General features: G+C 39.3%; 2 protein-coding genes across 4 annotated transcripts in view; one reads left to right on the top strand and one right to left on the bottom strand.

The window, feature by feature from the left end:
• Positions 1-870, top strand: part of MARCKS (myristoylated alanine rich protein kinase C substrate) — a 4,636-nt gene extending 3,766 nt beyond the window's left edge. For both annotated transcript variants that reach the window (XM_083858450.1, XM_083858449.1), the window contains exon 3: positions 1-870. This exon is cut by the window's left edge and continues 10 nt beyond it. In XM_083858450.1, coding sequence (XP_083714576.1) covers positions 1-752 — 752 coding nt within the window. In that variant the 3' untranslated portion in view covers positions 753-870.
• A 46,127-nt stretch (positions 871-46,997) lies between these two features.
• HDAC2 (histone deacetylase 2) lies at positions 46,998-71,040 on the bottom strand. Of its 2 annotated transcripts, none has more exons than XM_083856440.1 (14): positions 70,956-71,040; positions 63,272-63,384; positions 62,821-62,938; positions 61,864-61,938; positions 61,430-61,568; positions 59,534-59,675; positions 55,186-55,278; positions 54,981-55,089; positions 53,502-53,642; positions 51,600-51,708; positions 49,395-49,525; positions 48,354-48,509; positions 47,588-47,645; positions 46,998-47,354 (listed from the first exon to the last, which is right to left on the bottom strand). In XM_083856440.1, exons 2-14 carry the CDS (start codon positions 63,344-63,346, stop codon positions 47,324-47,326), a joined length of 1,377 nt encoding a protein of 458 aa, XP_083712566.1. In that variant the 5' UTR covers positions 63,347-63,384; positions 70,956-71,040; the 3' UTR covers positions 46,998-47,323. The 2 variants fall into 2 exon arrangements, with proteins under 2 accessions (XP_083712566.1, XP_083712565.1); XM_083856439.1 differs by lacking the exon at positions 70,956-71,040 and adding an exon at positions 70,612-70,767.
• Positions 71,041-72,089: the final 1,049 nt, after the last annotated feature.

The raw sequence follows: 72,089 nt of genomic DNA, 5'->3' as shown, positions 1-72,089 counted from the left end.
ACCTGAAGGTGAACGGCGACGCCTCCCCCGCGGCGGCGGAGGCGGGCAAGGAGGAGGTGCAGGCGAACGGCAGCGCGCCCGCCGAGGAGACGGGCAAGGAGGAGGCGGCCTCGTCGGAGCCCGCCTCCGAGAAGGAGGCGGGAGAGGCGGAGAGCACCGAGCCGGCCTCCCCGGCGGAGGGGGAGGCCTCCCCCAAGACTGAGGAGGGCGCGACCCCCTCGTCCAGCAGCGAGACCCCGAAAAAAAAAAAGAAGCGCTTTTCCTTCAAGAAGTCCTTTAAGCTCAGCGGCTTCTCCTTCAAGAAGAACAAGAAGGAGGCCGGCGAGGGGGCCGAGGGCGAGGGCGGCGCCTCGGCCGCGGCGGCGGAGGGCGGGAAGGAGGAGGCGGCGGCCCCCGAGGCGGCGGGCGGCGAGGAGGGCAAGGCGGCCGCCGAGGAGGCGTGCGCGGCCGGCAGCGCCGAGCCCGCCAAGGAGGAGGCGGGGGACTCGCAGGAGGCCAAATCGGACGAGGCCGCCCCCGAGAAGGCGGCGGGAGAAGAGGCCCCGGCGTCGGCGGCGGCCGAGGAGCAGCAGCCGCCCCAGCAGGCAGCGGAGGGCAAGGCGGAGGAGGCGGCGGGCGCCGGCGCCGCCACGAGCGAGGCGGGCAGCGGCGAGCAGGAGGCGGCCCCCGCGGAGGAGGCGGCGCGGCAGGAGCAGGCCCAGGCCCCCGCCGAGAGCAGTCCCGAGGGACCCGCCGCCCAGCCGGCGGAGTAGTCAGCGCCGCCGCCGCCCCTCGCCGACGGACTTTTCTTCCCCCCTGTTTGTTTTTGGAGTGGTGCCAGGTACTGGTCTCGGAGAACTTGTCTACAACCAGGGATTGATTTAAAAGATGTCTCGTTTCTTTTTTTTCTCTCCCCCCGCAGCTCCCATCTCAAATCGTTATGTGTTGCCGCCATTCCAACGGGCGGAGGGGGGCTCCCCTCCGCCTTCCTCTCCCATCCTCTATATTTTTTGGTTTTTTCGGTTTTTTTTTTTTTTCATCAGTATTAATGTTTTATTTTGGTTGGTTCGGTTTTAATTTTTTTTTTTCGTTGTTTTTAAAATTTTTTTTTTCGTTTATTTTTTAATTTCGTACTTTGCAACTCTCTTCATATTATAAAACTTTTGCCGATCGGTCTATGGACATGCCCATATATGAAGGAGATGGGTGGGTCAATAAGGGATATCAAATGAAGTGACAGGGGCCGCAGTGGGGAACCCGGGGCGCGCAGCCCTTGCCGGGAGCGCGCCCCGCCAGAAATGATGTAAGGGGTTAGTCTTTTTTTTAAAAGAAAGTTATTACGATGTATTTTGTGAGGCAGATGTTCTATAAGGTTTACAACACTACAAGTCTTGATTAAGAAGGAAAGGAAAAAGGAAAAAAAAAAAATAAAAATCAATACCCAGATAAAGAGATCATAGTCTTAGGAATTCATTTAAACCATAGGAACTTTTCACTTATCTCATGTTAGCTGTATCAGTCAGTGATTAAGTAGAAATACAAGTTGTATAGGCTTTATTGTTTATTGCTGGTTTATGACCTTAATAAAGTGTAATTATGTATTACCAGCAGGGTGTTTTTAACTGTGACTATTGTATAAAAAAAACAAATCTTGATATCCAGAAGCACATGAAGTTTGCAACTCTTTCCACCCTGCCCATTTTTGTAAAACTGCAGTCATCTTGGACCTTTTAAACACAAATTTTAAACTCAACCAAGCTGTGATAAGTGGAATGGTTACTGTTTATACTGTGGTATGTTTTTGATTACAGCAGACAATGCTTTCTTTTCCAGTTGTCTTTGAAAATAAAGGAAAACTCTTCAGATGCAATGTTTTTTTTTTTTTTTTTTGTGTAGCATCTTGTCTATCATGTTTTTGTAAATACTGGAGAAGCTTTGACCAATTTGACTTAGAGATGGAATGTAACTTTGCTTACAAAAATTGCTATTAAACTCCTGCTTAAGGTGTTCTAATTTTCTGTGAGCACACTAAAAGCGAAAAATAAATGTGAATAAAATGTATAATCTGGTTGTCTTTCTTTTATGGATACTCTGGTAGCTTAAAGGGACTAGCCAGTATTGCCTAAATTTGTACAGAGACAGTTGTGTGCTGTTAGCACTAGCTTTGAAAAGTACCTTCCTGGATCTTGGACTCTGTAGTACTGTGCATTTTACAGAGAAAGTGTGCAGTGCACCAGGTAATTTGTAGGCTTTTCTGGCTTTAAAAAGAAGACTGGAAAGCAGTCTGAGCATGTACAGTGTATTTTTCTCCTGTCCAGGCTCCATTTTGCTTTTAAGACCAGAGGTATCCAGCATATGAGGGTCTTGCCTCTTGAGGAAAATAAGATTTAATATGAATTGCTTAGGGTGGGGCACTGAAATTTTTATGCTGAGTTGCTTAAAAGTTAAGCTCTTGAACAGATGTCCCACTTCAGTCTTGATATGCTGGTCCTGCTTTGGTACCTGGATGATTGTTTTGAAAACTTTAGCCTGGAAGGAGAAGGGGGAAACTAACACTGCCATTCTACTTAAAGTAATTAAAGCAATATTTTCTTTTTTTCCTCAAGTGCTACTCTCAAGTACAGGTGAGTTTCAAAACAGATTTCGAAATTTGTCAATTAAAAAAAAAATTACTTGGTGCTTGCCTCTAATTGTTAGGCTTTTTGGCTACTTTCCAGCATATTGCTCAGGGCAATTATGCCTTAATAAAACAGTTCATGTAAGAAAAGCAGCAGTGGTGTTTGGAGGGTGGAAATTGATTCAAGAAAGTGTTGCTTCTAAGTTTATAGGAGAAAGTTTAGTGTTACACTTATTTGCTTCCACCATTTTCAGCAGAAACTCTTTGGAAGCAATTATGATTCATTTTATGAGAAAATGGCACGTTAGCACCTTGTTCCCTAAAGAACAAAGCCTAAACTGAATGAAGTATAGTAGATTTCCTGCTGAATGCATACTTCTTTTTGTTTTCTTTGGGTTTTTGTTTTTGGTTTTTTTTTATTATTATTTTTTTTTTTTAATTCAGCTGTCTACCATTTTAACTTTGGCTTGTATGTACTCTAGTTGCCCTGGTATTTCTCTATAACTTTAGAAATGTATTGAAACTATGCTATAATTGCTGAGGGACAAAAATAAATGGATGTAAAACAAGATCCTCCACACCAGTGTCATTCTTGGAGTACATGTGTTTGAAGTTTAGTGCATAACTGCTTTGCTAAGGGGTTTTTATAACATGGCTGTAAAAACCTGTTCTGAGACGCATAATGTCTTGGCCATAGAGTCAATGTCTCTTTTTAATAAATATATATATTTAAATCCAAGGATTCTTAAAGAGAAGTCTGAATTTCTTCTTTTTTCCTTTTTTATTTTTGTCAAACTGTGTATGTACATATGAAGAAAATAATTGCTAGTAAAGTTCTTTTTCAGATTTTTCTTAACCTCTCAAGCTTTCATGTTTTTTTTTCCTCACTCAGCTGGTGGTTTCTGAAGCACTTCCTGTGCCTGGAGTGCAGAATTGCTCCTGCCCCTGGCAGATGGACTTTTGGCTTGGGGCTTTGTCATTCTGTGGCTTGACATGGAATATATTTCCAGGTCCTAACAATGGTAGAGTTTCAAAAGTGCACCTTAAGAACGCCAGTTGTGTGGTCTGCTCTTCCTGTCCCAGCAGTCGGGTGAGATTTGATGATGCCAGTTTTCTGCCGTGTGGTTTAAGAAGACAGAAGTCGAAAAAGGGCTTGGAATCATGGAAATAGAGGAGTTTTGAGCTGCTACCTCCTGCCAGAGAATTGTGCAGGAGCATCTTTCCTCCCTGGGTCCCCAAGGGACTGCATAGTCATTTCTGTGGAATTGTGGAATATCCTTTTTTACGCACAAGAAGAATGAAAGGGCTGAGTGTTACTGAATGGTCAGATGGTTCATCTTACTGAGAAAGCTTTAGACTTTTTCTTTTTTTTTTTTTTTTTTTTTTTTTTTTAATTGCACTGGTTGCCTCAATGAAAATGCTAATCATAATAAGTATTGTAACTTCAATGAATTCTCTCAGAGCATATGTGATTTTAAAATGTGTGATTTCAAACCAATTTTCCTATATTGTGATTCTTTTTAAGCAGAATATTATTATAGCTATGAACAAGGTAATTTCTGTTGCGTTGAAACAATGTCACATTTTTCCAGTGTCCAACTTGCACTGGAATCTAATTTTCCTTGACTAGGGACTCTAGAAATTTATTTCATTTGTTTATTTATTCATGCTGAGAAAACAGTTTTCCTTGTTCAAGACTGTAACCTGGTTGTACAAGAGTGCTTTAGATCTCATGCCTATCTTGGTAATATCTAAACTACATTTCAGACCTTCCAAATCAAGGCATCTGACCTCAAGTACTTGAGTTTTGTATCTGGTCCTGATGCTTACTAATGTGAAACTGTAGAGACTTTGCCTTCAGGCAAGGAAGCAAGGCAGGAAACGAGAGGTGAGATAGGTGAGGGAAGTGGAATGCAGGCTTTGTTTTCTGCTGGAGTGCCATCACCTTCTTGCTTTTGTCCACCATCCTTGGATACAAACCAAGTCTTGTATCAACTTCTGCCATATCTAAAAACTCCTGTTGGTTGTATTAGATGCGAGAGTTGCATATGTATTTTACCCCTTTATTATGATGTTGTCTATGTTTGAAGAATGTTTTTTGTTCTACAATACTGTTTGAAACAGCTAACTCTTGAACTTCACTTGCAGATGATCAGATAAGTCAAAGGTTTTCATCTGATTTGATTGTTTGAGTTTTTCTAAGTTACAAGTCCTTAATTATTGCCTTTTAAAAAATCAAGAATAATACACATTCTAGTCTGAAACTTTACTGCTGGTTAATGGTTTCCTGCAAAATTAGTCATGTGAATTCACTCTTTATGTTATTTTGTATAGTGAAAGTGTAGAAAAGAGTCATCACTGGTGGTATTGGACTGGTTTCAGTATTTGTTTGTTTTGAGAGGCTGAGGTGAAAAGTATTTTTCATAATGATGTAGCTTAGTTGAAAGCATCCTGATTCTAGCTTAGGACTTTTTTTTTTTTTTTTTTTACCATGCTCAGGTCAGCGAGATAGAATAAAGCAGGTGTGGGAAATAGAAAAAGCAGAAAAATAGAAAAAGTTTACATAGCGGGGCAGATGTAAGGCTTAGAGTCAAAAGGATACCAGAATGAGGACATAGAACAATAAGATTGTTTTTGTGCTGTGTAGAGTTAGGCCTTAACAAGTAGAAAAATATGTTAAGCAAGATAATAGAAAAGTTTAATAATAAGGCTTTGTGCTTTGCTTATAGAAGAGTATAAAAAGTTCCTGAATAGCAAAAAATATGAAACATGCACCTATTGTTAGATATAAGGTATAAGTGTAGTTTTAATGATTGGTTTATGTGGATGTCTGTAAGCTCTTAACAGTTTGCTATTGGTTAGAAAACCTTTAAAACACCTTGTAACAAAGAGACCTTCGGCTGCTGCTGGAGCACGTACACTGTTGCCATCTTTCAATTGTCCCACCCAGTAATGAGGCTGATGTTGCAAAAAAAGCTTGAGAAACATCTCCCAACAGTCCCATCCTATTATTTGGAAAACCAGATCCAACAAGCAGGTCCTTTTTTTCCTGAAGCAAGAAGCAAGCAAAAATGGTATATTGTTTATAATGTGGTGTAGACAGCGGGATTAATCTGTTCTCCTTACAAATCTGAGATCCTCGGGTAACTGTCCATGAGTGGCAGCTTTGGCATTGCAATGAGTGTGGCAGGGCAGAGGCAAGCAGGCTGGGCAGTGTCCTGCCTTGCAAGTGAGGGGTGATGCCACCAAGTGCAAGGTTACTGAAGGCCTGGATGCTGGCTTACCCTAGGGAGAGCCAGTGTGGTGGGGAGCTTTTAAGGCCTGTTTGAGGAGTAAGAAAGGGAAGATGTAGCAGCCTATTTCAGGATGTGTTTACTTGGATAGCTGTTGAGATAACTCTGAAGTGGAAATATTGCCTGTTGGGAAGATCGGAGGAGGGTTAGCAGTGGGATCAAAGTGGCAATTGTGCCTAAACAGAAGGGTGACCAAAGTATTGCCCTGTGATGAAGTACAGAGTTAGAAATACATAAATTTGGGCTGTGTTGTTGAGTATACTTTTTATACAAAAGCAAGAGTTATTCTTTATACAAAAGAACTCAGATTCAGAATGTCCCATTTTAAGGATATTTATGATGTTACCTGGTGGAGGTGACATAAAGGTTAAGTTAATGTTTTTTTGAATGTTTTGAAATCTTGAGGATGGTTACAAGTATTATTTACACAACTTTGCCCTCAGTCTTTGCTGCAGGAAGGCATGTTTATCCAAAACAGGACTACCAAGGCACTAGGTGAAACAAGACATTAATATTTGCAATTAGAAAGACACAAACAAGATATATGGAACAGTAGTTCTCAAAGATATGATGAATATAGATAAAGTATCAAAGACATTATTTATTCAATTAAAAGGAGGGGGAAGGGGATTTTGTTGGTTTTTTTGCACCTAACACAATTCTGATTTTAGAACTTCAACTACAGGGAACTATTACTGGAGATGTATGCGTTTTTATCACCAAGTAGCAAATATTCCAGGAGTTAGGATTCTTAAGGTAGTTCCTGTGGCCGTGTATGTGATAACCTGAATATTTTGAGCCAAGCAATGCCACCTTCAGGGTATTTTCCAACAGCACAGCTGATATTGTTGGTAATAAAGTATTTGATAGTTGCTCTTTCCAGAGACCATAGTGACTAGAGATTTAGTTTTGGATACAGTACAAACTAGACTCTTTCTCCTGAAGTTCCAGAAGAAGAGAAAAATATATATGGATCTGTTGGTTAGGTTAGTTTTTCTTGCTGAGTAGCTCTAATAGCAGCAAAAAATTCCTTTCTAGCCTATACTAGAGTAGTTATTTCTCTGAAGTTTGGTATAGAGAACCACCTGAGTATTTAAAATTAACTTGATGACACAATAAGCCATGCTTAAAGGGTCACTTGCTGTTCAAAGGAAGCAAAACCCATTTCTTCTTACTGGAAAAGAACCATTTTGAATCAGTTAAGGCCTGCACAGGCAGGGCCTTTGCAAAGGGGACCAAGAGAAAAAAAGAAACCAATCCCCAAGCATTAGGAACTGCTTTTTCTAGCTCCCTGAAGCAAAGCTGTCATAGGTTTAAAGTACCTCCTTTCTGTCTCTACAAAAATATAATCTACTTATGAGAGACACTTTTTCCACTGAAGTGCAGATCTATGTTCATTTCAAACACCACTAATGAAACCAAGCCCTAAATAGATTGGTGAAGGTAACGTTTTTCAGGAATGAATCATTCAGCTACTCACAAGTCCCACACTGCAGCTTAGGAATCTGCTAAAGCCAACTTAACATACATAGCTCAGAAGACTTACCTCCTCTGAGGGGACTGGGCAGCAAATATATCCCACTTTGGTAATTAAACAAAATGACAGAAATTATGGACTGATAGTCAGAACACAGGAAGGAAGGAACATGATCTTTTCTATTTTCCCCTCAGTACTATTTTTGCATATCCTACATAGGTTTTTGCTTTCTAATAAATATCCAGGAAGATAATTCAAAGCAGTGGAGTGAGAATAATTCCAAATTCTCTCTGAGTTCTTTCTCCTGGATGTTTTTTATACAGGTATATTTGAAATTGTCAATTGATATTTTATTCTGCTGTTTAACAACTTTACAAGTTAATGTTCACATGGAGAAACAATGTCATACGTATGCTAAATTAGATAACTTCCCTTTGATGGATCTTGGTGACACTAGAATGAGGCCAAAATCAGTGCTTGCCAAAGTTTGTTAAGCTATGCAATGCACTTATGAAATTCCTCCATAAATATTGCTGATGATAAGAGACATACATTTGATTCTTCTATGCAGCATCCACCTGGAATCCACAAGAAATGGTGTGCAAGGAAGGCATCAGAAAAGTACTGTGTTTGCCTGAATTAAGAGGCTGAAGACCCCCAGGACCATACTGGCAAAATGGACAGGAGCACTTTGGTGTGTTGCTATTACAAATGGCAAAAATGAAATGCTGCTGGAAATTTACCCTCATTGTTATATAGTGAGAGTTTAAATCCTGGAGGTTCATCAGTCCCAGATTTTCCTCTGCCTCCATCACATGGAATCTTTCTAATGTTTAACAAGCTGGTACATGGAAGTGATGATGCAGAAGTATATCTACAAGTGTATCTACTTATCCTCTGGATAAGTCATCAGAAGAGTTTTCTACTTTCAATGTACTTGGTCATCATTGCTATCCTCTGAATGCTGTGTTAATCTGGTGAATGTTTTGCCTTTGTGTTGATTGCACAGAAAATTGTAATTTCAAGATCATGAGGCTTCTGCTGTTATTATAAAAGAGAAGAAAGAGAAGAAAGGAGGGGAAAATACCTTTCAAGTGATGTTATAATATGACAATCATCTTTTAAAAAGAGAGATTCAAAGCCAACTGTTCTCTATTTAAATCCCAGTGCAAATCTAATCTAATCTAAAGAGACTTTAGGGCCTTGACTTGCATCTTGTTGTTGTTATTGCATACATGTTATGATAGTCATCAGTTTAGTAATCTGTGGATATATAGAAGTAGAAACAAACTAGTACTTCTAAAGTTTCCCTACTCTTAAATGCTTCATGTATGCATTCATGGCAGGTCTGCCAGGTTTAACTACAAATGCAATTGCTGGAGAAACATTCTGTGTGGTTTGTCACAGAGATACAGAAGATGGAAGTGCTGAGTTGTTCCTGAGGATTTTAGGAGAAACAATACGCTCTTCATCTTTTGTGACAGAGATAGAATGAGGACACTTGTAGTGTACTCTTCAGGGAAGCCACACAGGTTTACAGTGAGACCGTAAGATGGTGCTGAACATCAGACCTTCCCCACAGCACCTGAATGAAGCAGCATACGTGTAAGAAATGCACCATTTGTAAGTGAAACTGGACATAGAAAAACCTTCCTTACTGCAGGCTTCCTTACACGTGAATCTGCCATATTAAAGGCAATCAAATTGCAGATGACAGTGATGTGGACAGCTGGGAAGGAATCCCGCAGGAGGAGCATGGCCGAGGACAACTTCTGAACAGCCGTGTAAACAAGGGTTCATTTCTGTAAGACTGCTACTACTAGGAAATATTTATACTGTGATACAGGCTCCAAAGGCCAAGATTAAATGTGAGTGTTGTTGGTGCCAGGCACTGTGTGTAAACATCTATGAGAGACAGTCTACTCTGAAAAAGCTTCCAGGCTAAATGCAGAAAGGTTAGGCTGCTTCACTTCCTACCATTGTTAGAATCACATTTTTATTTGTCTTGGTCAAGATTATGAAGGGAGAGGGAATAAATTACCAACTTCCTTTTTTTTCCCACCCCCAAAGATCTGTTATTTGCAAGTTTCTTTTTTCACTTCATGCTCTTTGCCTTCATAAAAGTGGAACTGCAATAGTGAAAGCCTTGCTATTTGTGTGCAAACGGCCAGGGCATTTTCATGGCCGCACATATTGGTGGGCAATGCAAGCAGTAACAAAGATTAAGTTAGAAGTGTCTCTTGAGTGAAAAGATCAAGCAGCCCCAAAACGTTGAAATGTAGCTTGAAACAGATTATCGATAGCTCTCTAGTGACACTTCGAGGCCGTTTTCATGTACTGAAACTAAAATACTTGTCACTCTTTCAACTGGCTGTCTTGAGCACTGGCAGCAATTTCCAGCATGGAAGTAAGTGTGGGTTTTTGGAAGAAGGGAAGGGTGCCCATTTTAGGGAAAATATTTGCATTTAGAGATATGATATTTATTTGGGGGGCTATTAATTCTTTATTAAAAGCTATCCTCTAGCTTGATTAAATATTAGTGTGTTAAAGTAAAGAAACAAAGATTCTTCATAGATTTTCTTTTCTATTAAGAAAGTACCTTAATCTGAATTTGCCCATTATAATTGTGATTCCCAAGAATTTTCGTAAGTTCTTTATCCAAACTGATTTTTCAAAACTACAGATATAGGAAGAAAATGTATATATTCCAGTTGATATAGAATGGAACTACTGGAAAATTGGTTCAGATCCATCATCTAGAATGCTGTGAGTCTTCATAGACCAGAAGATGAAATGAACGTGTATATCGTGCATTAAATAGAAGAAAAAACATGTTTATTATTTCATATTTATTTTCATGTGGCATTTAAAAAAGTGGCCTTACTAGTTTGTGAAATTGATTGTGTTCTCTGTGATTTCTAGAACATTATGCCAAAGTTATCAGAGGCACTTACCTGAAAATCACAAGTTTAAAAACTTCACCAACTTTTCCTCTAACATAGACAGGAATGGTAGTGCAGGGATTGCCTGATGACATTTTCACCGTCATGTTGCATAAATCAGCTAAAGTGGTAAAAATGCTTGTGGTTTGGCTATATTTATAGTCTCTGTATTGCTAGCCACATGGGAGAGCTATGGGAAGGAATTTCCCTAAAATTGTTTTAGCCAATATAACCACTGGGACATCGAGCATTTGTTGCTACTGAGAGTGTTAAACTTGGAAAACTCTCTCTACAACATGCCAAGTGGGGAAAATAGTTAAGAGAATAACATTAAAAAGTAGTAGTCAAAGGATTTCACACAGCTTTAGGAAATTAGCTGAACAATTTCTGAGTCATTAGTGAGAGCTTTTGACAACAAAAAGAAATAGGATAGTCTGGAAAACTAGAGAAGGATAAATCCAATATCTGCTTTAGGTATGGTTTCACAAAAGATTTGGGTAAAAAAAAGATAAAGGAAAGGGGAAAAAAAAGGTTGAGGAGTGTAAAAACAAAAAGAGAGGGACTGGCAGAGGGACAGAGAGATGTATGTGGAACCACAATGCAATGAATCAAGGACTAGGGAAGTTACAGATGGAGCAGTTAACAAAGATAACTGAAAATATACTACAGAAAATGTCTTTTTAGAGGGATAAAATGATTAGAAATAGTCAAGATCAACTTCACAAAGAAAAACCATGTCAATTCCATGTTATTATCTCCTCTGACTGTATAGCCAGTTTAGTAGTTCAGTGGGAGTTAGGAGCTTTAATAGATGTTGACTTCAGTAATATTTTTATGCTCTCCTGTGCAGCATTCTCGTAAACATAGCCACGGAAATAAGAATTAGGAAAATAGGTGTTGAGAAAAGTCAGCTAAAAAAATAACCTTAATGTATAACAGTCAATAGTTTGCTGCTATATTGGGAGGACTGGAAGTGCCCATAGGAGGGAACTCAGAATACTCATAATACACATAAGAGAGGCAGTCCAAAAATCAAGCAGAAGTTCAGAAAAGGACTGTGCTTCAGGAAAAGATATTTAATTCAGAAATAGAAAATGGGGACTACAGAGGCAACAGGAATCCCGGGGTCAAGGTGGTTCACAGGAAATATCTCTCAAGCATTACTCCTCTATTGAGTGCAATGGCAAGGGCCCAATAGAGTTGTTTTGAGCATCTTTTAAGAAAGATACACTTAAAGGACAGTTCTAATTTTTCTTGTGAGTGTAAAATACCTAACTCAATAGAGTCTATATATTAGACTGAATAGCTAAATAACATGAAATGAAGTGTAGTATTATTAATATTAAAAAGATTGATTTATTTCATTCTGGTTTTGTTTAGAGACCTTACTGATAACTGCATTAAGAATAATATGTGGCTCTGTTAGTGCATGTGTATTTTTATTTAGTTGGATGTTTATACATATGTATCTCATGAGATAAATTCTGGACGACTGTTATTGTACCCTCCCTTTCCTGTACTACTTTTACTGAAGCACAAGACAAAGTTTTCCCTGATCTCTCAAGACCTTTTGGAAATCAATACATTGAACTAAAATTGTAAAGCAAGGATATATAGGTGGGGAAAGGAGCTTAAGCTAAACACTTTGACTACCACTGGTATTAAGACAGGGTAAAGACAGATTGTACCTTTCAGATTATCTGCACTTACCTCAAACCTCCACAAGGTTTTCCACAACTTTCCTCCTGTGTAACGTGTTAGCCCATTAAATTAAACTTGTAGTCAGAAATCCTTTCCTAATACTTAAGTGAAATCCTCTTTCTCACAAACTATACTAATGATTTTTGGTGCTCCCTCCAGCTGGCACAGAGAAGTGATTTCTCTTTATTATAAACTTTCATGTGATGAAAAAGCAAACTAAACTCCTGGCCCTCCAAACTTCTCCTGGCCTGTAGCACACAAACCCAACTCTTTTCTATGTAAATCCTATGTACTGCCTTCCTTAAAATCTATGGACTATATTGAAAAAAAGACTGAAAGAAAAACAGCACGAAGTATTGCCATGCTGGTTTCATGAGAAGGAGCTGGTTTTCCAAGAGGAGTGTCCCTATCCTTTAGCATCTGCCATTAAACCATGTGAACTTTTTTTTGGTGACCAAAGGTACAAAGACAGTCTGCTAAATTTAGCAGTTTACATATCTGCAAGTGTAGATATATATGATAAGCTATGGTGGACCTGCAGCAAACATGTTACATACCTGAGTATGTAATGTGATATTAGAGTGTTAAAGTTGTAGAGTGTTACAGGGTGTTGTAGTGTTACTGTACACAATGGCAAACATGGCCCCAGCATGCTGCCCCATAGCATAGCTTAATAAGAAAATAACACTTTTACACAAAGAGAAATGCTCATCAATCTTCACTAAGCCCTCCTTTTTGGTCTGATCTTCAGGTGCTAAAATCAGATCCACATTTTCACAGTCTACAGCCACTTTTCCATATATGCAGCATGTAATATAGTGTGCATATGTAAAACACATATACATATAAACAGAGTCTGCAACCAACATGTACCCCAGTGTACTAAGCAGATTTGAAAAGACTGTGAGTTTCAAGCTACATTTTGTTGGGTGTCTCATCACTATTTTATTTTCCTTATTATGTCTATCCTGGACGCACACTACTTCATTTTATGTTTTCTGCTAGTACATACTCTCTCCTCTGAGAGTGACTGGGCTTATTTCAAGGGGAATTCAGGCACTTTCTGCTATGCATGTATTTTCATTAATCACTGAAGTGCCAGCAGGGAGAGTGGTAAATTTCCATCACTCCAGTAATCACTATGGTTTGATCTACGTAGAGACCAAGATTCCCTGATCTCAGACTCCTATCAGTCTCAGCATTTCAGAACAAAGTTCTTTTTTCCCTTTTTTTCCTTTTTAAAGTATCAAAATTTCTGATTTATTTACTAAAATAACATGCAGTAATTGACTTAAGGATGTTTGTTATGAGTCCAGTTTCTTCTTAAAACAAGGAAATATGAAGTACAAAGCTGGGGTTGAGAAACCATCAAAAATAAAGTTACACATGAAAACTTAATTTTAGTTCTTAAAAAAAAACCCCAGTTTTAATGGAAACTAAGAATTTCACCCTAACCATGAAGGCCTCATTGTAAAGGTACCTGCTACAGCCAACACATGGGTTTCAGTAGTACCTACCCTTCCTGAGCCTGGAAGTATCAGAGACATGGTTATTTATGATGTAGATCAGCAAAGAAAAGAGTAATGCAGTGTTCCTCAGAACAAAGCAGAATGAGGTTGATGACTCTTACGTCCCTATAAGTCCCTATAATTCAGGTAACAAAGTAGGAATGAAGAAGAGACAGGGGTCTTGTGTGCTCAAAGCATTGAACTGGAGTCCCAGGGAAGTGTGGTCTTCCACTATCACTGGTTTGCCGCACAACTTCGGGCAAATGATTAGTCCAATCATCTAGAAGTGTTCTCTGAAGGGTGTTTTTCAGATTGTGTGAATATTTGCCACTCTAACCAAACCAAATGGGAACAGTCAGTCCTTTGGTATTTAAGATTTTTACACAAGTATGAGGAATACAGCAGCAAACCATTTAGACATTTGGGGTTTAATCTTCCTGCACTGTAGTTCTCCCTGTAATAGGGAGAATAACAGGATTCCTTGACTTCACACATGGATTTGATGTCTAGGGTCCCTTTATAATGTCTGTAGCAAGTTAACCATCTGGGAAATACATTCCAATGCCCTTCTCCTAGCTGCCCTGTTTAGCCAGGGGCAAACACAACAAAAGGGGAAAAGGAAGGATGTGAGGGATTTTCAACATATGTTTTTATGTACTTATTTTTACAATAGCTGAGAGCTAGCATACCCTTGGGAACTGCTGGCAAGCTTCCATGCCTAGCTGAAGAGATTCGAATACCCATCTCAAAGAAAAGTCCTTCCTCTGCTCTCCACTGTATTCATTCTTGCAGAGGGGAAGCAGTAGGAAAGGAAGAGTTTAGTGTTTCTCTCACTGAGGACATCCCAGGGTGCTCCAAATTATTAGATACTTAGTGGACAATGAACTGCCTTGAGTCTTACTTTTTCCTAGATTTAAGTACTTGTGTTTAAAGGCTTAATCTTTTTCTAAATATGGGCTTTTGTCAGCGTGTGCTGTAAGTTTTATAAGAACATAAAGAGGGTATGAAGTCTTAGTACTGTTGCAGCAACCTCAGCCTCTCTAGTTTTCTGATTTTTAAGTGGGTACTTGTCAGCTACTCTTTTTAGCCTAGGTTTTGTACATGTATTATCTATCTTTTCAGGATAAAAAAGGGCAAGAAACAGTAAAAAATTGTCATTGTACTGACCTAAGTAAGATCTTCAGGTCTGATGCTTAAACTGGTAAGAACTGGGAAAGAAAGCTGACAATACACAGATATACTGAAACAATGATGTATTTTTTGTGTTTTTCAACTCCATTGGTCTTACCAGCTGGGGTTCTTGATAAATGTATCCATAACTGAGATGTCATTAAGGATATTCTTAGTAAATGAATCTCTGGCAAATTCATTTAAACAAGGGTTTAAAAACTAAATTAAGAAAAAGGGAGAGGGAAAGAAAGAAAGAAAGAAAGAAAAAGAGAATGAAAGAGGTCTACAGAGTATGCAGAAAAAAATGACAAGTTGATTTAAAACTGCTTAACCAATTTTCTTCACCCTAAGAGTGTTTTCTTGAAGACGTTGTATTGCAAGCCAACATAAAGATTTCTGGCTTGCCATTTTTGACTTAAACAGCTACAGAAGATTTCGATAACAACATATGGAATATATTTTTTTCACATTCATTTAGCTGAAAGAATTTTGTTCAAACTTGTCTGATATAATCCAAGAGTAAAACCAAATATGGAAATCCCAAGTCCCAGAAGAATGTGAGAAATTAATGAGAGCTGCTAAGTTGAAGCTTAAATGAAAGTTGGCACTGAACTTTACCTAAACAGTCATGAGGAGGGATTTTTAATAGCAGCCATCTTGAGTACTTTGTTAAGGAAGAATAAAACACCGAAACCAAAAAAACAAACCCACGAAAATCCTCCCTAGTCACTCATGGATCTTTTAAAGGGCAGTATCAGCAAGCTTGCTACTTGAATTTGAGATGTTCCACCAGGTCTTTAAAGAAATACCACTTCTACTATATAGTTAAGACCCATTTGTTAAAATAACTAGAGAGATTTCTCTGCCCAAATTAAGGTGCAAACAAGACCATATGCTGAAATCAATAGTATGGATTGTTATTTAACAGTAAATGAGATGTAGAGAGGGAGAGAAAGAAAGAAGTAGGAAAAAGGGTCTAGAAATAGGAAAATGAGTCTAGGGGGTGAAAGAAAGAGAGTGACAGAGAGACAAATTAAGTAGAGAAAAATATCACCATTCCATGGATCCTGACAGCATCCATTTGGTCCTCATCTTCTAGTCTTCTCTGCTGTGGGTGTCCCAGCTTTATCAAAGTGATGGTTACAGTCTAGATCCAGTGAAAGAAGCCCACAAAGTACAGTGTCCACTGGGTTTGTATTTGCTCAGGTTCAGGTGGGAATGCCCCAGTGCCTCCTTGGTGGTCTATTGTTTGAGTCATTAACCATTGACAGTCTCTCATGGATAAAGAAATAAAACCCCCTTTGTCTTGCAGGAGATGACTATTGGCATATGGCACAAGTGAACATCAGCCATAACTTTGAAAACCAGTATTAAGCATGGCCGCAAACGTTTTGGTGAGGGATGGTAATTGTGTGTGGTAACTGTCAGAACAGAAATTGGTAAAGGCATTTGCCATGCTACTGGTGATTAAAATCATGGCCTTTTGCAATACTTCAGTCTCCTCATCATTTGTACACAATAAAGGTTTTATTTATATATTTGCCCTGTATGCTGTACCTGGGTTGCTGGTTTTACTATGTGAGTTATACAGTCCCTGGTGAGAGGAGAGCTTTACCTTTGTGAAGAAAACTTTTCCTCTCTACTGAAGAATGTGAGAAGGGGATTGTCCTGGGTTTAGTGTAAGATGTACACAAAGTATTTATTGTATCACCATCTTCATGAGCTATTGGAACCAGGTGGGGCAATGTCTTCCCAGGCCCCCTGCCTTTGGGCTCTTCTGCTAATGGCCCATCAACGCCTGGCCCATGACTCACAGGTAACTCCCTCCAGGGGTTATCTCTGTTTAATGGGCCATCAAGGACCCACTTCACAACTCATCATCCCATTGGGAGATGCTCCGCCCAGGGGGAGGAACCAAGCATTCTCACCTGGATATAATCTGGAATTTGAGACAGTACAAGCAGCCCTTACCTACTGGATTCCCAGAGGACCAGAGCTACCAGACCTTTCTACAGGATCACTGCTTCAGGAAGACTACCTCATTTGGACTGTTTCCACCATCTTGCTCAGGTTGTATTCTGACTCTGTCAGTGGTCTTTTGTGTTATTGCATTTATTTTATTTTATTTTACCTTTTTACCTTTCTTCTTATTAAATTCTATTTCTGACTTGGAGCCTCTCACTCATTTTGCTTTCAAACCATGACAGGGATACCCCCTTGCATCAATCCCAGTGTTTTCAGGAAGGGTTGAGAGGGGATGCAAGTGCCTAGGGTCCTGCACCCTGAGCAGGCCAGTGCCTCTGATGTTGTGTAATCAGGAGGACAATGTTGTAGGCAGCACCCATGACAAATATTCCCCCAGCCCATGGGGGCAATCACAGGCAAGGATGTGAAGACACCCACAGACACACCAACACCAATATGCACTGCAGGAGCTGCACTGGTAGCTGGAGGAGGTGAGGCTCCAGCTGCCCTGAATGGGTCTTCTGGCCACCACCCCAGCCATGAGTTACACACAAGGTTCCCCCAGCTGCAGACCAGACCGTGCAGCCCTGGGTGGCGACTGCTCTTGGACTCTGCTCAGAAAAACCTCCTCAGGGATGCTGAGTGCTGCCAGCAGTGTAATGCAGTCTGGCTCCTTGCAGTTGGGGAGCAAAGTCAGCTGGATTTTGGCCAAGTCTTTCATAGGAGCCCAGTAGGGGAGTAAGGGTTCCCTCTGCAGAAACATTCTCTGTGGCTTGCTTGTAATTTGATCTGCAGCTGTCAGGAGTGAATGTTGCCTATACTTACCAAGTTTCATAAAATAGCATGTATAAGGATGTCTTTTGTTAAGGAACACCCATTAAGTACATTAAATAATGGGATGAATCACAATTTTTATACAAAGAGCATTACACTAAATCCCTAGCATAATTTTTTTGTGTGTACTCATTGATTTTATCTTGCTGTGCTTTACTCATATTTTGCTGTGATGGCCTGATATAAACACCAAGGCTTCAGTTTTGCTCACTGTCAAACCCAAATTCTGCATGTTTGTTTCATGGGACCCATCTAAGTGACTTCAATGCACAGAACTACTTCATGTGACAGGAGCAAGAGCTAGTTCTCATCTTCTGCACTGTGGTGGTAAATACTGACTTAAATGCAACTAATGATATAATTAATGGACAGACTAGTTGTTCTTCATTAAATTGTTCAGATAATGAAACACATTTCCAAGCTCTAAAGGAGTCAGTGAGCATTCAGAAAGGTTGATTTATCAGTAACAGGCAGCCAAAACCTTCTGTCCCTTTCAAACCAATATTCCTTTACAAAATTAAATAAGTATATGAACTGCTATGGAATGTCTGTACAAAGAAAACCACAAGTCATAAGATAGTTTCTGCTGATTTTTCTCCTTTACCCCTTCAGGTTTTCTGTGTTGTCAGCAATTTTAAATCTTAAAAAAACCCCATCAGATTATAAATGATCCAAAAACCTCACTAAAGCTTCTATTTTTTACAAAACTGACCATACAAATCGTCTAGCATGGAAATGAAACAGCTGCATTGGAAATGTCATGCTATTGTACAAATTAAGAAACATCATCAGAAACAGATTTTGGTCCTCTTTCAACTAAAATTATAATTTTTTCTCCAAAAATTGTGTTTTTCTGTTTAAATTTCAATGAAGCGCCTCTTGCAATTTGTTATATGAGTTCAAACCAAAAGGCAAATGCCTATTAAAATAGCATTAACCTAGTGTGGTATGTCAACCTTTTATATGGGAAAAGCTAGCTCTGTCTCCTTGAGATGTTTCCATTTTGACTTTCAAAAACCACCAAACACAATTATTTTAAACAATAAAGCACTTCAGACATATTTCAAGCAGGAAAACCATTAAATTAAAATTCTCAGAATCGCAGGTCATTTTTTGAAGTGTAGATCATTAAATTTAATTGTCCCTTACAAGAACTGGGCAAATCAAGATCCTAGGATTAAAAAAAAAAAAAAAAAAAAAGATCCAGCTGCTATGCTTGAGGAAGATATAACTATTCACATTATTTATTTTTATTGCACAGCAGTAAAGTATCCTGTGTAGTATTTTAGACAACTGTATTAAATATAACACTCTCGGACCATTTTTGAAATAGAGACGCTGTCATTTTCTTTCAAAATAATTTAAGCAATGTAGAACTGAGTTAATAGAAAAAAAATTCTGGATCATAACACCTGTAATAATTATCTTTCTCAGAACCAGTATTTTATTTCATAAGGGCTTTGTAACAGACATGCTCAGCAAAACAAAAGGAGCTGGTGAGAGGTTTCAAAGATGCTGTGCAAAAGAAGAGCCACTGTCAGCAAACCCATCAGGTGGGCAATCCCTGGCTACTACAGGGCTTATCTCCCCCACACGTGGGGTCTGCTCACTGGATTGCTGTGCTAGCAAGGGTGTCACATCTCTACCAATGAGCTTTTTTCACAAATTCATAGAGCATCTTAGACTGCCACACACAAGACCTCCCTGCAGAGTATTTGGGTTGCCCTAGGAAAACAGCTGCCCACAGCTTGTTACATCATTCTTTAGAGAGGCTCTGCCTCTTTGTATTTTCAGTAGGCTAGCAGTCCCATGCAATCTCTGACCTACTATCCTGATTTTTTTAACACCCACACATTTCATAAGGCTAGAGAGAAAAAAAGGAGTTTCCCTGTTATCCACAGAGGAGAGAAAAAAACTTTTGCAATGTTTAGTGCCTGACCCCTCTCAATAGGGTCACTGGCCTGGTGAAAATGCCTTTGCAGTACTAAAGAAGAGAGTAGACCCTGCCTCCTGGGCATTTGGGGTTTTAGCACTGCTTCTGGGATCACAGTACCCTCCAGATGTGGGGTGATCAGCCTGGGGCTGAGCATTCAAAAAGCAAAAGGCCTCTGCATGTCCCAGTGTCAAGGTGAGCTCTAGCCCTGAAGAGCAGAGCACTGCTTTCTGACCCACTAGGGCTACATGGCATGCTCAAATGCCTCTTCACCCTTCCTCCCACCTAAGGGATCATCCTTCTTACTTTGGCCCCTTGGATGGGTGATAGAGGCTGTGGGGGGAAAAGGGTGAGCATGAGGGGATTATATTGGATGAACTGTTCCCAGTCCTGCAGGAAGAACAGATAGTTGACTCATGCTTCTACTGATGCCTTAAGTTTTAGCTTTCATGTTTTTCAGATTCTGTGCTGCCTAGGTGTGTGGTTCTGAACCTCACACTAAGTGCCAGTGAGCTCTCTTCACAGAGCAGGTAGACAAAACAAATCCTTTTCCTGCTGAAGACCAAGGACAGCTTTCAGGCCCAAAAGCATAAACAACAGTGGACTGAAGAGAGAAACAAGAAGGATGGGAACTCACAACCTGAAGCTGAAATTGGACAATTAAACCCCAACATGCAAATGGACCAAGACTTATAAAAATGTAAGATCTCGTGACTGGCCAGCCATTTTTGTGACCATTCTAAGTCCACCTTGGGTGTAGCCCTGGTCAGGCTCTTGTACTGCCCAAGGTGTACTCTAAAGGCCTTTCAAAAAAAACCTACTTTATTCTCTACCTCTGTCCAGGCTCTGTTTCAGGTCAGCCTTCCTAAGGCATCACTACCACATCTCAATGCCTCTTCAAAGACTACCCTTCACCCATGACTTATTTGACTTCAGAGACAAGTTCCACATTCTCAGCTTTTATCCCTCCTTTTACCCCTCCTAGGTCAGTGCTTGGAGGCAACTCCACTTCACCCAATTTTTATGGCAAGTGACCATGTTCTAGAGGCAGGGCATGAAAGGGTGGTGTCTTCAATCTGCATGGGATAAAAGGGAGGGATAGACCTGAGGGCCTTCCCAAACAGCAGTCAGTCCCCAGGAGACACACTGTGAAATGCAAAAATACTCTATTGTTGTCAAGTGCCAACAAATTTTATTGGCCTCACACAGAGAGACTGCTGGCAAGGAGTAAGCTCTGAAAGCTAGTCCATGCTTCATAGCCTTTCAGGGACTGTCTTCCCCACTGGGACACTAAAAGAAGAGAAAATATGTATTCACAAGCCAAACTTTCTAACTAGTCTCAGCCTACATTGCAATGTTCACAACGAGGAAATATTTTCAGATAGGCCACCCTTGTTTATTGGGGCCAATTGGATACCCTTGGAGTCCGCTCGGATTAAATGCATGTAGAGGTCCTTCTCAGGCCGTGGCATAGTTGGGTTACTCTGAGAAAAGCAAACATAACACAAACAGGCTATGTTCTGGCCTGGCCCATAAAAGCACCTGAAAGACAGCAAGGCCTCCATCCTTCTAAGGACCACACATCCTTAGAAACAGAGTAAACAAAGGCAAGTGCCAATAGCCCTTCCCACCACGCAGTTCTGAGGCACAAACCCAGACAATAGGCTGTCTGTCCATGCACTCATTAAAAAGCATCTGTTATTACAGGCTGTAAAAACACAGACAGGGCACTCTGCTCCTGCAGATGAAAGCAGGCAGAACCTAGGAAGAGAATAACTATATCCCACAGTGGTCCTCTAAGCACCCTTCTTTTGACCTCCATACCCATGAGCTCCTTTACTCCTTCAGGCTACGAGTCCATCTGCTTTGAAGCAGTGGCACACAGTGCCAGCATTCAGGAAGCTGCAGCCTCTCCCACCAGTGCCTGCAGCACTACAGGCACTCCCACCACTTGCCCAGCTGCAAAGGGAACATGCTGGGAATCTCTGACAGGGTGAGCCCTCCTTGTAGCAAAGCTATAGCGCTCTGCCCTCAAAAAGCCCCTCTTGCCACCCCCATCCTTCCTTCCTAGGTACCCAGGGGGTCACAATCTTCCCACTCAACCCAGCCTTCCAAGTGGCCTGGAGAAAGTGATTGTAGCCACATGTAACACCTACAAGAACTCTGCAGGCAACATGTGAAGTGCACGGTGTGAAAGAAAATGAACCAGGCAAGGTCTGAGCTGCTCCTACCCTTACTTTGCTCATTCAGCTGGAAAGGGAATAACTAGAACGGATAGCACAGAAATGTTTTTGAGGGACAGTATAAAGACAGCTCGTCTGTCTCTTCATATTGTGTGACCTAGAAAGGAAAGAGAAGTGAATCCTTTCTTTGACTGTTGCAATTATACAGCTTGAAGCAGTCAGGCTGTCTACCTTCCTGCAGGAGATGTGACAGTTCCCAGCAACAGAAAGCTGCATTCCTCTACTTTGAAGAGCAGATTTATAATCCATGAGTTGCAAAATCTAAAGGAAGTTATAAAGGTTTTCTCAAACAATAATAAAAAAGAAACAACTGCTACAGCCTCAATTATGAAGGCCTTGGATCTGTTTTAGTATTTTCACATGAAAAAAAGCATCAGCTGAACCAGAAAAAGATGACATGGGCCAGATGTTACCATGCATTATAGAAGATTTCTGTCACTGCCCAGCATCAAGCTGTCTTGGCCTTCAGCAGATTCATCCTCTGGTCAGGAAGGATTCCTCTTGCTCCTTCCTCACCACACCCTCAACAGAGCCAGTGTGGCAAAGGCAGATGGGAGCTGCAGCCAGCCACTTTAAAGCAGCCAGCCTCACTCAGAAGTTGCCTCTGGTGGCCCAAAACAAGGAAGAGCCTGAAGACATCCATTTTACCTTTCTTCCTTAACTGGCCCATTTTGCCAAGTCACATTAATGGGTCTCTTTGAATTCAGCCTACAGGAAGGAAAAAATCTCCAACGATTTTAAGAGAAAACAACTCTGACAGTTTTCAACGCTCTGTACAGCTTTTCTTCATACAAATAATGGAATTGCAGGTTTCATTTTTTCCTTCCAAAACAGTGTTGAAAATTCATTAGGCAGTTGCAAAATCCTCTCTCAGTCTGTTTTCCTTGTAAGGGTGAAAGGCTTTTAAAAAATGGGAGCTGAAATGTAACAACTGGAAACATCCTGGCTGAAACTAACATCTGATTATTAGAGTATATGAGCAGTGTGAGGGCCTCCCAAAGCTCATTTCTTTTAGTGTTTAGCTTACCTTTTAAATTAATGACATGACAGACCTTAAGTTTGACCTTTTCTTAATGACCAGGCAAGAGCTTTATATCTTGATTTTCCTAACTAAAAGATGTCTGTAGGGAAGTTCTTCCTGCCTCACTGTATTCATAATGTACAAAGTAAGCATTGCTTTTTGCCCTGCTCCACCATCCCATGGGATCAAGCTCCTCTTTGGTCCCTCAAGATTTATCTCCCCCTTCTCTCCAGAACTTGCATGGAGAGAATGGACAGTGAGAACAGACAGGTCCTTCCAATTTCTTGGCTCCCTCCTGTTCCTTCCTCAAAGGATGTAAAATGTAAAAGATTCCAGTAGCATCACCATCCACCCTGACTGCCCACAGCCAGAAAGGAGAACTGCAGTAACCCAGTCCCTGTCAGGTAGGCACTGCTGTATTGATAGCCAGAATTTTGCACACAAAGCCACATGTGCTTTCTCCAAACAGCACATGCACAGAGCCCACAGAGACACCCCATACATGCTTCTTGCCTAAATCCTGCATGCCAGGAACACTGTTCTTCATAACTGTGATTTGTCCAGGAAAATTGGATAGAAATATTCATAAATCTCAAATAGTAAACTAGGCATCTTCAACTGTACCTAAACAATTTCTTTTTCCTGGAAATACTGTAGTTCTACCAGAGATTCTTTACCAAGAGCTCAATCAAAAGAACAAAAAGGATCCTATATTTCTATTTTTTGATTTCCCAGCTTGTTAGCTGTCTTCTTTTTATTAGTTTAGACAATTTTGCTTGACCTGAAAACTACTCCAGAAGCATGCTATCACAGGACTACCTCCATTGAAGCTAATTTTAGGTTGCCATTTGGTCAGAGAAGGGGAAAGTAATTAAGTCTTTAAGTATTTATTCCCAGCTGCTACCAAGATCCTGTCTTTGTCATTTAAACTAAAAGGAAACAGCCACAAATTAAATCTGCTTTTTCAGAGGAAGAAGACTAGACTTTCATGACAATTGCTTGCAGTCTTCATAAGAAAACCTAAAAAATAATGTACCATCTGGGTGTTCATCTATAATATAAGAACTAGTAAGTCTGTAGCACTGTAGTAGGGTAAAGTGTGTGTGTGGTCCCTGGGCAAACCTTCTTACATGGAGATGTGTCTGAGAAAGATTTGAAAGATGAAGCGTAATACCCCAAAATTTGTATGGCTAAAGAAGAAAATACAGAAAATGTCACTGCCTTGTAGAGATTTTTCTAGTCACAAGGAGAACTGAAACTGGTTTTTGGGCATTTCTACAGAACCTGCTGTTGCATGCAGGTATGACACAACCTCTCTGGTGCCTGTTCCCTCCCTGGAAGTTGGAAGGGGTCTCCTTTCCCCATGGCGGAGTGTTTGCTAGGCTGGTTTCCTGCTGGTAGCTTTATGAATGCAGCATGTTGGCTGGCATGAGCATCTGTCTGCAACCTTGGCTTGAAGGAGGATGGCTTGAGGTTGTCCTTCCTGTAGGTGCCCTGCAGCTGTTAAACTGATGGCTCCAGCACAAGGCTGAACAAAGGGGAGGAGAAGCCTCAGCAGTGTTTGTTGTGCAATCCTACTATGATGGAAATGAGGTTCTCTGGTTTCTCCTGCCTAACACCTCAAGAGGGAACAGATCCTGTCTTTGCAGTTGTTCTGTGCATAAGAAAAGATTGCATTTCCTAAAGCCCTATGAGCAGTCCTTGATCCACCGAGACAGAGTAACCTGATTTTCTGCCTTTTGCTGCATTTAATTGCTGTGGGTGTCTCTCAGGGGGCAGTGCTAAGGAACATACTAATTCCTTTGGTGTCAGTGACTGCCTCACCTCCCTGGTGAGCCCTGCACAGGATCAAACTAATACAAGAATACAAGGAAAATCATAATAGAGACTCTCACATATTCAGGCAACTTTACCTGCTCATAATCTCTTCTCCGTCCAGATATTATTTTCATCCTTGTGTGCACTTCTGTGAGTTTCTTTCTGCTGAAATAGATCCTCTCAAACTTTGGAGCCTAAGGGATAAATTTGCTGATATTCACAGAAGTTGTGATGATGAAACTGGTGCTGTGTTGGCTCCATGCTGCCAAGCCACTGCATTCCCCACCCAGCAGCCAAAAGAGCTCCAACCTTCCATCCCAGGGAAGATTACTGTCCTCTCCATTCCGTTGGGAGCATAATATTGTTTGGTATGTAGACATAAAGGAGAACCTGAGCCCTAAGAGCGTGAGAGGGACTGAACTATTCCCTTCACACTTAACCTCAGCTGTGTTATCTAATTACCATTTCACTCACATAATGCTGTTTATTAGGCTGGGGCTGAATAGATGCAACTAAAATCAAAATTTGGTTCTTATTAAATTCTTTCTGCAGGCAAGACAGACAGTTTGTGGTCCCAGAGGATTGAGAAGGGCTGATCATGGAAACAAAAGAGTAAAGCTGGGTCATAAAATAGTCCAAAAAACTTCTGTCGTTTTTTTGGGTCATTCAAGGACAGAAGGATGATGTGCATAAAGAAAAATGGATAGAGACCTAGATTAAAGAAAGAGGGAATTTAGTCCAATGTGCATCTCAAACTTGTCATCCTGGGAGCCATCTTCATTGCAAATGTATCTAGTCTAAACGTCTATATTTTTGATTGAAATATTTGCACAACTTATTATGACAAAATACACCTCTGTGTAACTCTGCAAATGAGCTCCCCAGGTAGGCTAATTTTTTTCTCTGTTGCTGCTTTAACCTCATTACTTCTGTCCTGTTCTCATTAACTAATGATAGGAATTTAATTGTAGCCTGTTTTTTCAGTCTCTCCTAAAAAAATTCAGAGATCATGTTTAATCCTGCTTCACCCATCATAATAAACCTTCATTAAGAGACAAAGATGCCCAAGGAATATGCCACCACAAAAACAACTGAAAGGAGGGATCTTTCTAGGTCACCTTGTCCCCATAACTGTTGGCTTGTTTTCTGTGGAGCAATTCATCTGCATCCACTGCTTGGACCTTGGAGGCTTTCTGCAGGACCTTTTGAACTTCAGCAAATGTCATTGTTTGTATTGAACAACTGGTGAAGTTTTGGATAGGAATACGAGTTTCACTGAACAGCTTTTGCTAAAGCCTTTCTCTCAGGCACCAGAGGGCTGCCATTGCTAATGGACCCAAGTGGATCTGCTGGTTAGCACCATGAAAATCCCATGGGATTAAGATGAATAGAGGAACTGTTTCTTGTAAAACATATTTGCGCATTGAGGTATCGATCAGTGTAGCACCCTGGCTGCTTCAGGCTGAAAGAGAAATGGGCTTACTGCTTTCAATACTGTGGTGGCCAAACGCCTCCTTCAGCAACAGTTTTGTTGAACATTTGTATATTTAAAAATTTACCTTGCCTCTGACTGTGTAGCAGATTCCATAGTAGAAACTAGAAGTCCATGAAAGAGAGAACTTTACAAGAAAAACACCACATATAGTAGTCAGGTCGTCTTATTTTATATATTTAAGAGATTTATCACTTCTTCTGGGAACATTTGGTGCCTACAGCAAGTGGTATTTCTCAAATTATCTACCCCAGCCTAATTTATCTGGGTAACTAATATAGGGAAGCTATAGAGCCCCTCAGGGAGGGTATGCTTTTGCTGTTGGACACACAAATAATGATATCTTGTCCTCAGCTTTGGACTAAGGTACCTGAAGAAGGACCTTCCACAGAATAGAAATACTAAAGTCCTGTTCTGGAGCTGCCGCTAAAGATGATCAAGTTTAAGATATAGTCCTGTTTTACAGGTCTGCATCCCAGTCTCAGACTTGATTTTGTGGATCTGATTCTCTGAGCTCCCAAGGACCATATTCAGATATCTGAAATTCCACCTAAAGCCATAATTTCTCATGGCAGTGCTAAGCTCTCATAGGCCTCTTGTTGGCAAGAAACTGTGAGCTCAGATCAAGGCTGGAATTGAGGTCCCTGAATAAGGCTCTGATGGCTCTTTTTACAGGCTCTTCCTACCTTAAGAGAAGAGGTGGGGGGAAGCCTAGAAGTTGGGCACTACATCATCCTTGTCAATATGTTACCTTCTTTTTTACCAGATGTCTAATAAAATAGTCTGTGAAATAATAGCCTCATAGATCAGTTTTAAAATTAAATTAAAATCTCATGTTCTAAAGAAGAAAAATGCTGATCTATTACCTAGTACTGCAGAAATAAGAACCACACAATGTTATAGCTAGGGCATATATATCTGAGACTCTATATCAGAAGAATTCTAGATTCAGCAAAAAAAACCCAAAATAGATACTACTGAAAATGCTTTCAGTGTTCCCAAATAGAAATACTTTAATTATTATGCTTTATCTAAATCCTGTCAGTCAGAGAAGGGTAATTTTCAAGGTAGGGTAAAAACACTGATCTGTGTGAGCTGTTTCTGATTCATTCTTGTCTCCAGGGAAGCACAGGTAATGTATAATTACAGGTACTCTTCTATGCTGAAACTTCAGTGTTAGATTACTGGTGGAGAAAGTGGGGAAAAAAAAACCCAAACAGGCTTTAGCAAGACTCACATGGTGAAACTCAAGTCAGCTGAAATACTTCCAGTCTTTACAGACATTTTCCTTCTGGAGCACTATTGTTACAAGCAGTATATTTTAATTTACCAAAATGCAGATTGTTTGCCTTTCCCTTTTAAAGATATGTTCAGACTTTGTTTCTTCCATTTGCAATTCCTAGTTGCTGTGTTCTTTTTTCACTGGTACTTTGTTGCAAAGCCTAAAAGACTAAAAATTATCAACCACAAGATAAAATTTTGTTAGTATTGATCAGATCATCCTGTGTATTTAAAACAGACCAAATGTGCTGTAAAGGACATCCCTACCACTCTGATAATCAGAAGCTTCTGTAAACAAAATTCTTTTTTGCTATAACTATCAAAACATTAATTCAGGAAAGCTGGAACTGAATAAGTGGAGTTAACCTGTATTTGCCCTCCTCTTTACACATACATATATTTACAGAAAGTTTCTGTCTCTTCTGGTTGTGAAGATAACCTTTCAAGTATAAACTGAGAGGAATGCTGGCTTGAGTCTGGAGCCAAACACATGGAAACAATAACACTAGACATAAGCTGCCTTCATTCATCTCAGTGGGATGCTAGCAATGAAGTCTCCTTATGACAATGTACAAGCCAGACCTGTTAACTCTTTCAGTGCTACATTTTGGTAGCAGAAAGTTTCCTGTAGCTTACGTATCCATCACAGCCTGATTGTATTTTCCTTTGAAAGGACATGCAATGTAATATGACTATGTATTTGAAATATGTACATAACCTACCTTTATTTTTGTCTTGACCAAACTGCTTTATTTGACTGTTTTAACAGCTGATGTTCTCCATATTAGATTCTGCTCTGTACTAAGTGAGAAATAAAATCCTTTCTTGAAAAAGTTTTCTTTTTCAAGAAACTTTTTTCTCAAAGTTTTCTTTTTGCTATCTTTTCTTCCTTCCCTCTCACCCAAAAGGCAGTTGTGGCTGAGCAATTTAAAGATTAAACTTAAACCCTCTTAAAAGCATATGGACAGTTTATCTGTCCAAATGTCTGTCTGCCCCCTCTTCTTATGCAGAAAGCAGTGTGTCAGTTCCTACAGAGAATGAGCATGATGTGCTCATTCTTTCAGCAAGCAGGCTTGGTCAAAGGAAGACTTACAGGATTCACTAACAGGATCTGCAGGATTTGATATCAGTCTGCCTTAAACCTCTGCTGACTAGGGTCTTTGGCTGCAGTTACCAAGCTGGGAAAAGTGAAGTGTGACAAACCTCAAGGCTGAGCAGGAAGCTCCTATGTCAGAAGAGAAATGTAGGTCAATGTGCTTTGCAAAGAAAAACCTCTGTTTTCAATTAAGTGCATGGTAAGAAGAAGCAACTGTCAATTGTCCCATCTCTGCTGTTCCCAAGCAGGCATCTGCACTTTCCCTCTGCCTGCCATAACTGGAAGCAAGGGCCCTGCTAGGAGTCAGGAATAGTAGTTCTTCTTATCACCTTGCTCCAGTTTGTATTGAGATTGACAGGAAAGAAATATATTTACTAATATTATCATTTAATGTTATTTACTCTCTGTTGCTATCTCTGTCCTCCTTCCTCTGTCCCTTGCAAGGGAAACAAAGCTAAAAGAGAACATGATAGCATCACTCCAAGGACAGGGCTGGGTAATCACATCAGAGTGATACAAGAACTTGGAGTAGTTAATGTTACAGAAGGCTAAAAAAATGCACCCTGGGTTTCTAAACTATGCTAATTCCTCAGTGGTGAAGAATCAGTCCTATATGGTGTCTTGCAGTTTGTTCCTAAGAAATTCTTAATAATCTTTTGTTTCTTTCTTGGCTATTTGTTCCAATTGCATAAAATGTTCCATCCAGCTCAGTCTCACTGGAAAATGAGGAGAGGTTTGAGATTTTTCATTTCAGTGGATTTGTGATCAAGCTTATAATTGAGATAAAAAAGAGTATATGAAAGATGTCTGAGCAAAAGTATCAACTTTTGCTAAACCCCATGAAGCTGAACAAGTTGTAGTAATAGTAAGAAACTTTTGAAATTTCTAAGTCTTGTCAGAGACATCTGGCACACTAGGTCTTGTTTCCAAAATCTGTGAGGGAGTTTTTAGAAACTTTTCTTCAGGAAAACTGCGTTTTCTCCTCATCAAACTGTTTAACATAATTCCTAAATAATTATACATAAATGCTGTGGCATTCTCTTCCTCCAGCTGCAAGCCGCTGTATCTCAGAAAGTGTTTAGGTCTGAAGCAAGCATTTATAGAAGATGTTTACTTTCTTAGAAGTATCACTTATCTAATTGTTTTTGCAAACATGAAGCATAATCGTGACCATTGTTTAGTTCTGGGTTTGTGTTTTTGTGAAGGCTGCTGTTGGTGGGCCTGAAGGAGGTTCTTTGTATTGGAAGGGAGATTTAGAAGACTTTTCCCTTCTCTTCTTTTGGCTTTTAGTCTTGATATGTTACCCTCTGAAGATACAGCCCTGAATCCCGTTTGGATGCTGCTTTAGACACATTAAAAAGTGAGTGTCTGGATGACTGGGGAAGACCGGGGTGGTTGGAATGGGGTGTGATGCCTTCCTACACTCAGGCTAGTAAAATCCTCACCCTCCAGCAAGTCACTCAGAGCTCCCATCTACATGAGGGCTCTTCAGTACTTTATGTGAAATATGTAGGATATGCTCAGCTTAACTCTTAGGGGAAATATGTTTCTCTGAGAAACACATGCTCCTTCTCACTCCCTCACTCAAGACAGATGGACAGCTCTCTGGGACTGGGGGATGTCAGGCTTTACTTCCAGCTGTGATTTCTGTTTGGGAATCCGATGGGTGGGTCAGCCTGTTCCTGGGCTGCCAGGGGGCTCGTTGCTCACATGCAAACCTAGAGAGAGGAGTAGCACCTTTATGAAATAAGCTGAAGAAACTCAAGGTAACTGGTGTTGAGCACAGCCTGTTGGAAGCAGAACACAGGTATACTGATACACAGTATGGACTTATAGCTGTTGTTTTCTTTCAAATACCTCCTTGATGGAGAACAGAAATTGTAATTTCAAAAAAATTAAAACCATATTGTTCATTCAAATAGGTAAATGCAGGCACAAATATCAATCCTAGTGGCACAGACTTAATAGCTTCACACTATGTGTAAGTACAGCTTCTTACATTTGTAAGTAATATTGAATCCCCTGAGTTCCAGTTCCACTGCTATAATTACTACTATATAGCTGGATAGAATGCCAGTGCTGACACCATTGGGAAGGTTCAGATCTGTTAAGCTGTCAATCAGCAAGTGGTTTTCTCATTAATCCTGGGTGCTGCTGAAAAGAGCCAGATCAACAGGTTTATTCCATTTCAATTTTCTTTTGTCTGTTTTGTACTTTCTCTCACAGATCTTTTACTGGGCTTATAGGAAGTTAAATTGTAAACTTGTCCATCTCAGAGGCTTATTGTAACAATGCAGTCCTGGCTGAAATAACCATTTTCAACTTGATTGTGTTAGGAGAGCAGCATATGTGTACACACACACACACACACACACATGAATATATGAATGACTAAAATCTCACCCATAACACTGGTTTTACTATTGCTGTGGTGGGAATAACAAAAAACTCCAAGGTCCCTCTAGGCCATTAAATGAGGAGAATGAAACAATTCAGTGTTTTTCTTCAGTCTCTCCACCCTTGTCTGCAAATGTGATTTGTCCTCAGCAGTGAAACACCTACCACTTTCTGTCTGGGTGGAATAAATTTATAGCTCTGGAAGTTCCAGGGTTCAGGAGGATGAACATCTGAGGGAAGTACCTTACCTTCCCACATGACTAGGTTTGGCTAAATTAATTCCTTCTTCCTCTCTCCAACTTAGCTGCTTGGGTTTCTGTCCTTTCTCCAGCACTGACGTGGATATTTTTACCCTGAAACCCAAACTCTTGTGGTTGAATGATCATTACTCTTTTGTTTGTATATACATTCATTTGTGATTCTCTTGAGCATTTTTTCATACTCATAATTTAGGTCTCTCTCACTATGGGGCTTTCAACTTATGCATTGCAAAGAAACAGTATTACCTCAGACTAAAAGAACTGAGGTTTACAAATCCACCAGGCCACTAGATGTTCCCTTAGCAAAACTGAATTAAGCAGAATTGTATTTCATAGAGTCAATGTTTGTTAGCTCAAGGCTTGGTCATTACACAGTATAGGAACAGCCATTCATTCTTATAGCTCTGGGCAGACAAGAGGATTTTAAGTGAATCACTTCGGAAAAGGATATAATGACTGTATTTCTGTGTATTTTCTTCACTGCATTATCCATGCCCTGGTGCTGCCCACCTGGTGAACCTGATTATCTCACATCAGAACTGGCCTACAGCACAGAGCAGTTCCTGGGGCTGCTGTGCAGGTGTTGTGGTAACGCACAAGCAGCAGTTTGGGCAACTGCAGAAAGTGCTCTGATGCTGGACATGGTCATATTCCTGGAACAGCCTTGGGAAAACTTGGATCCTGTCATGAGAGTGCTGTGAGCTCACAGGGCTGGTGGCAATGCCTCTGGGGTTTTTTTATCCTGTAGGTACAACACTAGAGGAAATTGGAGGAACATGAAAGTTATAAAAAAGCAGGTTGTTTTCTTTCAACCCATTTATGGTTTGCTTCTCTGAGCTGCTCTGCTAAACTCAACCAGAAATTACCAGTGCAGTCAAACCACCTCAAAACACTCCTGTAAAAGTCAAAAACCCTATTGCATGCTTTAAAAACTAACCTCCCTGTCCCTGCACTTGGGTTATGGCATTGCTGTAGCTAAGGGAGAGAGCAGGAGCAGAACTGAGAGCAGTGTGTTCAGAGGCACCCTGGCTGCATGGTTAACAGCCCAAAAGCTACCCACAACTGGGCTGCCTGTGCGTGTCTGAGAGCACCTGGAGGCACCTGGCAGGGTCCAGGGGGGTTTTGACAGGGGATGACTTCAGCTATGCATGGGACCAGGCTCACCCAGGCAGAATCCTTAAGGTGAAAGAAAAACGTACTTCTTTCTTTGTTTGGTTTGGTTTGGTTTGGTTTTAGTTAGAGAGCATTTTGGAAAGAGGACACTGATTTAGTCACCTGAAGTTCTCTCTTTGAGCTCTTGGCACTCTGCTGGGGACAAACACATTCAGTGAAAGCATGTTGCTTCTCAGGAGAGATTGCTGCCCACCAGGGTGTGTTGGGGGACACCTGAGGGGAAAGGGTGGCACTGGGACCTTCTGCAGACATTACTGACACAGGTAATATGTCCTTCCTCATGAAATTAAAAGCAGACAGATGTAAAAATGGAGTATAATATATTAACTGCAGTTTTTCATAGCAAACAGGCGCTTCCAAGCCTCTTGTGCTAATGACAAATCTTGGATGAGTGTCTCCAATTTACAGGGCATGCTTTGGCTGTGTGGATATGGCTGGGATTAAGGAAAAAGCATTGGCATTTCAGAAGCTGGTCAGCTGCAATACACAGGTCATGGGGCTCAAAAGTAGCTGGGCTTTGATCCAGAAACTTATATCTATTTCCCCGTGAAAAACAGAATGAGGACTCTTTAGTGGAGGAAACTTAAGTCTGCCTCAGACTTCTTCATTTTCAGCTAAATCAGAGGCACACACAGTTTGAAATGCCAAAGTAAGTAAAACTTCATAGTTATTGCTATCCTTAAAATTCTCTTCTCATATCTTTGCAGAGACAGGGAACATTTCCTGTCACCAACATGTAGACAGCTTTTATGTAGGGGAAAAAAATTAGAGAAGCAGTAAAAATAATCCCCTGTTGGGATCTGCATACAACAGAGTTTGTGACTACAGATTAAGCTTTTTCATTTTTTTTTTTTTTTTTTTTTTTTTTTTTTTTTTTTTTTTTTAGTGTTTACATAAGTGAAAGGAGAACTGTGACAAGCTCTTTAAAGCATGAATATTGTACACTCCTGGGATGCTGTAAAGACCTATTGAAGTTGTAAGCCTTTCTCCAAGCTCAGTATTATTCCATAAATACCAAGGATTCATTTTCCTGAGGGGAGAACTTGTGATAATCTATTTTATTTTCTGATTCTGAAAAGAAGATAGGGAATCAATTATTTTGTATCTTTGGATCAGTTTGAAAGCTGGTCAACGGTAATGGTTGCTTCCTTACAGTTATGTGCCCTAGCACATTATAATGTCCAACAATGGGCACTAGACTTCAAAGTTGTTTTTCAACTTAGATTTTCATCTGTATAAGAAGTGGATTTGGTTTATTAAATTTAACACAAATAAATCAGTAGCTCCCCATCCAGTGTCATACGTACACCCTTGGTTTATGCTTAAAGATCTCTATACATAATTTGGTCACTGCCTTTATGAGGTGTGACAGCCTGCTTTTGAATTCAACACATGTAGACATTAAATGTTCAGCCTTGTCAATGCACGTGGCTCACCATTACAGTACCTGTTTAGCAGATAAGACAGTCACAGTCCATGCGGCCACAGGCATAGGTAAACTTCAAGACTTCCATGAAATCCTGGTGGCTTCTGAACTTGCCAGGACAACTTGGATTTCAAGTTACCCCCCAAGAAACCCTACTGTGTTTAGTAAACTAACATAAAAAGAAGAAATAAATATATGCCAGCTCTAATGAGAGAGCTGAGGTCAACATCCACCATGCCAAATTTAAAGGTTTGAAACATTTAAGCATTGGCATGATGCATGCAAGTTGCTACTTGTTTCTCACTCCTTTTTTGGGGAATAATTATACTCTGAGCATCCCTAGAAACTGGAAGCCAGATAGGGTAATGGCTTTTCCAAGGTATAGATTTATGGTTATCATTAAGCTACTCAGCACTGCTGAATGCTGGGCAATTCTGCCTCAGCAGAAATGGGGTAGTTAGAATTTATTTTTCTGGAATGGATTTAGAAATTGAGACTTAAACCAACTATTTATATACGAAGAAGCAGAATGGTAATTTTTGCAAATGCTCATCTCAGCTTCCCATCTTGCAGAAATACGTGCAGCAGTTTAATGCACGTGGACTCAGAAGTGTTCCCTGCTCAGCCTAAAAATGAGGCTACTCATGTCTCAGCTATGAGCTGTATTCCTGCAGAACACACTGTCAGGCATTCAGAGCCACTGTGCCAGACTGTCCTGAGGGAAGGAGACAGAGCATAATGGGATGGAGCTAGAAACAACCATGCTCCCAAACTTTTCATCTTTTTTAATATGTTTAATATTCATCCATCATAGGTGCCTGAGTTAACAGGCCTGCAACCCTACGCATTCAAGGGTTAAATCCTCAGAACAGATTGCTAAAGCATATTTTTCATTTGGCCTTAATTATGCAGGAAGGTCAGTGTAATCATAGTTATTATTTACACATCTCCTGGCATCTGCTCAAATCCATCTTTTTTGCTACTTCCTGGAAGAATTTAAAGTATTTTCATTTCTTGGTAGAGTGATGTTGTGTTAGTACATTTAGTAGGAATGGATGTTCATGTTGCTGCCAGTATTGTTTTGGATACTTGTATTACTGAAGCATCCCTTATGATAAGTACCATTTACCCTCCCATCCCAAAAAGGTAGGCTACTTCCAGAAGTAGCACTCTACTATTACACTCCTATGAAAAGCATGATAATTAACCAGATACTTTTTTTTTTTTTTTCAGTTACCATTTTCCAGCCCCTAAGAGGAGGATGAGATTTGCATTTGACCTCTTCCCCTTTCTTTGGCTAGAATAATGGCATGATCTATTTCAGCGTTATAAACCCCAATGTCCCATTGCACTAAGAAATATTAAATCCATCCAATAAATTATCATTAGGATAAATGAACACACTTTAAGCAGATCTTGGAAGACTATTCAGGATTCTCCCAGAGAGATAATTTCAAAGGAGTTCTGCCTTTCCACTGATATTCATATCTATTTCTACAAGGTGGTTAATTTCAAGTGTAACTGTAAAAGTATGTACTTATCCATAAAAACATTCCTTTCCCTCCTGAAGGAAATATCCTATACTGGCACAGATTTCCAGCTCTCAAATCTTGAAATTACATAACATCTAGAGATCATGTCATATTTATGCATATGCCTCCCTTCCACTAGAGAGGCAGGCCAGGTCGACAACATCTGGAGGGCTGGTGGATTTGTGTGCACTTAATAAAGACAGCAAGACAGAAACCTGGAAACGAGGTGCAGCTGCACAGATAGTCCCATATAGCCACTATCCATATACACACATTGTGCATACAATACTGCATTATATTTACCTTTGTATAGACCCTCAGATGACAAAAGTGTCCAATTCTTGACTGAGAGAGTAGAATAAGGAGTGATCCCAGAACTGTAGGGAAATGAGACACAAGTGTACAGTCTTCAGCACCAAAACTAGATGGTTCACATCTTTCCTTTGGGTTTTGATTTTTGGTCTTTTTAAAACATCCAAAGCATACTTTTCCTTGACAAACGAACATTGTAAAAACAGTGCTCACCACTAATTCAAGTTTACTTCTGGATTCAACATTTACTTAAAGGTAGTTATGTTGTTGGAAAGATTTTTTAAAAAAGAAAAGATTTTTCAAATTATATATTTGATTATCCTGCATAGTTTTAGCTTTTGGAAGCACTCAAAATGGTTTCAGTTGATCCTAAGTGACATATTTTGGGAATAAGATCTGAAAAATTTAATCTTATTCTAACTCTGAATGACCTACTTTACAGCTGGAACCAGGATTTAAAAAAAAAAAAAAAAAAAAAAAAAAAAAAAAAAAAAAAAAGTTAAAAATCTGGAAACAGTTGACAAGTTTAAGAGCTTCAGTGAGGACTATGAGAGTGGATAAGTCGAGCATGTCATGGTATCAGCAATGAGAAATGGGGAGCAGCTTTGCTGTGTGCAGAGGACTGAAATCTGCAACTTGTTGCATGTCTAAATAGTCCACTTATAAAAGCAAGTGAAAGGTTTGCTGAGATAGCACAAAGCCTGGAAAGAATTGGCTCCAAAGCAGGAAGAAACTACGAAGCATTTTTGATTTTACAAAGAAAAATGAAAGAGAACAGAAAACTTCTCAAAGCACAGAATTCTGGGCTCTATTCTTTAACAGAGATTTATCAACAGAGACACTGGAAAGCTGCATTTGCAACACGTGGTGTGTTCATCACATAAAGAACAGAGGCTTTCATACCTTAAACAGTTTCACAGCAGCAATACTTTTCCTCTCAAGAACAAACACTGTAATAACAAAAAGAAACAAAATTGCAAAGATCATCCGATGGCCTAAAAAGTAAAGCTCCCATTTTATGTCTACCATTTAATTTCATAAAAGCAAACCTCCTCCTGCTAATACAGATGAATTGGTAGAGAATTGTGTAACTTCTCCACTGAGTCTCCTGTTCCAAGCTCTATAAGTGAACTTGACCAAGGATGTGCTGCTTCAGTAGTGCCACAGCACCACTATCAGAACAGATGTATTTGTGTGGGTAGATATACAGAACTATATGAAGCTACAGAAAACTTGGTGTCTTCCAGAAATGTACAAATCCTCATTTCTCATACAAGGCTGTAGAAGGTAATGTACACCATGTGCTAAGTTGCCAGGCTATAAAGAAGGACATTGTGGGTTTTTGGCACAGAACAACAATGAGCCTCAGGTAGATTGGTAAAGCACTGAATGCCAAAGGTTTAGAAAATCACAAGCTCCAGCCAATGGAGCAAGAAAAAAATGAAGAAGGAAAGGAGTATTTTTCAGGATTGTGCCAGGACCTTAGGATTTGCTAATGTAAATTGGCTTTGAAGAAGGAAAAACATGTTTTCCAAATAGAGGGAAAACTTAGATGTAGGACTTTGGTATTTTGAAAGCCTTGAATTATTTGCAAAGCTTGGAACGAGAAGGAAGCCCATCAATAATGGAAAGAATGATGTTGTCCATTGATATGGCAATTTCCATGTGAGGCACTAATGTAAAATCACATATGGATCATTTTTCCTTTAAGCAGAGAGTATGCTTTTCTCTAGGCTGAGGAGTATTTCTTCAGCACCTACCTTGATCAAGTTTGTAAAGCAGACCAAAGATGAGCTAGAAGTCTTCTTTACAACCAACAGACATTTGCACCCTTAGAGCCTTGTTTCAGTACAACACGAAAATATGATCTTTACATACAAGTTGTTGCAGACACAGAATTGTTCTTGGAAGAAAAGTCTCATGAGAGCATCTCAAAAGATATTTGGATCCAAGTGCAGTCTTGTGTTAAGAAAAATCATTCACTCTAGAAAAAAATGCTGGTTATTGCACATTCTGCTAAACAAGATCATTGAATATGGATTGATAAGATAATTAAAGCTTTTATCTGGGCCTTTAAAGCCCTAACCTACTGTAGCCTACTAAGAGTGAGCACAAAGATTCTCACTGCAGTCAAGATCAAGCGGTCTCAAACACCCACACAATTTTCACATGGAAGAAAAAGTCTTTATAAAATAATCCTGAGCTAATACACAGAAACCAGAACTGACACCTAGAAAGAAATGCATCTGCTGGCTGATGGAGCTGAATTAGTGCCTAATGCATAGGGGGAGGCAACCAAAGACATCCAACCCATGTATGCGGCAGAGTATTCTTTGCCCCTTGACAGTTCTGAGCAATGCAGCTTCACTGTCTTCTGTGGAAAACAACACACCCACACTCTGCTACCAAAGCTAAGACCTGTGTATTTGAGGGTAGTAAACATCTATTCAGTGAGCAAACATATAAATATATTTTTTTGTTTTCTGAACACTCTATAGCAATAGCAAGGTTTCAACATGCCTGATGTCAGTATGTTTGGGTTTATAGGGATCAACTGAGAATTTTCCCCAATGACTGTAATTCAATGCACTTTTACCACAACTTCCCAAATTAGGTATTTCCTCATCACCTCTGTTTGACCTTTTAAAAGACGTTTCTCTGTAGTTTCTGTATTACATAGACACTTCATTTTGCATCAGTTGTCCCTTTTTTATGAATAGTTACTTAGAAATAATGTGATCAGTTAAAGCAGAACATTTTGTGTTTTAAAATAATATATATGCCCTTAGGATGAATTCAACATGAGCATCAGATTGGTAAGATAATTGGCAGGTGATTTAATTGAATTGTTCCTCTGTCTTAATCCTACATGAGGTTTATTTATTTATTTATTTATTTTCCCCCAAAACGTGCTTTTTTTAGCATGGCCACTCTTGGGATGAAAAACAATTATTGATTATTGATAAAGAGAGCTACTACAACAATTTTCAGAAACTGATTTTCAAACGTGTCTGTTTAAGCTTGTTAAAACTTATCTTTCTGTTTTCAAACATGAATTGAAAGATCCTACCAGCTGTGCAATGGAGAGCCGACAGAGACATGCAGCCAAAGCACTGCATGGGGAGAGTGTTCTTTCAGCTAAACACAGGTCAGCCATGTCCACACGGTTCTGCATCAAGCCTGTCCTGTCCTTCAACAGAACTTAATTCAAGGGAACATTACCCAATGTGATTATGTTGCACCTAGCTCCAAAAACAGCTCAGTAATGCCTCATCCTCACTCTAGGATGACATGCTGATGTGCCCAAAATTTTTTTTCTTGAACTTGAGACTCTTCAAGAATTCCAGGTTTCCAGTCCTATCCCATCTCAACATCTATTTTTTTACTTTTTTAAAATTCAAAACTTGAATACCTACTTTCAAAGGGTTCGAAGTAAAGAAATTGAAGGGAAATGGAGCATCTCTTTGTGTCTCCCAAGGGGACTTTAAAAGATATTTCAAAAAAACCAATCAGCTTTTATTAAGGTCTTCTTTAAGAAGCTGTTCTCAGTAGGTTTCCAGTGGAATTGCCTCACTTGTATCACAGAAAAGTTAGGAACAACACTTCAGAATCTGCATTCCTCTAGGCAATGAAAACTGAGGTATGGTCATGCTAAAATTCACAACACAGATCCAGATTACCCATGGAACCTTCAGCCACCCCATGCAGTGCAGAGTTTCTTGGCTGCTGAGCAGAAAGAAAACATTTACCTGAAAGAACTATACATAGTTAAAAAAGGAAAGTCCTAATGTTTTTGTTTAGATTTTCATAGGGAATTATTTCACTAGCGCATTCCAAAGGGTGGATCCAAACCACAAAAACAGATTGCCGTTCCACTTTAGCTTATTTGGTCTGCTATTTAACATGAGCTTTCCAGAAGACTTTGGATCTTGGAGAGAAGGGTTCAGTTTGCCTCTCCAAGGAGAGAAGTGTTCAGGCCTTTTAAAATCTCCAAAATGCATTCCTACTCATGTGTAAAATGTGTTTCCATTTCAAGACAATGACAGTGGGACAGTGGGCTAGAAGTGCTTTATTGATGATGAGGGTAAGGTTAAAAAGAACTGATTTATTTCCCAGTATGCTTTCTCAGTTTTTGAGGATCCTTGTATTAAAGGAAAAGGTCAACATGAATGTATATGTTGCTAATATTTTTCACCCTGTGCTACACATGCTCTTTCAGTGTCTATCATATCATGTCTGCAGCTATTTTCACTGGATCTTTATCTACTTTCTGCTTCAGGTCATGAAAAGGCTACTCAGTGGTGGTATGAAAACTTAAGAGCTGGGATGGAAGAGAAAATAAAACAGTAATAGAATGCCTTCAATTTGCATGGGCTTAGTACTTGCTAACTGTTGCCTCTGGTTTTATCAATAAAAGGAAGCAATAGAGGTCAGCTCAGAAGGGCTCATTCAGAAGCACACAAAGTGCCAGCTCATCCCAAAAAGTTCTATGAAGAAACAATTTAAGAAGAGACTTTACATTGGTAAGTAAATAATTCTGCCTAGTCTCCATGACTATTAAATTTGGATTTTATGATTAATCAGGAAAAACTGAGCAGTAAAAGTAGGGATAGAAAAAAAACCCAAAACACAAAAGTAGCTGCAAGAAGCCTTAGACAATAAACATTTGAAGGACCTGTCCAAGTATCTTTGGCAATCACACACTGAACACACCACCCCTTACAGAACTCACCAAGCACAGAAACTCCAAAAGAATTTACAAACAAACCCTCCATCCACAACAAAACTTCAGGCAGAAGTGAAACAATAAATAGGACTGCACATGTAGCAGAACCACAGAAGTTTGTGTTTGTAACAGCTCTTCAGTTCTTCACAGGTAACCTGCAGCAGCAGTTCCCTGACTTACCAACTGGGGCTGGAGAACAGACAAAAGGAAAAATAGCTGAAATGGTGAAAAGATCAAACAAGACAACTTACTTTGTAGTTAGACCTCTTGTTTTTTGATGAAGTAGGTAAGGTTTTACCCTGATAAAGTAGTCATGTTTTTATCACAGAATTGACAAGATGTCCTTGCGAGAGCAGCAGCCTATGAACTCAATGGGAGTTAAACAACAAATGTACAAGTCTGCTTTAAATGCAAATAATAATTTGAAAAAGATAAAATCTTTTTAAAAATAAGGTAGTATTTTCCAGTAGTATTATTGATATGGACTCATTTATTTGAACATTAATACTGAAAAGACTGACCACCTTCAGTATGGAATACTTCCATAACACTGCCTTTAAATTGATGTAATTTGTACCCCGGGAAGTGAGCCCTGTGTGTAACAAGGAGAAGGAACACCAAAGAAAAACTGTTAAACTTTTTTTTTCAGTACTGGTACCACATTAGGTAACCTCTGCCTCTTCCCATTTACCATCCACACTACAGTGGTGGCCACCTTTAAGAAAATGAGTGCACAGAACCTTTTTGCTGGGTCGTTCCAAGTCCCAGAACAATTCTCTAAAGCAGCTTATTATGTCACCTTTGACTGTGTTACTGGCACAGGCTGAGGAAGTGTAAGGGGCAAGAAAAAGAGCAGAAATAAAGAAAACAGTGCTTGAGCTGATACTATGGAGATGAATGCTCACCCAGTGCTCTCAGTCTCTGGATCTGGAGTCTTATTCCAGCAGGGTGAGATGGGGATACTCTGAACACATTTTAGCCTTGAAAAACACACTTCAAATTCCTTAAACAGGGCAACAGTGATTTTAATGACCATTCAGGAGTTCAGGAAAAAGGCTGCAGGATTTTACATGTTTTCTGAGCTTCTTTTCAAAGAAATCAGAAGCATGTTAGTTAAGTGCTTGGTAATGAGGCTTTCGGCTCTGTTTTGCTGAACAATTTCTCTGGGGCCTTGCACATCTTTTATATGAGCTGTGTTTAGATTAACAAAGAACTATCACATGCAGGCAGCCCTTGTTTACGGCATTTCATTGCAAAGGAGCACAGAGCTGGCTGAGGTCATCCCTCCTCTGTTTGTCCTGGAGGGCAATGTCCCCACCAGGGTGAGAGCCTCCCTTATTACTTCCTGCACAGGGAGGAGGGAAGAGGTGGAGCCCCTGATTCCTCTTCTTCTGGCTCCCACCCCCTCAGAGGCAGCGGATCATTCTTCCCAGAAATGATTGCAGGTTCTGGTCGGGCACAAGAACTGCTCATGTCCCCGAGCTCAGACAGCACAGGGACTACACACAGAACTAAGCTGCTCTCTGCCCGATAAAGAGAAGTGATCTGCCAGAAAGGGAACAGAGGAGTGCAGCCTCACAGACCTGCAACATCTGAAACTCTGTAAGTGTCTTTACCCAAAGGCCCTTCTCACAGGGTTCAGCACTCCTGTTACCCCGGAAATCCCATGGTTGGGCCTGCACAGGCAGGACCTGCTTGTTTTTAAGCAGCCAGAGATGAGATTGCTGTGGGGGAGAAGGAGGCAACCCTGGTGAAACGAGGTGTCCCTTACTAAAAGTGAAAGCCCAGTCATTGCACCCTCTGATAAGACCAGCAGCAGCAAGATCTCCTTTCTGTTTTCTTTCTATCACGTACAACTCAGCCTTAACTGAGTTAACCTTAACTGTTTTAGTCTTAACATTAGAGTTCAGTGCTCTGCTGCTGGAATGCATTCAGCCAGCACAGTTTCACTTGTACACAAGCTCAGCCTACCTGAGACCTAATTTTAAATTAAACCTGAGCTGAACTCTGTCCTGGCAAGACTTGCTGAAAGCTGAGTGAGGTCGTTCCAAGCCAGTCAGAAGAGACACACCTTCCTCTATTTGCGGTCTGTCTCAACGCTCCTCCCTGCAGGAGCTATCCCAACATTCATCAAGGTTTGTATCACTCCTGGCTTCAAAGAGCCAAACCAGCCCTGGTACCATGCCCTGCTGCTCCTTTGTGGCGTGCCCAGGCGTGCTCAGCACACACTGACAATGGGCCCGGTGGGACATGCCAAGACCTGCCTTGCAATTCTCCTCGCCTGCCTTCAGGAGACAATTTAGCAATCTGAGGAAAGAAAACAAACAACAAACTCCTACCGACAGGGATTTGCAGCAGCACTGGTGTTGGAAGCCTGGAGGCTGAGAATTTTAGGCTTTCTGTGCTGAAGGGCACTGACCCTCAAACAAGCACTGCATTTGACCTGAGGCCATAGAAAAGGCTTCTGAAGTTGAGTGGTAGCACTGGGATTGTGAGTGTGTAGTTTGAATAGAAGTGTGTCATGTCACAGGGTGCAAAACTTAGGGTTTAAGGTTTTAGTATATAGTAATATATATAGAGCAAGATGGAGGATTTTGGGCATTGGCTGATTTCTTCTTTCACCTTCTTCTTCATGGGTTGAGTAGTGTTTTCTAATGGGGTGAAAAGGTCTGCATAGTGGACCACAGGTCGTTAGTTATTGGGTTGAAAGTAAAAATAATATCGGTGTCATCTCATTATTGAACAAATTATGCTTAAAAGACCTTGGAAAGCGAGAGAGCCATTTTCTACTTTGTTAGCTAGAACTCACAACTCGTGAGACTGTAGTTTAGATAAGAATTAATAAACAACAGAGTCCAAACACAAGAAAACTGCGTCTCCCATGTATTAATCCTGGCTCTAACAGAAGACAAGAAGATAAAAACCTCACACACTGGAAATACTTTTAATATTAAAAATAGAAATTTGTAAAGGAATTTTTCATGTCATCATGTAGAGGAAGCTTGATAGGCATGTGTGTAGTAAGTAATCATTGTTGCTGTCACATAAAGGCTTAACTCATGCTCCAAAATTTTAGTTCATCAATTTAGAAACTACAAGATGTCAGGCTCTCCATAGTAACTTTCATTTGGAGGTATTGATTTGCAGAAATGCTGTTCATCTGCCTCTCAACATCAAATCCCAAACGGCTCTTTCGCTTTAGGAACTCAAAATAACTCATAACTTGAATTTACCTCGTGTTTTAAGCCTTAAGGCACCATCCATCTGAGAACAGGAAATACTAGTAAGGTAAACAGAACAGAAAACACTTTTGTCAGACTTTACAGATAGCAGGGGTTGGATTTTTCCTTTCTGCAAGCCTATTTCCCTCTAATGCAACAAACATAGCTTTAGGCAGAGGCATGTAGAATGGCTTCCAAACTAAATAAGTTTCAGAGATTATGTGAGCCTTAGAAATGTATCTCAAATGCAGTCCAGGCTAAGCAACACCTGCCTGTGAAAAGTAAACAAGAGAAAGTCGAAATTAGACTGAACAGAGGCCTGGATTACCCTCCTTGCACTGCCTCTGGAAGCTGAGCAAGTGCTTTTAAAGGTACCACACACACACTTCCCTCAGGCCTGCACCCTTTCTGGGGTGCTTCTTCTTCAACCCCTAAGTCAAGCACAAGTCCTTATTTCTGCAAAACACCAAGCTCTGACTGTTTTGTTTTTGCTCTGTGTGCATGCTGTCATGAACTCCTGCTGGTTGTGAATAGAGAGACTGAGCATTCATGTATTATTCCCATGTTGCTAATGGTTTAGACCAACACTCGGTTTGAGGAAAATGTACCATCTTTACTGGTTTTAATGTTTCTCTCTAGGTGGAGGAAGTATGTAAAATTCTGCAGGGTAATTCTAGAAACATTCTGCTTTTTTCTTTAGGAAAAAAAAAATAAAAAAGAAGAGTGTCTAGCTTTTTGATGTTCAGGTGCATAGCATGATTTTTTGGACTGGTAACATACATATCTGCAGTTACAGAAGCACTGGCTATTCATGGATTCCTTTCATGTTACCACTCACTGAACCGGGAATGAAAAAACACTGCCAAAAATAGCAGGGGAAGGGGGCAAAGGAGGGAAGGAAACAACACAAAAACCCTGCACAGTAAGTAGGGAGGCATGGCCCTTTCACTCACATAATAAGAAGGTTAACATGAAGACTGTTAGCACAGAAAGGTTCCATTTAAAAATCCCTGGTGTTTAAGTATTGTTCTTCCAATCTAATCTGTCAGAAATCTCCCTCATAATTTCATTCTCCACAGAAAGGTCCTAAGTAGAAACTTCAGAAGTGTGTTGCTATTGTGTTTGAAAACCTTCCCGACCAAATGAGGTCTGTCAGCCACACAACGGCATGGCTGTCTGACTCATAACCCTTCTCTGATCATAACTAACTCTGATCTTCCCTCCACTTCAAGCCCAAATGTCGATTTGTCTGTCTTCAATTGCTCTCTAGCCTGCAAAAGACTGCTTTTAAAATAGAGTCAATTTTGTTCTAGGTTTAATACAGCAGCACGATACAATCTGCAATGATATAGATTTTCTTCCTCCACCAGCTAAGTCTCTAGGGCATTTTATAGAATCGAATATTGCTAAAAGAGCATCACATAAAGTAAGTTTTAAAAATAGATTTAAAAAACAAAAAGCAATTCAGCATATGCATTAGCCATGTGGAGATGGTTTGGCAAATGCATCATGGAATTACTTAAAGTTTGCCCTCAGCTTTTTTCTTTTCTTTCCTTTTTTGGGGGTTTTTTTGGTTTGGTTATTTTCCTTTTTTTTTTTTTTTTTTTTTTTTTTTTTTTTTTTTTTTTTTTTTTTTTTTGTTAGTTTGTTGGTTGATTGGTTCATTTTTTTTTGGTTATTTCTACTTATGGCAACATGACCATAGAAAACATGAGGCCTAGAGTGTTATTAATACAAGCTTGTAATCTTGGAAGTTATTCTTTATTTCTGCCCGCTGGTATCCAGCTGAAATAGCTTGTTTTGCCAGATCATCTGCCTAAAATGAATACTATTTCAAAGATATGGTATTTTCTAAGGTAAGATGGAAAGAATTGAACACTTCACTAAATTTACTGTTGAGTGTGGTATATAATCTTTTTTTAAAATAAGCTCATATAATTCCCTATTGTGTGTACTCTTACAAAGATGATATGACTAAACTAAATGACACAAGTGAGGCAGAAAAAGAGATAAAGATTTTGAAGGATTCTTTTTTCTAGCAAAAAGTAGCAAACCTGTCATTTAGAAGATAACATTTTCAAATAGCTGCATCCATTCATATTTTTAGTTAGCTAAAGAAACATTTTCAAAAGTGTAAAATTATCTCACTTAAAAAATTATTAACAGAGAGCTGGTTAAATCAAGACACAGCCATAGAGGGGTAAGAGAGTGCAGCTATCCTCTTGCCATGGGATGGGGACACAAAGAATATATTTGGTGGTGCTGAGGAAAAAAGGGTGATGGCTGCAGTTCACCAAATGCCTCCCTCTGCAAATACATCTTGCATACCAGTGCTTCAACCATACCCAAGAACAGATGTTTACGTTTGCATATGCAATTCTATTTGTTGAAGTCAATTTTCAAACATTTGGAGTGAATTATAATATGACCAAATATGGTCACACATTAGTCTCCATGTTCTCTGTCCTCACCTAACAAATAGACAATTACTACAAATTATTCTTTAAAAAAACAAACAAACAAAACAAAACAACACAAAAAAACAAACAAACAAACAAACAAAAAAAACCACAAAAAACCATCCCATGGTTGGTAGCTATATTAATAATAGGTACTATTTCTGCTGCTGTATTCTGGATATTATCTTACAGGCTGTATGTTTGCAACATCTATTAACCATAAATAATAGTCCTTTCTAATATGGTTCTATTTACAGATTTCTTGATCACATTGAAATCCTGGCTAAGCGCAGCAACATCAGCCATCTTCAACCACTAGCATATATATGTACAGAAGTAAGCAATTCTATGCTCTGAGCAAAAGAAATTCTAGTTTCCCTTTCAGAATTTTTTTCCTCTCCACACACAAACTCCTGTTCCCAAAACACAAGTCATTGAAAGAATGGGAAGCTGCAAGCACACAAAGTGTATTTCTGTGGAGCTTGCAAATACATAAAAGCAAACCATGTTATAAATTCAACTTTCTTGGCCAGTTTCAAGTTCATATTGAAGATTTGCTAAAAGGAAAGGACTTGTCTCTGAATTCATTAAGGGGGCAGGAAATAAAATCCTTTTTCTCTAAGGGTGAGAAAGTTTTATGTTGCTCATAGATGTAAAAAAACTGGAATGGGTTTTACATTAAATCCAAATTTTCAGTTGCTATCTTGCAAGCTTTGCAAGATGACCATATACTGATTCAATGACCAGCAAATGAATAATTTTTTTAGGTAGATTCTGATGGTGGGAAAGGGTCTTGGACAGTACAAGGCACATGACTGCAGAACTTCAAACGTTCATGTTAAAATGTGAGTTCATACAGTAATGCTATTCCAGCATCCCTTCAGCTGTTTATTCAGCCTGTTCAAATGTCACTTTTACACCCAAACACGTGTTTGCACCTCATGTAGGAACCACCGGAATGTGTGGAGCCAATGAAAGCAGCAGAGTTCAACTTGCCTGTTTGCCAGCTGCCCATTTAAACTCACTAGGTACTCACAGATAATTTATATAGTTTTTCCTTTTTGTAGTTCAATGATGGACAAAAGACAACCACGTGCAATTTTTTTTTTTTTTTTAATAAAGATAAAATTACAAAAAAGGTAAAATCAGCTCAGGAAAGGCAAATTACTTTAATAGATCAGTTTAGACATTTAACATAATAACTCACATCCATTTTTAAATACTATTACATAAAGCATGGTGAAGAAAGGAATTTCTGCCTCATAATTAGAAAACTCACAATACAACTTGCCAAAAACAGAACAAAGCCGTTTGAAAATAAATACAGTCCATGCCAAATAGTACAAAATGAAACCAGCAGTCTCTTTCCATACGAAAACTTTTCTCCTTTTAGGTATTCTCGGACTCTAGTATTATGTTCTGCAACTGATGAGAGACTATCTTTTGTTCAAGGGTTGCTGAGCTGTTCTGATTTTGCTCTGTACAAAGGCAAAAAAAAAAAGTGTTGTTTTATTTTTTAATTAAAAATAAAATTTTAAACTGATTTAGAAATGCAATTTTGAATTACTAGTCATGATTCTAAAATATTCAGTATTATGAGGAACTGAAAGTGATCTCCACAGAACTGAAGAATATTATACAGTACTGACTTAACAAACATACTCAAAAAATGATATTATTAATTAATTACTGTTAATTAATTAATGTTTACCCTTTGGCGTCTGTCTTTTCACCACTGCTGTCCTTGGCTTTATCCTCCTCCTTAACATCTGAAAAAATCACAAGATTTTAAATATACCAAAAGATGCAAGAAAGCCTTAAAATACTTAAGAAGTAAAGAGCATGACCAAGTTTATTTTTTTGTATATATTTCTAGCCAGAGGAAACTGGCTTTTAAAAGAAGTGACTAGTTACATATTAAAGTACAGTGTTAAATGCATCCATTCAAAGGAGAGGTCTGGGCACAATGCCAAGTGATTCAGACTGCCTCAAGGCAAAGTCTCTGTCGACTGGCCATAATGATGGCATGTGGTAATGAGACCTGGAGTTCCCCTGAGCTGAAGATGTATCCAGTTCTTAGAAAAATCAAGAGTCCTTGGAATTACATTGTCCCCAGAACCCTATCTGGTTTCTGTTTCAGAGAAAACTAGTTGGCTCACCCCACAAAAGAAAACAGGAACAAATGTTTTGTCCAATGTGTACTTTTTCATCCCTATTTTCATTAAGTCATACAAATCCCTGGCTCTTAGACTTCAAGCTTGTGGGGAGGAAACAATAACCCTTGCCTGAAAATAATGTACTAGTCTGAATAGCTGTATCTTGAAACTGATTACTTTAAAATAGATGATTTAAAAATGGTGCAAAAGAATATATCATCTCAACAGCTAATGAACTGTTAACAGATAAAACATCTGTCTCCTGGCAGGACAGACATTTGCAGTTCTAATATATAGGATGAAATCACATTGCAGCCCTACCTGCTTTTTTGTCCTCAGTCTCTTTTTTGTCTTCTTCTATCCTGGCTTTCTTTGCTCCTTTCTTATGATCTGCAACATTTCGTCGTCCACCTTCCCCTTCATCTTCAGAATCTGAAAATTCTTCATCACAGGCTATGCGCTTATCAGATGCTCGAACTAGGATTCAGATTTATTATATTAATTAATCAAAAAGTCCTACTACAACAGGACTAATAAAAAGGAATTATCAAATTAAGAATGAGTAGTAACATACTATAATCATTTAATGCTAGTAAACTAAATTTAAGTCAAACCCACTTATTTTTCAAGATACTCTGGGACTTGCACAATAACTTCCAAAAAATAGCTTTGCAGAAACACAGGGGTAGAGTGGGAATATTTTAAACATGTATCAAATAAAACTTTAAATACTGAAAACTAAATCACAGGAGAAAAAATAATGACTTCAACAGTTCAGAAAATGGAAGGTGCACTAATAAGAGGCTATAGAATTATTCTAATCACCATCAAAAAAGACTAAAGGTAGCAGGAAACTCTTGGCTATAGCTCAAGAACAACTCAAACTTCATGGAAGGGTTATGGTAATAAAGTCAAGGGTAGTGTTGCAAATATGGAAAATCTCTGTCTCACAGCAAAGCAAATAAAAGGTTTCCCCCCCCCCCCCCTTAAAAACTATCTCATGTTACCTCAAGGGTATAGCTTCTGTCTTTTCTTAGTCACAAAAAAAGTAAGGTACTGTTTCTTCAGTTAAAATTCATTAAGTCTTCTGAAGTATCTATTATAAAAGAAACAGCCAGGCTGTTCTATAAAATGCAAAAACACAGGGCTCTCCCAGCACTTCATTACACCCTTTAAGAGGTCCAAACATGCACATGGATGCCACCTTAAAAACACTGGAAGTGGTAGACCAGTGGCAATTTTTTTTATTCAGGAAACAGAAGTGCCAGTCTTCCAGTATTGCACACTACTACAACTTTGGTTCTGAGCAATTAAATCCAAAACAACTATGGACCTGTGCTATTATGAAAAGATATTTCTTACTAGAAATGCGTTTGTCTGGATCTTCTCCATCCTCATCTCCACTGTCTTCATGAACAGCATCTTCAGGAATGGCTTGCATCTGTACGCCCGGTGCGTGAGGTAACATGCGTAAGTTCTCAAATAAGCGTTGCCTGCAAGTAACAGACAGGAAAAGTTATTACTACACAAAAGTAGCATTTCCTTGGATTTCTATGAAGTCCTGAACTCCGCATTTGACATTAACCTGGCTTTGCTTTAGAGTCAGTTTCATTTTTCAATTAAAATAATTAGCATGCCAAGTTCAGGAAGTTTTCCATCCCTATGAGACCATCAGTATCCACTGTGTACAAGAACATAACTTTCTTTGCACTTTACAAGTACTTATTTCAATCAACTTCAATTATTAATACTCCACAGGCTCAGCAAAAGTACTGCCCACGTGGGCTAAACTGGTGTCAGTACTACTCTTCACAATAAGCAAGAATATCAAGTTGGATAACAGACTATTCTCTAGTTTCTCAGAAAGAAAGTTAGACACTTAAGAGCATGAAGACTTCCCAACTGTGAGTAGCAATGACAAACTTAATTCATCTGGACATGCTTCCTTATTGGCTGTTTCAGGAAGAACAGAGGCAAGTTCTGTCCTGTCTAAGCAACCTGATGTGATAGATGGTATACTCCAAAGCACCGTGGGCAGGAAGGATACTGGGCTTCTTTTGGGACTCAAAACTATCATTCCAAAGTGCAAGTAGAAAGGTGGGCTTGGCAAGCAAACACCTGCATTGGCTACCATTATCTTAGCATCCTTCTGCACAATCTGAAGGGCTAAAGGGCAACTGATGCTTTTTTGGAATCTTTAGAGTCTCTGCCTCTGTTTAAATCATATGACCTGGCAAAGAAGGTTTGCCATGCATGGGAGCTCCCTAAAGCTCACAGGTGTCTGTGAAAGCACATAATGAATTGAAGGAGGATTCTCCAAAATGATGGGTCATTGATCTTGTGGGTGCTAGTATAAGAATGTGAGATTATGTGTTTTCTATTGACAGAGAGCAATCTCTGCCTGGGATTGCAGCAGCAAGTTTTGCAGCCTACTTATACCTCAAAAGCTCAGCAATATATAACATATAGCAAGCAGTCTGGCAGATCACCAGCTACATTACTGCTGAGAAATTTTGTACAATCATATTAACAAAAAATAAAAGGGCTTTTTCTCCCATCACAATTAGAAACTCCTTTCCTTTGAATGTGATTGATATAGTTGTGCTATGAACAACCATCATAGTCTATATACCAATCAGTTAAAAATTACTACTTTAACAACTTTGGTGAATTTTGCAATTTGACACTTTCAAAGGTTATAGCAGTATTGGCAAACTTATACATGCTATTTCACATCTTTATTCAGCTATTTTTAGTAACCAAAATAATTTGCACTGTTAAGAGCCTATTAGAACTCAGGGCAGGGGTGGCAGTTTTAAACCCAGAGCAAGGACAAACCATGGTAAGCCAAGAGTACTTCAGGCTAACCAATTGCCTCTGACCAGTTCAGCACAGAATTGATTCCATATATGCATTACTTCATTCCTGAAGTAAAATATTTGTTTCCAATGAAAATGTCAAGATGAGAGGAGGAATAAACTAGGCATCAAAAGTGGCACAGCCTAAAAACACACAACCACCACAGCTTGTCAATGAGCACTGCACAAACCTTGTGGATTTGTCAAATCACAGCCACTAAATCGCCTACATGTATCACTGTCTTTACAAAGTTATGGATGTTTGAGCTCATATATGATTTTTTATTTTTTGCAGCTGACAGCTACAAAGAATAACATTCTCAGTACATGTTTAGACGTGGAGCTGAGAATTAGAAATCCTAGTCATCATGGCACACCAGCTTCTTTCCTGGCAGGATAAACTTTCTACAAAATTTGAATGGGAATCCAAGTAAAACAGTCATCTTTTCAGATGCTGGAAAAAGGAAAAAATCCAAGCTGAGTCATAAATTTTCATATTTATAGTCATAAGAATTCATAAGTCCTTCTGCTAGAGGAAGAAACTTCCAAAAAACCCTTGACAGAAATGAAAAACATGTCTAATCTATTCTAGTACTTATTTTTAGTAAACAGAGAAAGGTATACAGTTTTCAAAACTGCCTAACAATTAAACCTCTAGAGAAACATGATCCACATGACCTACTTGATAGATAAGGTAATCACTACTTACTTGATCTTCTCCATGTATTCTGGTGTATTCTGATTAGTCATATTTGAAGGACTAATATGAAGCTTGAAGTCTGGTCCAAAATACTCAAAGTAGTCATTGTATGGCAACTCTATTAACCAAACACCAAGACAACTTTGTTACCCAAAAAAGATTTTAAACATTTTAAATACAACAGTAGATTTGACAGGATTTAGAGAATCAAACCCCAAGCATTCAAACAAGCAGTATTTCTTATCTGGAGTCCTCAGTGATTTTCCTGTAAATTATTCAATAAATGAACTTAAATTTGCTGGCAAAATACAAAGAGAAAGATCTACTGCAATTACACACTGAAGAACTCAATAACAAATTTGGAAAATAATTTAGAATTATCCTTCTGCAAGAAAGAGAAGATAACTGATGATTTCTTGTTGGTGTTTTCAAAGTTAGACCAGTTTGAAAGGTTTAAGTAAGCCATTCAAAATACTCCTTCAGGACAAGTTTTAATACTTGTTACTAGGCTGAAGACCACAGAAGTTCATTGGTTCAGTGTCACTGACTGGTTCAGTCTGTCTGTTTCTCTCCTTACCCCACCTTTTGCATTTTCACAGAAAATGGTCCCCTGACTAGAACACTGAACCACCAAAATGAAGTCGATGAAGAACACATAGCCAGGACAACATCTATTTTACATGGTTGTGTTTTGCAGGATTTTATACTGAATATGACTGTATCTTTCCAGGTAAAATAAGAGAAATAATAATAATTAAAAAAAAATCCATAGAACCTTTAAGAAATAAGACGCTGAAATCCATTTTTAATTGTGCCTTTTGTCTTTCTTAACTTATGATTACTACAGGATAAATTATCTTGGTTAGGTGGATAGAAAGCAAACAGGAAGATTAAGTTGCTAAAGTTGCTATTGCAACATATAGAAATGCACTGTTATTTCTCAGGACAGATTAAAGATAACAGGGACCCAAAAAGTAGAGAGGAAAAAAAAGTCCCAAGATAAGGAACTGCTACTGTGTCTTCAAAAGCTTTGGCTGACAAAGAATATATTTTGACATGAAAAATACGTATCTTGAAAGGCACATTCTAAATAGTCTCTTCTCACTGACAGCAGCATTCTGCCCAAGTCAGATGGAAACACTGAATCCACCAAGAGATACACGAATAGCAAAAGGTTATCAGCAAAAGTTGCGGCTCAACACGCAAACTGCCAGTGACTCATTTGCAACAAATCAGTCCAAATAGCAATTTTATATAAATGGCATTCCAAAAGCATATCCAGGAACATACTTGGTCAGAAGTAAAAGGAGTCCTGGATCTTTAGGGATCTTCCTCAGAGAAGTTACTTCAGTATTCAACTATTCTAAAGCAGTCTAGTATTGTGTTTTGTGTTTTTAAATTTTAAGATAGTTTGTATAGCCAAAATTTAGTAAAATAGAAGACTGGAAGTCAATACACCTTCACAGCTATTGTTGTCAGATAAAATGAAGAAACAGTATTTTAGCTATGTGAAGTGGACACCTGCACAGTCAATAATTCTTTATGTACACTATGTCTGTGTTGTACAACTTACAAGTTGACACTAGTACCATCAAAATGCAGTATATATTCTTTCACAATGATGATATTAGAAATACTTACAAGTAAGGTTCCATAAGTTTCATATTTTGAATTTTCAAAAAGTGATTCAGTCATTTAGAGTTTTTGCTAAGGCATAAAAAAAGCCCTAAATACTTATGCTTATTAAGTGCATAAGATACTGAAAATTTAGTGGCTAAATCCTAGCAATAATTTTCTACCTAGTTTATCCTAAACTGATTAATTACAGCTAGCTACACAAATATTTGTTGTTTACTTGAAATTTCCCATAATTTTTTTAAATAAAATATTCATTTGAATATTAATATTTACCATTAGGAATTTCACAATCTAAGGCAACAGCAGTTTCATATGTCCAGCATCGAGCAACATTACGAATTGTGTAGCCTCCTCCTCCCAACATCAGCAATGGCAAGTTAAAAGTCTTTACAACTTCCACACATTTAGCATGACCTGTAAAACAAAAACAGAGTTGACAATATGCGAGATATCTATTAAACAGAAAAATATATAACAAACTATTTAATCAGTCATACGCAGTCACACTAAAGTAAGAACTGAATTGATTCAAACAGAACTGTCTCCCCCTAGAGCTAAGCACAACCTCATAAGAAGTCAAGACCTACAAATTAGAAATGTACATAACACAATGTACATCATCCACCCCAGTCTTCAGAGACTTTGCATGATGGTCTATTGCTGTTGTTCTGAAATGAGCTTAGAATAAGTGTTTTGTCTTTTTATAATTGATGTCATACACAGTGACAAATTTCCTACTTCTAAATTTGAACCTGTATTAGAGGTTGCTAAGTCTTGCTTACAGAGTGAACTGGTGCCAAGACAGTACACACTCCAGGGAGATACAGCATACTGAAAGGCATCTGTAGGAGGCAGCAGCTCTCTTGGTTTCCAAGATATGTAAGATGGAAAAAAATCTGAGCTGTATGGGCAACTGAAGTAGCTTTGCCACCTGGTGCAAATCAAGAAAAGAACCCTGAAACACTGCAGACCCAACAAATACTATACTGCATTTTGTTGCCTACAAAACTCTAATTGTTGCCTTAAAAAAACCCCACAAAACCAAGAAAACCCATGATTTAAACAGGCTGGATTGAAGGTTTAGCAAAAGTTTGCTATACATCTAATATTTTATAATTTAAATAAATAATAATAAATAATAATAACAGTAACATGCTACTTGCTAAATTAACATCCCAATTTAGAGAATCACAATTGCAGGTAGCAACTTAAGTAATATTAAAATAAATTAATTCTATGATAACTAAAATGATTGTTAACACATGACTCAGTATAACAAACACCACTCTAAATTTAGCAATGCAGTGAGTATTTTCATTTCAGTAATACCTATTTTACACCCAACAAGGTGCTTGATGTTTAGCATCTGTAGTCTTACTAAGTTGACTACTGACTAGTTTTATTTGCTCATCATTGTAAGTGTTGCAGTGTTCTGTTGTCCTGTCATTCCAGGATGCTGTTTTAAAGCTACAGAAAGCCTGTACATAGAAGAAAGGGAATCACTTGAGTGGCTAGGAAGCACATGGAAAACCAAGCTTAACTTTTTTAGACGGACAGAAAGAAAGAGGCAACTTCTGGGTTTCTTTTGGCCATCCCTTGTATAGCAAAGAAAGATGTGATTAATCGTAGTAATGAACAAAATCTTTGTGACTCCAGTCCTCACCATGTAAGTGTCTTGAAAAACAGTATGAAGGGTAGATGTTTCTAGTAAGTAAGAAGTTACAGACAACAAAGAGACACTTTTCTGTTTACCTTTTACAGTAAGATTAAAGCATCCCAGCCTGTCTCCAGACAGCGAATCTGCTCCACACTGCAATACCACAGCACTGGGCTGGTACATCTCCATGACTTTAGATATAATCTATAATCAATATAAAACAGCAAGCCATTAATTGACATAATGAAAAAACAAAACTAGTCATTTTCAGAGAGCTTAAAAACCACCCAAAGCACTCACTGGTTTGAATATCTGTCCGTATGATTCATCATCTATACCATCCCTCATTGGAAAGTTGACAGCATAGTATTTGCCTTTTCCAGCACCAATGTCCTACAAGCAAAAATGACAAATGCTTTAATACAAACACAGAAGCACATAGAATGGTATAATGCAAAAAAGTCTACACAAGTCTGCTGAGCTATTCTGTACCATTATACAGATCTTTGAGGGATAAGAGGCAGAATTTACTTGATTCCTGTTCTCCCATAAAATCATTTCAGAGTGTAAGAGTTGGACACCAAGATTAAAATAGCAATAAGTACAGTCAATTTTTTTAATTCAAAGGTTTAAGACAAAAAGGCAAATCATAACCAATCAGTTTAGACCAGTAATAGCTAAACAAACAAAAGTATGAAAACCAAGAAGAGCAAGGTGATACAAATGTTTTCATTGTTACACAGAAGATTTGGACTTGAAGACATTTTTAAAACCACATTGTTGCCCTAAACATAGGATGAGGAAGAGCTGCAGCAAAAGGGAGAGAAGAAAAATCCAACAGGGGCCACTTATAGGTGCTCTTGAAGAAACTGAGACTTCTTAAATGAACAAAACAAAAAAAAAGAACAAACTTGCAAATTATTCTCAGTTCCATCAGGTGTCAAGACAGGAACTGTAGTAGTCTATCCTATCAGTTTTCCTAGACAACTTATGTATTAGGAGAAAAGGTTTGTTACCAAAAGAAAAATAATAAAAAAAAAAATTAAGTGAATACACCCTGAATCCAACCACTCCTATTTCGATGATCACCTTAAAAGCCTAAAGATCTCTGCTTGACGCACATTCAATTTTTTCCATTTATTTCATCACCAACACAGACAGAAAGCAATGCAGAGCAGTTAAGTGGAGCAGACAGTGAGAATTAACCTGTTCAGTCTGGCTGTAAACTATTACCAAACAGCAGGTCTACAGAAATATCCTAGAAAAATTACAAGTCATGTGTAGCATAACCCAGCAACAGAAATACAAAACTTCTCAACACTACCTATTGAAAGTCACTGGCTTTTCCCTGTTCCTGAACAAAGCCTCCTTAGCAGGAAATGCATCAGTAATGTGTCACTTCCAGTAGCCAACCTTTACTCGGGGTGTGAGGGGGAATGGACAGAGATGAGCAGTGGGACAAGTGGCCCGGTGAAGCACAGACACAATGTTAACAGTTGGCTTTGTTTTCCCCACAGCACATTATAGTATTGGAAGACCAGTGACACTAAAGACCTCGGGGGAACTCGACTCTGGCTAATTTGAAGTACAAGTTATCCAGAATTTCCCAGAGTGAATCATCTAGATTTTTACATGCTGAATTTTCTGAGGTGATCACAGAATCATGGAATGGTCAGTATTGGAAGAAGGGACCTCTGAGATCATCTAGTCCAACACCTTAATAAAGCAGATTGCACAGGATCACATTCAGGTGGGCATTCAGTATATGCAAAGGAGATGGGACAACCTTGCTGGACTACTACTAGAGTGCTCTTGTCACCCTCAAAGTAGTTTTTCTTCATATTCCCACAGAACTTCTTGTGTTTCAGTTTGTGTCTGTTGCCTTTATTCACCATATCCCATTTTTTTGACACCCACCCCTGAGATATTTTTAAGTATTGATGAGCCCCACTCTCAATGCCTTCAGGATAAACAGGGCCAACTTCTTTAACCTTTCCTCCTAAGAGAGATGCTCCAGTGCCCTCATCATATTTGTTGTCCTCCACTGGACTCACTCCAGGAGCTACATGTCTCTCTTGTACTAGAGCTCAGAAGTGGACACAGGACTCCAGATTTGGCTTTGCCAGGGCTGAGCAGAGGGGCAGGATCACTTCCCTAAACCTGTTGGCAATGCTCTTCCTAATGCACCCCAGGATACTACTGGCCTTCTTGGCCACAAGGACACAGCTGGCTCATGGTTAACTTGCCCACCAGGAGCCCTAGGTCCTTCTCATAGAGCTGCTTTCCAGCAGGTCAACACCTAACCTATACTGGTTCATGAGGTCATTCCTCTCCTTGTCTTGCTTTACAGATTAAGAAAAAAAAAATCATTAAATTGATCTTATCCTAAAACACAGCAAAAGCAAATGTTCACACAATTTCCACCTAAACAGAGCAATTGTTTGAGCTACTAAATGGACTAGACGTTTGTTATAACTGATCCTTGCATTAGTTTTAACACCTAAAGAAAGAATGTAACATTCTGGTGGCCTCTCATTCACAAACTGCCTCACAGAACCTGGGCCACTATGGAGAACTATGGTCTCAACTGATCTATCTGTGTGTATAAATGGCAAAATTTGTGCTATCATCTTAGATAAGCACAAGGTCCAATAACTTACTGAGGACACTGGAGGTTTAGACTGAACAGTACATTCAGTAGAAAATGGTTGAATGCTGCTGAACTAGAAAACCTCAGATTCATCTACACCGATGTAGCTGCAATCACAATATCATCATTTGACACATGATTTGTTCCTGCATCAAATAAACATAACCTGATCGGCAAGCTAGATCAACTAAGTAAACAATTACAGAAACAAGCTGTAATACAGCTCATTGAAAAAACCAAAGAGATTTGGCTGGTAAAGCTGATAAAAATAACCATCAATGGCAGATCAAGTGAGGCAGGAGGAAGCAACACGATACTGGCCTCCAGAAAGAAAACTGACTTTTCAGAAAATTAGCCTTCCCTTCAATTAGCTTTGCAATCTCTGGAGATAGGAGAAAATCCTTATGGGGATGCAATAATTGCAATAAAGCCTGCTAAAGCCTGCATGCAGAAAATGGTAATTTCAAAATCCTAACTAGCTCAGAAAAAAAGTTGCCATGCCTGAGATGCTGTTTTTCACAGACGCTGCTAAAAAAAATAAATCCCAAACCCCATAAAATATTCTTCTATTTATTTCAACTATGCTATCTTTTAATTCTTTGTTCTGGGTGTGGTGAGGTGAAGAGTCCAAAAACTTCTCTGTCAACGGGAAGTGCTGCTTCTAAAAAGCCAAGATAGCTAACTGTTAAAAAAAACACACACAAAAAAACCTCCTAGCCAAATTCAGCAACAACAGCTTGTCATGATAAACATCGTGGTCTGAGCTGCTTTTAGTTTGAAGCACCACTACCACCTTGTGGCCAGTCAAGTTAAACCACACAGATAAAAATTAATCTGATTTCTTCCTAAATCAATTTAGAACACAGTTTAAGAGTATCTACCAACCATAATAACATTCAGCTCCAACAACCACACTGAACTGAATGTTTTGCACCTCACTGCTCAACTTTCACTTATTCCTGTGCCTTCTGGGTATCATCAACAGCCTGAAGCACACTTTTCAGGAGTACTGGTTGAAACACGAATATTTCTGGCTCACGAATCAGTCTAAATATATTAGGAAAACAGTGAATTCTTTCCCAGCACAGCATTTTTGTAGGCCAACTTGTTAGAAGTGTTTACCGTTTTTTAAAAAAGTTTCTGACTGTATGCACAAACTAATGTGCAAAGTTGCTAACACCAGAGGAATGCCATATCCCGGGAATGTCTCCGACAAAAGAGGTTTAATTTATGAGTTAGAAGCTGGGAATATATTAATCCTAATATTTGCAATACTCTTTCAAGCTGTGAAGTGAAACAAGTTCATGTTCTAACAGACAAGAGTCTAACATGGACAATGACTAACTTAAAATTAACACGAAGGTCCAGGAAAGTTGGTTTCCATTCTCAGCTTTGCCAGAGATTCTACAACAGCTTTAATGATAATTCTTCACAGGCAAGTGTTCCCTCCCTTAGGTGAGCTATAATGCTCAGTACATAATTCCCTATGGGGCATGCTAAAGTTCTTAGGCAGTGAGCATCATGACAACTCAAAACACTTCATGATATAAGAAATATTCCAAAAATGAGTCAATTGCACTACTAGGCAAACAGAACATAGTAAATTCAAACTGTAACTTAAGCTTTGTGACTTTTAAAGGGTGATCTGCAAACAACTACTTTTCACTGTAACTGCAGCATTGAAATGTATAAATAATCATAAGTATACCATACTGTCTTCTTAGAGACATCTCCCAAATCTGTGTAAAATAAACTAATTATATTTGAAAAAAGATTTCAGCTTATTTATCCAGAAGTGAAAGTGTTAATTTTGTGTAGGAGTGAATATTTTTGTTACTTACTGTCTTGTAGTATTTTTCCTAAGATTCCTCAACTAATCTATCACTCTAGGCTAACATTTTTTCTGAAAACTTACTGTTGCCAAGTGCAAAAAAAGTATCTACAAGAAGACAGTAAGGGGGAATTTATCACATAATGAAATTTAATGTTCAACCTTACCCTAAGATCCCCTGTGCCTGGAAAATATTCACCATACTTATGGAATGATACTGTCATGACACGATCTGTGGTATAAAATGCTTCTTCAACGCCATCACCATGATGGATATCAATATCAATATACAACACTCTTTGGTGATACCTAGAAAGACCATATAAGAAATCATCATTATCTGTTATATTCATAATATACTGAGAACAAACAAGAAAAACGCTAACAAAAAAAAACCCCCTAGCCAGACACAAAAATCTAAGATTATGATCACTGTGATTATTTTGGTTGATGTACCATAAGCTCTTAGAAATCTCAGTATAGTTCGAACAACATTTATCTTTACCAAAATAAGGAATTTATTTAGCATTTACCCCAAACTGTCTCACTGTAGAAGCTATACCTCATGCTTCTGCTGACATCACTTTGTTGTTCACATCTGCTGAATTCACCTCTTTCATTAACCCCAAGGTCTTTCTTTCTGCCTTCTCAATAATTACCAACACAGTCTGTGTTCCATAAGCTTGCAAAAATTAAATATTTATTTTCCACTGGCTTTTCTTCTTCACCTCTCTAGCTTGTAAAGAAAGGCACATTCTTACATTCAAGTGTATTGCACTTTATAGTTACATAAATTTATTACACTACTGTTTATAATTTTCTTAAATACGGCAAATTTCAGGTTTGAAATGGATAAAGAAACCAGCGATTTATCTGAGCACTAGAAACAGTAGTATCCCTTAAATTTTATATTTTCCAGTAAAGAACAAAGCTTGTCATCAGAAGATGCCTTTTCATCATGCTTTGCACAGCACTGAGAGTGTAAGCACCCATAATTTCAGGGACAGTTTCCCATGGTTACACAACCCATAACTATTTGCAAGATTCCTTCCTTCACATGCACATTAAGCTAAGAAATCCAAGACTGGACCACAGAAAATCATATCTTGTAGACTGCAGAGACAACTCCTGATTATATGCTGCACATTAAAATGAATATCTTAATGAGTTAATATTAACTATTCTTAGTGTCTTTAGAAACCTTTTCCATCTCTAGATTTTTAGATTACAACTACTTCCCTCATTCCCCACCAGCAAAATTGGCTGTCCCACTCACAGGAGTCAAATACTTAAAATATTTTTTCTAGTAAGTGGGATTTATGTGTTATTAGTAGGGATTCAGTCCTCTGGAGCAGTAAAAGCAACACTCAGAACTTGAAATTTTAGTGAAGCATTACTGTCTGAAGTCAATTATATGATCACTTTTCATTACTCCTCATTTCTTATTTTGCAGTCACAACAACACAGCTGTTATTTCATAATTCGCTAAAACCAGCCACATTAATTCATGTAATAATCCAAGGAATTATGCTCAGTGCATGATCATCCCTGAATATTCCTGTTTGATTCAGTAACAAATCAAATGACAGGAAACAAGAAGACATATTGTGAAGCCAAATGGGTGTAAGATTATGAGTAAAATGACTGCCCTAAGGGGTTCAGGGCAGTGATCCATCTAGCCCACTATTCTGTCCCCATATGTAGCAAAGGGAGACTTCACAGAAATATTTAAAGAAAGCAAGTAAGCCTATTCATTTTCTGAAGTCTGCTACTCTAGTCCTTCCCCACCATCTAGAATTACAGCATACAGTGTTCTACAGGATGTATTGTTGCTTGGATTTCTCTCCTATCAGTTATCTTTTCAGTTTGCCTGTATTTTATTTTAAATATCTTGCTGAAGCCAAACCAGACAGAGCTTGGAGCTTTCTTAATTGACACTGTAAAAGTTCAAGATGGTCTATGAAAACTCACTCAAATAATGACTACAATCCGTATCTTCAAACATTTAAATACCTGAATTTAACACTTTCTATACTTTGAACTTGTGCCTATCACCAACTTACTTCAGTAACTCAAGGATGGCAAGCACAATATCATTGACATAACAGAAACCAGATGCCTCCGACTTCTTGGCATGGTGAAGTCCCCCAGCCCAATTGACAGCCATGTCTGTTTGTTGTCTGTTCAATTTTACTGCCCCAGCTGTAAAAAGACAGACAAAAGAATGACAGCAAATGGAGTCAGAAATTTCTGATTGCCATTAAATTTGCTACATGAAATCATAATTAATTTTTTAAATAAGTTGAACACAAATAAGTAATAACAGATCTCTTACCTACACTGATACATCTCATATTTTACAGTCTGTAACTGATATGATTATTTTTTAAATATATAAAAGATCTCTTTTATTTATTTCATTTTTAAATGCACAGTCAAAATTTTAAGTTGCTGATATCAACCTAGTAAAGCTATAAAATAATGGGCCTATACTCACCAACAGAACCTCCAGTTGACAGTTGACAAAACTCAAACAGGCCATCAAATACAGGACAATCTTCTCCAACATTAACTGTATAAGAAATGTAGTAAATTTTTTTTAATACCATTCCAGCAGCATCAATATACACATAGATAACACATGCATAGTTCATTCAGCATTTTAATGACTTATCCCCCATCTCATTTGTCAGGCTAATTTAAACACTGAAAACAATGCAGAGTCTTAATAGCGTAACTCCAAACTAATCTTTTTTTCTTTCTAAATTCTTTTTACTTTCCCTTGGAAGATCAGTCTCCTCATCTGAAGAAATTCAATAACTTTTAGATTTTTGAAGAAATGCTGATTAACATAGGTCATGTTAAAAAATGTACAATTACTTACAAAAATAATTTGCTGACAGAAAGGCATTATAAAGAGGTTACAATACTGCCTTTAAAATTGATACAGTAGCTGTCAAACTGCATTCCTAACAGTACTTTGAGCTTATTCCTATAATTAAAGGAATAAATTAACAATAGAAAGGGTGAACAGTGAATGATGCACAGCTTTTACTATCTCCCTCCAAGTGGAATGAGCAAGTTCTTTTCTTGACTTAAACATTTTCACACATTGGTTTTTACTTCTCTAAAGTAAATTAGAGAATTTTATTAAGCAAGATTTCAAGGCACTTTCACAAACAGTTCACAATCTGTGCACCAAGCCTTAGTATTAGCAGCACTATTTCACATCTAGAATACACCCTGTGAAAGGAGAGGCAAAATCCTTACATATGCTTAAAGACTCTTTTTGCCAAGATGACTGTTTTTCATGGAAAAGTGTAGCTAAAGGCAGGCACATGCTACTCTTGTTACAGTATTTCTCTAACCTTTGTACTGAGGTGAATACTGAGCTTCAAACAATGCTAACCATAAAAGCATGTACACACAGACTCAGCCTGATGTTGGCACTTACATCTCTGCATTTGCTTGCTGTACTCAGACATATTGTCAGGCCTTATTGATCGGAGAAATTTGATGTATTCATCACTATGGTACTTGGTCATCTCCTCAGCAGTTGCTTTGTGGGGTCGCTGATAACAAGAACAAGTTAAAGAAATAAGTTAGAGTGCTCTGCAAAATCACCTAACAGTGTGCTAAAACAGATAACTTGAAAGAAATCCTACTTTGAAGGGGAAACAGTGAAAAGAAAATTATATAGTGGTGTTTTACATAAAGCAAGGACTACTCCGTTGTGATATACAACTGCATTAAATACTGCTTCACTTCTAAGTAAAAGAGCTCTGAATACACTACTTAAGTATTCTCTTTTTCACTTTCACCTCTATTTATTTGGGTGACAATACTTGAAGCCCTTTAAAAATAACTTAAAATGCTTCAGTGGACATCACGTTGCCTATACTTACATAAATTTCCATTTTTCTGTATAATCCATAGTTTAGCAGCAAGTTGTGAGTCATTCGGATCCTGTGAGGTTTCATTGGATGTCCTTGTCCATAGTAATAGTTCCCAATATCACCTGCCAATAACACACAAAAGAATAACTATTCATATTACAAAACAAGCTTCATTGCTACTTAATCACTCAGAAGATAAGTAAACAGGTGTGATTCCAGAAAACAAACTAACTTCACAAAGGGAATACTGTCTACTTCAAAAAGAACACAAGGGAAACAAACTGTTGTATGTCAGGAACAGAGGAAAAAAAGAAGCCAAATCTAACACTTTGACTACAAGCAGACAGTAGTGGGAGAGCAAAGATAAATATAAGAGATGGTTTCAAATCAAGAGTGAAGTTCTGGCCCAAGAGTGGGCCAGAACTGAACAATAAAATGGGAAACAGAACTGGAATCGAGAGGAGACCCTATTGATGGCATTGCCACATAGTATCACAACAGAGGCTGTAGTACAACGTAGCGTTTTGCATGAACTGATTTTACTATACCATCCTAGGCCTGTACTTAACTACTAACCCTGTTACACTCAGAAGTTAGCTCCAGATCCATTGTGGCAACCACATGCACAAACATTCCCAGACACCTGCTGCTGGAGAGCCACAAGATAGTTTAACAAGGACTTTATAATCCAGATTAGCCTCTGTTACATTGGAGACTAACCAGGCACACAATTAAGATAACAAGTTTGAGACTCATTTCCAAGAAAGGAATAGCTACTATCATGGGCTAGTAGTAAGATTTCTTCTGAGCTCAGGTGTTGTTAGAACACACACAATCCTGCTTTGAGAACTGAACATTCTCAGCACATGGACCATTTTACACAGAACTGTCTCTGGAAACATAAACGAGCCTCTAAGTTATGTCCAGCTGTCAATGGCTTTCAGCTGGAGATTTCTAAAACACCTCTTCACGATAACAACTCTTTTCTTTTTAACCCAACTTCCCAATAGGATTACTGAACTTTACCTTCTTGAACTTTTTACTTTTCTTTCACATCCTTCAACATGCTCTGCCTTGTCCACTGGGAACAAAAGAAACACTATTTTCACAAGGTCATACTATTTTGTAATTTTATCAGTCAGAGGTAAGAAGCAGCACCACTACAAAACAGCTTTAGGTTCATCTCTTCAACATGAGCTTCATGGAGGAAGGGTAAATGTCAACTTGCAGTAGCATCACCAACTACCAAGAAAAACAAGTATTATAGTAAGATTAAAAGTTTCAAAGCATTCTAAAATCCTTCAAGCTTTCAGTTTTTAAAGAGACAAGTAGAGTAAGGACACTTAAGAAAATAGATATAACCTAATGTAACAGAAGAGGAAGATGTTTTGAAAAACTACCTTTCAATCCCTAGCTCTTACCTACCTCATAACAATAGAAATACCAAGTTTTAACATAAAGAACTTTAAAGAGTTCAGACCTTCTAACTTGAGTACTTAAGTGGAAGAATAGCACTTTTTGTCAGTTATTGCAAGCCGATAGGTCTGGTCACATACAGGTCAAGAGCAAAAGTATTAAGAGTATAAACGCCTTCCTTCCAGCAAAAACATTTTCAAGCACTTTACAAAAGAATGCCTTATATATCTGATGCTTGGGAAAAAAAATCTATCACAGCTCTTTGAAACTAATGTCTAGAAGATGAAAACAAATCATTTACTAGCTCTACTTTATGTTTTGAAGTTACTGTTAAGTCTCAGATTTTAAAAAATCTTCAAGGTAGTAAAAGCTTTAAATTTTGAGATTTTTAAGAAAATAATGATTATAAATAAAGTGATATTATTGATGAAACTTCATTAAAAATGCATTTGTGGCTTAAGAAATGGGTTTTTTTAAGAGGTAATTTAAATTTCAACTACTTCAGCTTCTATAGTCATCATTGACATTTTATCCAGCATACTGATGGATGGGGAAGCATACACTTAAAATTATTTTTATCTTATGCATGATGTAAGATCTAATATTTTTCTCATATGAAATACAGAAAAAATAAAATCAACAAATTTCCCAAATACACTTGCAACAGATCACAATTCATCAACTAAACAAATTTTAACTCACACATATTCTACATACCATACACTGCAGCATGCAGTTATATAAATAAATCAAGCACACTTTTTAGCTTTAAAAAAAAAAAAGAAATTAAAATTTTAAAATAACTGGCACATTGGTAGATTTAATGGGAGTTTATTTGTCAAATAGAAGATCTGTAGGTGAGTATCTGGAAGAAGAATACTGATCCTTCTGTATTAGAGGTCAGCAGTAGTAACTAACAATAGATATCAATATAATACACTTTAGCAACAGGCAATACAACACCATTCATATTTTTCAGGTCTTGGTATCACCAACAAAAAATAGTTTTGGCATTAGCCATAAAAAAATATCCTTGAAGCATACGGACAAAAAGTCCATCAAATTTCAAGGGATTAGTGATGCCTGTGTGGGCAGGGCTGAGGAAGGAAAACAGGAAAGATCCTCTTTCTTCATTTGCACCTTGATTTTCAGCCAATATCATGAAGGGGACTCATCACAGAGATATCATACTGTGATGAAGGTAAAGTTGTCAAAAGTTTACCTAGTGAATAAGGTGGGGCACTTTTTGGTACAAACACTTCTTTCACTGATCCTGAAATTTATGTCTCTCTTTTTCCTGTGTCTTACTTGATCACTTGGGGAAGAAAAGCAAGGTGTATCAAGAGCTAGTATGTGTGAGGACGGGACACCTTGCTCACTGACGGAGCTAAAAAGCTCTGCACAAACTTCTGCCAGACTAACTCTGACTAAAACATGTACAGATGAGGAAAGGGTGCAGTGAGGCCAAGCTCACAAGATTGTTACTGCAGATACTGTGACTACTTGACTTTATACTTACTAATATAAAGGTAAATCTCTACTAATATAGAAGTAAAAATCATACAGAAGAGTTATGAGCACAGTATATCACTTACCAGTGTGGGAACACACGGAAAGCACAAAAAAAGAGAATGTAGCTGAATGAGGAAGAGAAGGGAAAAAATGCAAAGTAGTATGTGTAAAAAGTTTGCAAATCTATTCATCTTTCACAGTAAGGCTTCAAAAACTGAAATTTACTGTTCTATACCAGTAAAAGTGTCAGCTAAATGGCTCCCATTGAGAAGTAGCAACATATAATCTCTGAAAAGTTGAGTCCTTAACCAAAAAGAGACAAACTAAGTGCCCACTTAATGCTATAGGAATTTACTGCCCCACACTGTTGTCTATGTGATACAGAACACCTACCTGACAACTATTACATACACTATCATGTTCTGGGTTCAAATATATATATATATATGGATGGATGTATATAAATTTTCTTCTCAATTCATGCAAGTTACATGCCAAAATGATGAGAACTATCAAATAAAAATAAATCCATGATTCCTTTGATGAGCATAAGTTTTATACACCCACTTCTCTATCTGAGACTTTAGCAAGGCCTACAGAAAAAATTCTATCACATAAAAAAATTCAAGAGGCTACATGCCCTAAAGGAATTTTAATTCTGCCCAAAACCATATAACTAACAAAAGCTATGTCCCAAAAAAAGTATTAGTTTCTACAGTTACTATGGCATACAGAAAAATAACACCATTAAATTTATCCACTACAAAGCAGTCTTAAGTGTCTGAGCAAAGAGACAAGAGATGACATCTACACTTTTTTAATACTTTGTAACTTGTATGTTACATAACTTTATAACTTTTAACAGATAAACTGTTATGTACATGGACCACATCCCTGCTTACTTTAGGTATAGTTACTATGAAATGATGAGGTATTTCAGATGTGCACTACGTAAAGAAACTTAATTGCTACAATGGAAACCACACAAAAAAAACATATCTGGAGAGCAGCAGTTACACTGAATTGACTTCAGCGATACTAAGGGGTGAACTCATGTAAAGCCGAATGTAAAAAAGATCAATGCCTGACGGGTCCAACAAACAGCTATTCAAACGGGCCTAAAATTACTGCACTAGTTTCTGAAGGCATTTTGTTCTGGTTTTAAAATTAAGCAGACAGCAGAAGAGAAGCAAAGACCTGACTTTTGAGCCCTGAGCAGAGGTTGGACCCCATCACCATGTTTGGAAGGCACTGCACAAAGCATTGATGAATTTCCAGAAAACACTTCACTTTAAGTTCATTTTATCTGCAGATGTAAGCTTTAACTAGAAGTACTACTCAAACAATGCCCAACTGCAGTAACACACTGCCCTACTAAAACAGGTTTAGTCTCGTCTTTATGGGTGGAACCAACCACACTCATGCAGATCTCTCAAATTTTTCATGAAGGTAGAGCCTTTTGAACACCCACACGAAGTTATGCACAAGAACCAATCTAAACAACACTGCTAGTGCACTGGCATGGAATAAATGCACGAACTCACTGTAACCACACTGCCTGCTGCAGGATTCTCTAGACCTGTGTTTGTCTGTGCAGCAGCACAGAGCTGGAAAGATCATCTGCGGCCTGTTCTCACTGCTGTGGGCAACTGTACAACACCTCGGAAGAGCTAAACTACCTGAGCCACAATGTTGCAAAGCCGTGACAACAACCTGAAGGTACATACTAAGAGACTAAAATGAAAGCTATGACAGCCTTCCACATCCAGCGTGGTTCTGAGCAGTGTGAGGAGCACACTTTGCTAAGCTAAGGCCATACATGTATCAAGACTAGAAGCACTTATGAAAAATATTTAAAGTAAGATCACTAAAGGATTTTATTTCATATTTAAAGTAGTTTTTTCCTATAGTATACTGGTTTAAATTTAAGCAAAACTCCTGACCTGAGCATGATCACAAGCAATGAAGATTCTGCAAGCTGGATGTGGTTGACTTTCTACTACAAGCAAACTCAAGGTAATGAAATCAAGCTTTGTCTACTCAAAGTTTATTGGCTCCAAGTACAGTATGAAGGCTATTAAAACTATTAAATAAAAACAAAACAGAACAAAAACCAACAAAAAATCCCACCTTAACAGCAATACACTTTGAGAAAGTGACAGGCTAATTAAAAAAAAAAACAAACAAACAAACAAAAAACAAACCAGCCTTAAATGATAATCACACCAATTTCACAAAAAGCATTGGCAAGTTTATTGCACCTCAGATGACAAGCGTATATCCTTCTAGAACTTTCAAGACTTTTTAGTCTGTAACTTTTAAGAAACAGAGTAAAAGTATGTGGAGAGCCATTTACGACCCAAAAAAGTGGTCATTTACTTCACACATGACATTCCATTAGAGGTATACCACGACCTCTGTATTTTTTGTTTGGGGTTATTTAAGCCTGCAAACACTCCCTTCACTGATTCAATGGCTTTGCTGGTACAACAGTTATAAATATTCAGAATTGCCAGATGAACCACACAGTAGCATCAGGATATTTATTTTAGGTATTAACTCCAAAATTTCTTCTAAGAACTCTATTTCCAAAAGAAAATAACAGTCGGATTTGGCAATACAAATAAATGAGACATCAAAAATATTCCAAAACCGTTTCTGTCATATATAAAACATTTATTTTCAGGCACCACAGATACTATTTTCTCTACATTATTAACTACATTTATCCTAGTCTACATATGAGCTACAACTGCTTCAAGTCGCCATTATCCTGCCACCTCCAAACTTGTTCCTCTTCCAGTTTCTCCCCTCTCTTCACAAGTACAGCTTTTTTGGCTGCTAAGGGAATCCAGTGCTAGCACAGAGTACCAAAATCCAGTAACCAGAGAAAAACAATGTATCAACATCTAGTAAACTACAGCTACCTGACTTTATCAAAGAAATAAAAAAGCAAAAGCAAAAAAAGTAAAATTATTAAAAAAATAAAAACCCCAAGTATTTTCAGAGAGAACGCTTGTGAACTACCACTGCTGCCTTTCTTTCAACAAGGCGAAATGTGATTCCTCTTCCCTAGGAAAAGTAAGATCCTAGCCTCTAAAAGTATCCCTAACAGGGGCCTCCTTTCCCCTTTAGGCTGAACAAAGAACCAGTGCTAGCAACAAAGAGAAGGGGGCGGCAACCACCACTCTGCCTCCTTTAGTGTGGTTAAAAAAAAAAAGCCAAGACAGGCCCCACAAGATCTGCCATTTCCAAAGAACGGCAGGTTTGCTACAGCAACACACCCTTTGATATCTTGAGTGGGTTTAGCCACTCATCCTCACTTCCAAAATGGTGAAAACACCAAAGCATTGGGGCTGAACATCCTCAACCTCTGTTTCCTGGCTACTACCAAGACCAGCCTCGGATGCAGGCGTACATGATTGTGACGACAGGAGGCAATTTAACCAAATCCTTTAACTAATCTGTCTATCGAGCTCACCTCCCAGTACAAAAAGGGCTAAATAAATTCAAGCTCAAGAAGAAAACTATAAGTTCTCGCTGATGTGGCCAGAGAAAACTGCAAACAAGTTGCTGAAAACAGCTCAAACCAAGCACTTTTTTGCCATGACCGACAATGCAGATCGAAGCCCCTGTGTCCCGACCACACAAGTGTGCAAACTCAGAGGGCCTACACGCAACTCAAATTTCACTATTATTAAACACCCCCGCACACAACTTTCCGCGTTGTGCAGGAAGGGAGGCTGGTGGGAGCCAGACCTCTGCTCCGATCCGTGCTGGGTTTGGGGAACGGGGGAGGAGGGGCAGAGTCCCCCTGTCCCTCCGCACTCCAGAGCTCGGCAGGAAAGCCCGAGGCAGGGAAAGGCCTCAGCTCAACAATCACCAGGTGCCGGAGCTACACATGGCCTGGACTTTCTTTGCAGGGGAGGAGCCAGACACAGCAGCGACTCCACCGCCTCCGTTCAGCGGATGGAGGGGAGTGTCTCAACTTTTCTTCTTTTTTTTTCTTTTTTTTTTTTTTTTTTTGGGGGGGGGAGGGGGGGGCGGTGTGGGTGGTGAGCATTTCGGTGGGGGGGGAGAAACAATAGACACAGCATCGAGCACCGGGCCCGGCAGACCAAGAGCAGGCAGCTCTCCGACCCTCACCTCGCCCGACTCCGCCAGCCCCGCCGCCCGGCCCCGCCGCCCCACGCCCGCCGGCCCGCGGGGCTCAGCACAGCCAGCGGCGGGAGCGGGGCGCAGGTGGAGGCGGCGGAGACCCCGCCAGCCGTGGGGCCGGGCCGGGCCGGGCCGGACCGGGGGCTCGTCCCGTGGGGCAGGGGCTCAGCAGAGCCGGCGGGCCCGGGACACAGCCCGCCCCGGGCGGCCATTAGAGGGGCCCCCCCGCTCCGCACGCGCGCTCCCGCGCCGGCCCTGCTCACCGTCGTAATAGTAGCAGACTTTCTTCTTGCCGCCGCCCTGACTGTACGCCATAGGGCTGCCGCGCCGGGGCCGTGGGCAGGGAGCGGGAGGCCGAGAAGAGCGCGGAGTCGGCTCGGAGGGTGGGAAGGAGGGGGCGGGAGAGCGGGAACTCGCGACGCCGGGACCGCCAGCAGCGGGAGCGGGCCGGACCCTCGGCGGCGGGAGGGGCAGCTGGGGGGACGCGCCCAATTCGCCGCCGACGGAGGGAGGATAGGGAAAGAAGGAAGAGGAGAGGATGCAGGCAAGCGGACGTGGGCTCCCGCCTACTTCTCCGCGCTAGATTCCGTCACATATATACACAAACCAGGGAAAAATCCAGCCGAGATACTTCAAAAGAGAATTCTTGAAGAAGGTTCTTTTCTGGCCCACCCCCATGGCGCGCAGTGGTACGATCCACAGCGGTCGTCGGGCTGTATCCCCGCCCTCAGCGGGGCCGTTTGAGCGCATGTGCGGAGTGCGCGCCCCGTCTCCCTCAGCGGCGGCGGGAGCGGGGCTGCGGCGGGACTGGGATGAGGAGTCCCCGCGCTCGGGGCCGCTGCGAGCACGGGCCCCGCTCGGCGCCAGGGCCGCGGCAAAGTCCCTCACCCCCCGCCCAGCACCGGCCGGGACCGCGGGGTGCCCCGTCCTTAACCGCGCAGCACTTTCCGCCGCGTTGGGGCCCGAACCTCATCCTTTACGGGACGGCTGCAGATGCTCGGCCGCCTGGGGCGGCGCGTCTTGTCCCCTCCCCACGTGAAAGAGTTCTCTTTTTCATAACAAAGCCGGTTTTGGTTTCGTTCGGTTTTGCTTTTTTGAGTACCCCTCAAAAAGTCTCAAAGTACTCTGCCCTAGTGGCAAGTGTTGCACCTCAGTATCCTTGTTCTAAAGGAAGTTCAAAGCATGCTTCACAGTAACATAGAGCAATTCTCCCAAAAAATCAAGGCACGCCACGCAAGAATCATTTAAAATCTGAATCATTTCTCTTCTAGATCTATCAGCCGTTTTCTCTCCTTGCCTCAGCTCAGGTACAAACTCGGGAAGGAGAAATATGATCACATTCATACTCAGCCAGCTTGCTTGTATTGGCATTTGTACAGAGCTCCACACTTGTGGGGCCTGATAGAGCCTGGGGATACACATCGGTTACACTAAAGTTTACTGTATCTTCAGCTGACACAACAGGCCTATATTTATGGACTTCCACTCATCCAAGCCGTGGCCAAGGTTTGCTGATTTGCTGGAGTCTCTAAAAGCACCTGGTTATTGCCACATGTACTCCTCTTTGATAACAAGGCATTTGTATAACCTGTGTCATACAACAAAACCGATACATGCCCTAACACAGGTTTAATCTTTGTTCCCGGGGTTAGGTTGCTTTCACTCCTAGAGTACCTCACAGGAGTCTGGGTCCTTGTAGCTGATTAAACAAACAAACAAACAAACAACAAACAAACAAAAA

Source organism: Zosterops lateralis (genome assembly GCF_965231275.1).
Source record: "Zosterops lateralis genome assembly, chromosome: 3".
Classification (NCBI taxonomy): Eukaryota; Metazoa; Chordata; class Aves; order Passeriformes; family Zosteropidae; genus Zosterops; species Zosterops lateralis.
Note: the sequence above shows the minus strand (reverse complement) of the source record. Positions and strands in the feature narration are given on the sequence as shown.

What these genes read in the sequence shown, in the direction of transcription:
- HDAC2 (XM_083856439.1), bottom strand. Translation starts at nt 70,663, where the DNA reads ATGGCGTACAGTCAGGGCGGCGGCAAGAAGAAAGTCTGCTACTATTAC. An exon ending in GCCATCCTTGAGTTACTGAA is followed by an intron (nt 59,676 to 61,429) that starts GTAAGTTGGTGA and finishes TGGTCTTTCTAG; the next exon opens with GTATCACCAAAGAGTGTTGT. An exon ending in CTTTAATCTTACTGTAAAAG is followed by an intron (nt 53,643 to 54,980) that starts GTAAACAGAAAA and finishes TTTGTTTTACAG; the next exon opens with GTCATGCTAAATGTGTGGAA.